We start from the raw sequence: 70357 nt of genomic DNA, 5'->3' as shown, positions 1-70357 counted from the left end.
TGAGTCCAGCCTCTGCTGTTTGCAAACCGCTTCCCGACCCACGGATGAGCGGTACCATAGCAACCCAGAGGGCGGTAGTCATGGCGACTGGGATTCTGCGAAGCAGCCGAAAAGTGATAGAGCTCCAACTCCTGCTGAATTCCAGTGGGCCTCTGCCAACCTTTGCCCCTTTGAAAACCCCGGCCTTATTGCTGACTGTTATGATTTAGCATATTACCTCACCTGCTGTCTCTCCCTACTCTGCGGCTAGAGAACTGCAGGTTACTGCTGTTATTCGAGTGTATCAGTAATACCCGTCTCATTAATGATGAGAATCAATACGAATATATCACAAATAGTTTTGCTAATTATTCCTATTGTTGTTGTTATCCGTTTGAACCTGGAGTTGTAAATCATATTTGTGGATAGGGTGGCAGTGCTAAGGGGGCACAGGCCAGGGGGTCAGGTCCCCATTGTGGTAGGTGCTTAGAACTGGGAATCGCCTTCCCTTTCTGTCTCATACCGTCGTGTGGCCTTGCTCCATGTTGTTATCCAGCCACCCTGCTTCACCCCAGAGGTGGCTGCATTCCAGGGTGGGCGAAGCAGGGTCAGGTGCTTTGGGACGTTTCCCAGCCATCCGTTTTTACACTGCTCTGATAATCTGTTAATGATGAAGTGTTTCTGAGTGCCCCGCTCGGCACCTTGCCTTGCATTGACACGCTAGGAAACCCGACAGTGGAGCAGCAGGTGGCGAAGATTTAAGATGCCCAGTAGGCAGTGAGGGTATGGCCTGACTCAGGCATTGTAAGCGGTCTCAGGTGCTACATGTGTCATGCACCCCCTGGCAGCGCGCATGCCAACGGGGATCTCTCGTGGCAGCAGGGGCGGGCGGAAGGCGGTTTTACAGCTGCTGCAAATCATTCCAAGGGCCCCAGGTTGCACTCAGGTAAATTTTAAAAAATACAGTATTTCACTAGAGCCCCATCAAAGTGTCAGGGGCTGCGGAGCGCGTCTGTGCTGCTCTCAACTGCCTCACCTAGCCTGAGGCTTCCAGCATTGTCCTTTCCTCTGCTAACCTCACTGGCTACCACCAGGCCCATAGTGCCTACATCTCCCCGCCAAGGGTTCAAAGCCCACCACGTAACAAGGCCTAGGTCTTTCCAAAGGGAGCAAGTAGCCTTGCCCGGGGTGGACACCTGGGGAAACTGAGGCACAGAGCAGGGAGTGATTGACCTAAGGTCGCTCAGTTGCGGAGCCGGGAATAGAAAGCCAGTGTCCTATATAATAGTCTAGTGTCCACCTCAGTGGCCCAAGCCATCAACGGCTAAGAGGCCTGCTCAGATGGTGGTCAGCTCAGGGGCCAATGCTTGCCCAGCTGCTGTAACCCCCTAGGCCTTAGGCAGGCAGTTATGCTGTCACTCAACCCCTGGCTGCATGGCCTGGGGGTTGGTGCATGGTAGGGGGCCCAGCTCTTCGAAATCCAGTCCTACATTATGCCAAGTGAGCTTTGCGCACTTCCAGAGCGGACTTGTCTGGGCGCCATGGGAGAGCACTTTGCATGACTCATTGGCTTTCCCTGAGGGTCTCTCAGCCCTTTGCAGTATGGCCTAATGGGCAGAGCACCAGGCTGGGCTGCAGGATACCTGGGTTCTGTTCCTGGCTCTGCGGCTGGATGACCTTGGGGCAAGTCATGTCAATGCTCTGTGCCTCACTTTCCCCATTTGTAAAAATGGTCCTTGGTGAAGCACTTTGCTATCTGTGTATGAAAAGTGCCAGGGATCATTATTACTATTACACACATCTTCAGTAAGAAAGGTCCCCCCCACCCCCAGGCATGGGTGATCCTCCCTGCCTCTGAGGCACAAGTGGTGTTATGCCTTTGCCTCCTACTGGCTTTTCATGGGAGTCAGGGCCCAATTTTTCAAGGGATTTAGGTGCTTTAGCCTGACTCCCAGCACCTAAATCACTCTGGGCCCACGTACCAAGTGCTAGCTTTCTGTGCCGCTGGAGAGCTGCCCGCGTTCACGTTCACATAATAACCCACCGCTCGTGGGGAGATTGGTGGTGGTGGGACTCAGCTGGTGCATGGTGAGAGTTTCAACCCCAGTGAGCCATCAGCTTCCTTCGCCTAGGGGCTTGGCCTGACCCCAGGAGCTGTGGTGTGCATGTGACACCAGTCCGTTGCATCGGCACTGCATGCAGAGATGTGGAAAGCAAAATCCAGAAATGGGACCTTGGAATAGAGCCCAAATCTCCTGACTCCTAGCCCAGTACCCTGGCCACTAGGCTAGTGGCTAAAGATGAGTTAGTACATGGGGGAGTGTGGCCTAGTGGCCAGAAGACCTGCCGGGGACTCAGGACTCCTGGGTTCTTTTCTGAGCTCTGCCACTGATCTGTTGTTCAGCCTGGGGCAAATCACTCACAGCCCCTCTTGGTGCCTCAGTTTCCCCTCCCACTTTTGTCCATTCAGGCTGTGAGCTCTATGGGGGCAGGGACTGTCTCTCTCTCTCTCTGTATCTGTACAGGGCCTTGCATGGTGGGGGCTTGATCTGGGTTGGAGCCTCTGACTACAAATAACAGGTAAGAGACGGCATTGCCTTTCAGCCCAGGCATCCTGACTCCCCGTTCTCTGCTGTAACCACTAGGCAGCATATAGTTGCAGACCTGAGTCCTGACTGCCAGTCCCCTGCATTGTATGACACCAGAGAGAGGTCAGAAAACAGGAGACAGGCTCTGCCGTGCAGTTCTGAGCACAGAACTCGGCCCAGCATATAAATCATTGGAAATAATACACAGTGTAAACTGGTCTTTCTGCGGCCTCATTTGTCTTGCAGTGGGAATAACAGTGAATCTGGAAAGCCGCTGGCTTTCTCTGGCAAGTGGGGATGGCGTGTTCAGAAAGAACACAACGCAAGAATGATTTGTGTGTGCCCCAGGGCGAACTGGCTGTGCTAGGGGATCCACAGGAAAAAATAACCCAGCTAAATATAAACAAAACAGAAGGAGATTTTTGACAAAGTCACGCAGAAGTCACCATGTCCTACTTCAATCAATCACACTCAGGCTGTGGAGGAGCATGGCTGAGGTGTGAAGGCGCTGGAGGGGCACTTACGCTCTATTCCTAGCTCTGCTGCATGACCTTGGGAAAGTCATGTTCCCTTTCCATGCCTCAGTTTCCCCTCCCATCCTTTGTCTCTTTAGTTTTGAGCTCTTTGGGGAGCAGGGTGCGTTGGTACAGCACCTAGCACACTGCAGCCCAGATCTCAGTCAGGCATCGCTGGGCTCTACTGGAATACAAATAATAAAGAATGGGCCCAATCTGAAAGTCTAGCTCCAAAGAAGTCTAGAGATTTTCGGAGCGGGAGCTTTGATTTGGTCCCTGCATTGCCTTTGTGACAGATCTGGCAATTTCCTGTAATATCCTCACTGAATTAAGATTATGGATAATAGGAGTCCATTGTATGACAAATGCAAATGTTCATATATTATTGTAGGTAAAATCTCTGGGGCCTGGGGGACACATGAGTAAGGTAAACCCAGGGAAGGGATATGAGCTTCAAAGGACTATTGTGAATTAAGTAGGAATGAACTTTCAAAGGTAAGGGGGTTTCCCCAGGAAATCTCTAAGGGGAGGGGATGAAAAATGTACTCCCTCAGAATATGCTAGAACTCAGCCTTTTGAAGCTTCTATGCCCTGAGGAGGGGCCCTTTGTCTGCTGATCACCTGTTACCCAAGGAAGCGATCAGAGGCCCAACCTGTACAAAGGAGCGATTCTCCGATTCATGTAGGGGTGCTTGTTCTGAGGTAATAGCTGGATCCTAGAGGGGTGCAGCTGCCCTGAACGGTGACAGCCTTTGCTGTCTGTGCCTTGTGCATTTCAACCTCTGGTGTTGCCAGTAAAGAGGGTGAGAAAATGGAATTTCAGTTCCATGGGCAGGTCTGTGAGTTCTCAGTTTGGTTTCATCCTGAATCAGGATGAAAAGTTGAGAACGTGGAATATTTTGTGAAATGAAATATTTCATTTTCTTTTCTCCACGGTGGAAATAGTTCATTCAGACTTTATAATATAATATAATATAATATAATATAATATAATATAATATAATATAATATAATATAATATAATATAATATTTAGATAATTTCCCATCAACAATTTGGACAAAATTGAAATATTCCAGCAAAATGTTCCAATTTCATTGACTCAGCATTTTCTGGTGGAACATTTTTCCACTGACAAATTTCCAACCTGTCTAGTGATCAACTGTCACTATTGTACCATGGATCTCATGACACTCCATGTTTTCCTTGTGGCCCCAGCAACTGCTGTCCTGAGATCAGGGGAGAAGCTCATCTTTCCTTCAAAAAACAAAAGGCATTTCTAACCTTCACAGTTGTGGAGAAAAGCTTGCAAACCTGACCCCTGGAGGCTCAGGACAAGAGCCAGGCAGGAGACCATTTCCCTGGTCTGTAAACATGTTGAAATTGGGACAAACAGTTGAAATCTCAAAAAAATTGCCAACTAAAAAGCTGAAAATTGGTTGTGGGCTGCTGCCATGGAGGGCTGCCTGCCTAATCCCCTCCCAGCTAATTTCAGCCCCAAAGGCAGCATATGAGGAAGTTACCCATAAGCCCCTGCTTCAAACAGTGCTAAGCACTCTGGGGTAGGTGCACCAGAGTGCATTGATGGAAGGGGTGCTGGGTGCAGGAGCAGCTGAAGCAATGTTGCTGTGTGAGCCCCAAAGATAGGGTTGCCAACTTGGTAATACACCTCTACCTCGATATAACGTGACCTGATATAACACGAATGCAGATATAACGTGGTAAAGCAGTGCTCCGGGGGGCCGGGCTGCGCACTCTGGTGGATCAAAGCAAGTTCGATATAACGCGGTTTCACCTATAACGCGGTAAGATATTTTGGCTCTCGAGGACAGCGTTATATTGAGGTAGAGGTGTATTTAAAAACCGGACACTCCAGGAGAAGTGTTGGAACCTCCCCTGCCCCGCCTCTTCTCCCAGGATCGCTTGGTAAACTGGTTGCATGCAAACAACATGCATTTTAATATGGCTAAATGTAAATGTGTACATCTAGGAACACAGAATATAGTGATGGGGGACTATACCCTAGGTTGCAGTAATGCTAAAAAAAATAATTAGGGGTCATAGTGGATAATCAGCTGAGCATGAGCTCAGCTGTGGCCAAAAGGCTAATGTGATCCTGGGATGCATAAACCGGGGAATCTCGAATAGGAGCAGAGAGGTTATTTTACAACTGTAGTTGGCACAGTGCGACCGCTGCTAGAATCCTGTGTCCAGTTCTGGGGCTCCCAGGTCAAGGCAGATGTTGATAGACTGAAGAGGGTTCAGAGAAGAGGCAGAAGAGTAAGGAAAAGATTAGTAAACCTGCCTTACAGCGATAGACTCAAGGTGCTCAAGGGTGAAAGGGCGCCTCGATCACAGTCTGTAAATACCTATACCGGGGGTAGGCAACCTGTGCCAAAGGCGGCACGTGAGCTGATTTTCAGTGGCACTCACACTGCCCAGGTCCTGGCCACCGGTCCAGGGGGCTCTGCATTTTAATTTAATTTTAAATTAAGCTTCTTAAACATTTTAAAAACCTTATTTACTTTACATACAAGGATAGTTTAGTTACATATTATAGACTTATAGAAAGAGACCTTCTAAAAACGTTACAATGTATGACTGGCACGTGAAACCTTAAATCACAGTGAATAAATGAAGACTTGGCCCAGCACTTCTGAAAGGTTGACGACCCCTGACCTATACAAACAACTGTTGGATAATTGGCTTTTCAGTTTAGCAGGCACTGGTCTAACAAGAGCCAGTTGCTGGAATTTGAAGCTAGACAAATTCAGCCTCGAAATAAGGGGTACATTTTTAACAGTGAGAGTAATAAACTTATCAAGGGTCCTGGGGGATTCTCCATCATTCACAATTTTTAAATCAAGACAGGATCTTTTTCTAAAACTTCTGCCCTAGGAATTCTTTTGGGGAAGGTCTCTGGCCTGTGCGATACAGGAGGTCAGACTAGCTGATCACTCTGGTCCCCTCTGACCTTGGAATCAATGAGTGGATAAAATGTGTTCCCCCACCAGTTGGAGGGCTACCCCAAAGCAACACTCTGCATCTGTGGTTGCAGCTAGAAACCCAGCCTTTGATAGACTCAATCCAGAAACTCTGAGAAGGAGAAACTGAGATCCAGATTTTGAGCCTCCAAGGCTTATCTATCTATCTATCTATCTATCTATCTATCTATCTATCTATCTATCTATCTATCTATCTATCTATCTATCTATCTATCCTCATTCACACCCTCAATCCATCCATCTGTCCCCACAGAGACCTCTCAATCCATCCATACATCCATCTATCCACCCATCCATCCATCATCATACAGACCCCTCAATCCATTCCATCCATCCATCTTTCTCACCCCATACAGACCTCTCAGTCCATCCCTCCCCATATAGACCCCCCAATCTCTCCCTCCCTCCATCCATCACTTAAAGACCCCCTCAATCCATCCCTCCATTTATCTCCATACAGACCCCTTCAATTCATCCATCCATCCATCCACCCATCCCCATACAGAACCCCTCAATCCATCCATCCATCCATCCACCTGTCCCCATACAGACCCCCTTAATCCATCCATCCATCCATCCATCCATCCATCCATCCACGCACCTGTCCCCATACAGACCCCCTCAATCAATCCATCCATCCATCCATCCATCCATCCACCCGTCCCCATATAGACTCCTCAATCCATCTATCCATCCCCATCCTGAGCCCTCTGCCTATCTATCTTTCGTGCAGAGATAGGATGCAGATTGGATCCAGTTGGGCTCAAGAGTTGTGGCCCAGGCCCAACTGGGCAGAGACCTTCCCCAAGCTCACTGCACGCCGACTACCAGGCAACCATCCAACAGGAAGGCCCTTTGGCTGCTCCTGCCCTGGGCAAAGTCTTCCAAATGTCATTCCTGACCCCACAACTGACTCCTCCCACCCCCTCCGTCACATTCACCCACGTCCTTAAATCTTCCAAAGTTCCCAACCCTCGGCCCTTACTCTGAAATGAAGAAACCTCCCTCCGCCTGCCCCCCATTCCACTGCCAACCGACGCGACTCCGAGCCCACCTCCGGCTCTTTGCCGCCCGAGCTGAGTCAGCGGACAGCGCCGCCTGGGAGGCACTGGGCTTTGCCGTGGGGCTGGCTGGCGCCAGCTGCAGCGCACGCCGTGCTTCCCGCAGCCATAACTCTTGGAAATATTGTGTGTCTTTTGTGGAGGGGGCTGACAAAGTGTGAAGAAATATTTAATTGATTTGTTTATAAATTTATTTTGTATCTGGTGAGAAATCCCAGGCTGTAAATAAAGGGTCAGAGAAGGAATAAACAAAATTTATAAGGCAATAGAAAAGCACCATCAAACAGTGAATCATGTAATTCAATCTAACAAGGAGGACTCTACCAAGCTTGCAATAAAAAGGAGGCAGCGGCAGCCTATAAGACACAAGACAAATGTGCTCAGATTGCAGCCGCTGGCAAGGCACAAAAAGTTCACCCGGTGCTATGGAGAGGGGGCACGCGCTCCACTTTGCAGGAAGGTGATAAAGCTGGGGGTGAGGTGTGTGTGTGCCGGACCAGGCTATATAGGGCAGAGAAGAAACCTGGCGGGGGGGCGGGGGGGGGCGTCTGTGCCAGGGAAGAGGTAGCTCTGCTTCGATCCAGCCCTGCTGAGAAATAAAACCTTTCCTTAAGAAGGAAATAAATAAATAAACTCTGCAGGCATAGAGAACCACTGGTGGCGGGGGGAGAACAACCTGGCCTTATTATCGCTTGGCTCCTCGTAAACGTCAGGTCGGTAACTCTTGGATGCTCCATCTCAGGAGCAAATAAAGTTCCCCTCGTTAACGGGGGGCTCGTTTGTGTCGTTCTTTTGTTGGGCTCTTGCTTGCCATTTTGCTGGCTCTTGGGGTAAAGCCGCAGCGCAGCACAGCCCCCTCCCCCCCACTGTCCTCACATCCCTCCAGAATGAACAGGCCAGGATGGGCCCCATGCACCCCCACTGGCATCTCTGTAAGTGCCAGGAGTGGGTGGCCCCGGGGTTTGGAAGTTGTGCACCAGGCCGTTTAGCTCTGTCTCCCTCCTGATTCCTAGCATCTTTGGGTTCAGTCTCTAAAGCAGGTGTGGCCAATCTGAGCCTGAGAAGGAGCCAGAATTTACCAATGTACATTGTCCAAGAGCCACAGTAATATGTCAGCAGCCCCCCATCAGCTCCCCCCCCCCCTCGCTCCCAGTGCCTCCTACTCGCCGGCAGCCCCACTGATCAGCACCTCCCCCTCCTCCCTGCACTTCCTAATCAGCTGTTTCGTGGTGTGCAGGAGGCTCTAGGGGGGAGGAGGGAGAAGTGAGGGCACAGAAGGCTCAGGGGAGGGGTGGGGAAGGGGTGGAGTGGGGGCAGGGCCTGTGGCAGAGCCAGGGGTTGAGCAGTGAGCCCCCCACCCCCCAGCACATTGGAAAGTTGGCACCTGTAGCTCCAGCCCCGGAGTCTGTGCCTATACAAGGAGCCGCATATTAACTTGTGAAGAGCCACAGGTTGGCCACCCCTGCTCTAAAGGGCTGGATCCAGCCAGGCTGTATGGCCTCAGGAGCAGGGCAGGAGACAGTGACCATCCCGGCTTCCCCCTTCCTCCATGGGGGAGGGCAACTCCACTAGCCCTTTATATCAGCCCGGGTTGAGTCCTCCTCTGCACCAGCCCACCCTGCCTGACCATCTGTGTGCATGGGGGGCTGGGCAGGGGGCTATAGCAACCCCATGGTAGTTGATCCCTACAGCTGCAGAGGCTCTAGATGCAAGTACCTCACACAGAGGCCTCCTTTCATCCCTTCACGGGTGTGTGCCCAAGATCACAACTGAGCTCACAGTGCTTCACAACTATTAATGGAGCCTCATGCCCAGCTTGGTGGGCCGATCTCACTACTCCCATTTTTCTGATGGTGAAATTGAGGCACAGAGAGGGGAAGTGAATCATTCAAGCAGTAAGTAGCAGAGCCAAGAGTCGAACCCAGGAGTCCTGGCTCCCAGGCCTATTCTGTGGCCACTTGATCATACTCCCTCCTTTTACCAGCAACGGGAGGGACCTGGGATCTGGCTAAACTGGTTTCATGCAACAAAACACAAGGGCCCAGTGGGATCCTGCGGGCCCCAGGTAACCAGGGTCAGGAGCACAAGGCAACTGGGCTTTATTGGTGGGAGCCCATCGTGTGATCAGGACGACACAGCCACATGACCAGGACTGGTATCAATGAATCCAGCAGCTCATACAGAACCTTCTCCTGCTGCATTTGAAGACAGTCCCACTCAGTCACGAGCCTGGTTGCTTGCCATAATCTCAGAAATGTGACCTGAGTGTAACTGACACAGCAGTATCTGCCTGAGCTTGCAGAGTGCCTGAGCCAATTGCTCTGAGATAGAGGAGCTGTCCCAAGTGTAACCAAGTGCAGTGCCCTCTGCCTAAGTCTGCTGCCAGCTTGAGACATTAGCTTTGACATAGGAGATGCAGTACAGCGCAGAAGCCAGGCCCATAGATGAGAATGAGCAGTGATGAGCTGCCAAAATCTTAACAACCAGTTCCCTATAAAAAGTTCTGATTTAAGGGGGGGGGGCGAGTGGGGGAGGGGCCGGGGTGGGGAGAGACATACTCATGGGGCTGGGGGTCCCTGCAGGGCCTGGTTCAATTGCCCCACTTGCCCCCTCCCCTCTGGCCAGCCCTGGAGCTTGTAGCAGCCCCACCACCACCACCTTGCCGGGCCACTCAAAAAGCAGCAGGACAACTCCTGAGCTCAGCTGAGCTGCCCAGCTGGTGCCGGTGGCTGGCCACGCTGCAGCAGGGGGGAAGCAGGGGAGGGGCCCCGGGGAGCCTCAGCCTCCCCAGCTGGGAATCCTGGGAGCAACAGGATGATCCGGCCTGCGGACTGGAGTTCTTTGCCCACCTCGTGGTCCTTTAACAACCGGTTCTCCACAGAGGTCTAATTTTAGCAACCAGCTCTTGAGAACCTGTGGGAACCAGCTCCAGCTCACCACTGAGAATGAGGTCACGAGGTACCTGAATTACAAACTCCATGATGGCTCAGCAAGAGGGGACACCTTGGAGCATCATGGGAGATGTAATCTGGCCAGGGAGCCAGGCCCATAGAGGAGAATGGGAGCATGAGGTGCTTGAACTACAAATCCCATGGGACACTGTGGTGCACTATGGGAGATGTAGTCCACCCAGAGAGCCTACCTATAGAGACGGAAGACACCCAAACTACAAATCTCATGGGACACTGTGGTGCACCATGGGAGATGTAGTCCACCCAGAGAGCCTACCTATAGAGACGGAAGGCACCCAAACTACAACTCCCACGATGCACCACAGCATCATTTCCAAATCTAAATGTTCAGTTTTCTATTTTTTGCTGACAAATCAACATTTTCCATGGGGCAAAGCTTGGGAGGTTGGTTGGGATAAGGGCAGACACTGATAGGACTGGGGGAGGGGTCAGAGGTTGGGGTAAAATGGAAGGGGTGGTAAATCAGATGCCCAGAACCAGTGGGAGACAGGAGCTGTAGGCCCTCAGATGGGGGAGTGTGTGTGTGTGTCATTCTGGGGGAGCCTAGAACTTTAACAAAGGGGGTGTGGGGAGAGGGCTGGCCATAGGCACAGCAGCAAGGGGACCCACACATTCTTGGGTTGTGCCCATCTCCACCTGACACTGGGGCTGATGGGGAAGGCAGCTCTCGGACGGCCCCCCCATTGCTCCCCCCCAGCACCAGGAGGCAGCTTCCAGTCTGACTGCCCCCTGCCCCCCAGCAACAGGATCAGAGGGTGTCTAGGGCCCAGATACCAGGGTGATGGGTGTATCAGAAATGCAGGCAGACAGCTCCTGGCCTTATTTCCATGCTGCAGCAGCTGGGGGCACTGTGCTCCCAAAATCAGCCCCACGGCAGGGGTGGGGGGGTCAGGGTTCCCTACACATGGCAATCCGGTTTCTTGCCCTGGCCCAGCGCCCAGCCCTGTGGACAGCCCTAATTGCGAGTTATGTCCCGCTGAGTTATGAGTGACATTTGCGAGCTGGGAGCCCTCCCAGCAGGTTGTGGCCAGAACACGCTCAGCTGCAACTCACCAGCCTGGTCAATGGACTGTCAGTCCCGGGTGTGTAAACCCCCACAGCCCTGGCAGGGAGTGGCCCAGAGTGGGGTGGGCTGGGGGGAAGGGAGGTGGTCTCAGCACCCAGGTCCCCTGCACCTGGTTCCAGCCTCCCCTGCCAGGATTCACCCACTACACCTCAGGGTCAGTGTCTGAGCTCATGGAGATCCATGTAGCCAGCTGCCCTGGCCAGGAGGGCCTGCCACATAATGCCCTGCCAGAGTGACTGATATACCCCATGATGGTCTATTGATTTAAAGCTGTACTGGGGGGCTTGAACTCAGAACCTGTGTGTGTGGAAGGAGCCTTCGAAATCCAGGGGAGTCTCTGTCTCTCAGCTCAGAATCCCTGGAACTTGTCCTTCTCCCACATCAGGACCTGATGCTGAACGACCTCTGTGTGTGTGTGTGTGTGTGTGTGTGTGCGCGCGCGCACGCACGCTCCGCTGCCTGCTTCTCTGCCCTATGTGTGCCAAACTCCAGCCCTGCTGGAGCACTGGGGTGCCACCTTGAAGGACCAGTGGAACTGCCCGCTCAAAGACATTCTGATGGTCAATGGCTTGTTCAGGCGAGGGAGCGTGGTGTCTGCCATGCCCCTGATCTGCCGGGCTCAGGGCACCATTTCCCTTTAAGGTGCAGATGATGGGAAGATAATTTGGCTCCGTCTGATCTTTGCCCATGCAAGGAGGAGGCAGCCAGCAGCATTGTGATTCTTATTTCTAGTCCAGGGGCAGCGAAATGCCTGGTTAACCTTTGACCCATGACCTGAGTGCAGGGTACAGGTTATAGAATCATTTGTATCTTAGATAGCGTCACAATGTTTGTTAAATGGATGCAAATGAAACTAAAGCTACAATGCAAGCAGGAATAAGCAAAGAAACCTTCAAGATTACTTTAAAATGGGCTTTGCAGGGAGTCTGAGACTAAGTATTTAGCCTGAGGTTTAGCTGTAATAGTTATTAGCATAAAGCAACATTAGGCTCAATATAAATTAGTAACCTTGGGTCGGAAGATGTGGCAATATGTATCTTGCAATAGACTGTGAGCAACTAGCTTAGGCTTAATTTAATTAGCTCGATTTTGGGACTTCTCTACTCACAGTGCACGGTAACATGCAATCTGTTGTGAATGCAGCCAACAGCTGGATTCCCCGGAATGGGCAGCAGGAATGACAGACATGGACAAGAGGCCAGGACGTTATCAAAGAGGGTCTCCGAGATAGGCAGGCCTAAGGAATAGGTACATGAAAGGGAATCAAACCCGACCCTTAGCGGGATCCTGGGATGGCAGGACGGGGGCAACCCTAATGCTTCTCTCACCTAATGGGGAACCCACAGCCCTGCTGTGCCCTCGCTGATCCATATCCGTGATGCGGATGCTGCTGTCATCCCGAGCCTGTTTTTCCAGTGCTGTGATTTTTGCTATGTATTGAGTGTGGGTGTGAATAAAACTCACTGGTCGTCTTCTCCAGAATCGATCTCCAAGAAGCTGCCCAAGAACGAACCTCTTCTTATCAGCAAGTGCAGAGTGCACCCCAAACTAGTCATAGAGCAACTGCCCCAGCCGAGCTCAGGGCCCTGTTGTGTTTGGGGCTGCACAGACCCGGGGAGGCGGTCATTGACCCAAAGACAGCATTGACTAAATAGACAGGGAGTGGGGAGAGAAACAGAGATACAGGGAGAGGAAGGGTTGCCCCGAGCTGGGACTGGGAGCCAGGTGTTCTGAGTCCCAGCCCAATGGCTGGGGCTCTGCATGTTACTAGGGGTGGAGCTGCAGGCTGTGGGGGTGCTGTATTGGAGGGTCTTGGCATTTGTTATCAAAGCCAGGGCTGTTCCCAGCTGCTCCCATGCTGGGGGGGAGCTGTTCTGCCTCCCCGCATCCCCTGTACCTCTTGTAGTTTCCACACGGCGCAAAGGGGCCTGCTTCCTCAAACCAGTGTAAAGTGGGGTAACAGCCATTCCCTCCCTGTCTAGGGCACGGCAGAGTGGCAGGAGATGGGGGAGCCGGTCCTCCCAACTCTCCCTGAGACTTGAGCTGGGCCTGGTGGCCAGGAGTCCCAGCATGTCTCCCATGTCATTACTTAAACCCTGGGACATCAAGCAATCACCCTGGAGCCATTGGCCAGGCCCCTCTAGCAGAGTCACCCAGGAAGAAGCTGCATCTCCCCAACTCAGCACTGATCAAACAGTTGGAGGAAGACCCTAGGCCTGGTTCCACTCTCCAGGTTTCCTGGGGAGGGGGAGTGTCATACCCGCCCCCCATGATCCAAGGAGGGGACTCAGGTTGGAGAGCGATTCACACCCACCTATATACAAGGCACGGGAGATTCGGACCCATCTGGGCAGCATCTCCTTCCCCCCAGCAGGGTGAGGTGGTGTGTGGGAGGGTGGATGACCCTTGTTCCAGCCCATGTTTCCCCATGGCACCCTGATCCTGCCTGCCTGAGCTCCGCCCTCCCCATGAAAACAGTTAATATCAAATGATAATTCACGGGGCTGCTTTTTGTAATGCTTGGGAATCATAGAAATGCAGGACTGGGAGGGAGCTTGAGAAGTTGTCTAGTCCAGTTCCTGGCACTGAGGCAGGGCCAAGTCAAACTAGACCAGCCCTGACAGGTATTTGTCTGACCTGGTTTTAAAACCCCCCAGTGACAGAGATTCTACAACCTCCCCAGGTTGGTTCTGTAAGACAGTGGCCCATTTGATGAACACAAACTCAGTCTATATGGAGCCAGTTGAGGGAAGTTGGCCGCCAAGGAGCAGTTCCATAACCTGGGTGCACTTGCCGTTGGTTGGTCTCTGAAATTTGTATGTCCAAGCGGAACTGTTGGTAAAACACGTGGCTAAAGCCACTCCTCTGCTGAATGGCAACAGGAGTCAGGACCTGGCTGCTTGGTTCCCATCAGAGGAGACTTCAGTGACAGTGCCTGGGTATTAGTGGAAGTTGTTTATCCACACTAAATACACCAGTCCTGGGACAGAGATGGTCACAAACAGCAGGCCAACTAACACCTCTTTTTGAACTGTCAGCTCAAAAAACAGTGTTTCCAAATCTTGCTATTTTGATGTATTTTTAAAGGCCCCCCAAAGTTTCCAGAAACCCTCAGAATTTCAGCATTCATTTTTAAAATAAAAGTAAGTTGCTAGCCTTTCTGGTTGTGTTGCGAGGCTGGGAGAATGGAAGCTCCTGATCTCTCTTTTCTAGGTCAATCATTATTTTATAGATATTTGTCATGTCCAACTCCCCTCTAAGGTAACAAGCTTCATCTTTTCAATCTCCCTGGCACGGACTCTGCAAATCTGTAAATTGTGCTGATCACCCACCTTCCCTGCTCATTCATAAATCTGCTAAAGAACACGGAACCTAGTACAGGATCTTGAGGACCCTGCTGTTAGCCTTTGGCCATGATGGAAATGGACCGAAACACCTTAGCCCCGTCCCTTCCCTGAGATCCCCCTGCTCACTACATCCCCCCCTCCCTCAGTGGCTCACTCTCCCCCACCCTCACTCACTTTCACTAGGCTGGGGCAGAGGGTTGGGGCTCAGGAGGGAGTGAGGGCTCTAACTGGGGGTGTGGGCTCTGGGGTGGGGCCAGAAATGAGGAGTTCAGGGTGTGGGAGGGGGCTCCAGGCTGGGGCAGGGGGTTGTGGTGAAGGCTCTGGCTGGGGGTGTGGGTTCTGGGGAGGGCCTGTGGATGAGAGGTTTGGGGTGCAGGAGGGGGTTCCAAAAGGCCTTCGACCAGGTCCCACACAAGAGGCTGATGATGAGGCTCAGGGATCAATGGGGTGAGAGGCAAAGTGTTGCCCTGGACGGAGGCCCAGCCAGAATTTTACTAAGGAAGGCCCTTGGGTCAAGCGTTTCTCCGGGTTCCCTGACACCGTGGCGGCCATTCCAGCCCCTCTGTGTCCCATTCTCACCTTCTTGCTCCCCTCCCCAGCTTCCAGGGTGACAGAAACATCGATCGACTCCCACGATATTTCCTCAACCCGCCCAAGCCTGGCAGCACGCAGAGAGCAGGCCCGGCTGTCGGTGCAGAGCACAGGCCTCCCTCAGGGCCCTGAGCCTGGCTCAGGTTGCCAGCCGTCTGGGTTTTACCTGGACCCTCTGGTGTGCTTCCGCCCAGGACAACACTTTGCCTCTCACCCCATTGATGCCTGAGTCTCATCATCAGCCTCTTGTGTGGGATGTGGTCGAAGGCCTTTTGGAAATCTAAATAAATGACATCATGTTAAGTTTGTCCACTTCTTTACTGACACATATGAAGGCTTTGAAGAGATCGGCAAGATGCCGTTTTCCTTAGCAGAATCCCTGCTGCTCATCTTTCAGTTGCTTTGCTATTTTATTTTTAAGGATCATTCCAAGCTATTGCCAGGCACAGATGTACAGCTCACGGCTCTGTAATCACCCAGATCTGCTTTAGAAGTTTTCTTGAAGCCAGGCGCGACATTTGCAACCCTCGCAGACTCTCGAACGGCGATGGCTTGTAACGAGAGATTCCGTGGGCGCAGCTCAGCTACTTCGTACTCGAGCTCCGTCAGGAGCCTTGGCTGGATCCTCTGGGTCTGATGACGTACCGCGTTTTAAATGGCCTCAGCACTTCCTCACCTCCATCTTTGAGGGACCCTCACCTTCACGAGCTCGAAGGAGCAGATCCCGGGAAGGACAGTGGCGCTCGAACAGGGGAGGCCATGCCCCCCACCCATTTTTTACCAGCCATAAGAGCTAGTGACAGGGGAGGAAGCAGAGATTAGCGAGTGGGGGGTGGGGGTCATAGGGGGGAGAGGCAGTGAAGGGACAGTATCTGAGTGGAATGGGCAGTGCAGGGGAAGGGTCTTGGGGAAGGGGTGGTGTGAGGGTGGGAGTTGGGGGGAATGGGTGGTGTGAGGGAAGGGTCTCATGGAGAAGGGGCGGAGTGGGGGAGTAGGGCCACGGTTTGGGCGCCTATGCCTCTCTCCCCATTTTTAGGGTGCTTCCACCACTCCTGAGGGAGGAATCTCCCCAGCATTCTCCATGGTGAAGACTGATGCAATGAAGTCATTGAGGTTCTCACAGTGTCCTCATCTTCCTTAACTGTTCCCTTTAAACCCTGGTGATCCACATGCGCATTTGTGTGTGCGGTGGGTGGGTAGGTAGCCTTGCTGTACAGAAAAGCTGCAAGGATCAAGCACGGGTGAGCGGTTAGATTGCTTGTCTGGCTCTTGGCCAAGTGGGGATTCAGTCCCCTACTCTGCCACCAACTCCCTGTGTGACCCTCGGCAACTCACTTAGGCCAGATCTGCAATTGTAAATCAATGAGAGTTACGTGCCTACATACCTTGGAGGAGCTGGGCCTTAATCTCGCTTTGCCTCCGTTCCTCACTGATAATACTTGGTGACGTGTGTGAGGCCCTCAGATGCGATGGCCTTGGAGGCCACAGAGAGCTGCATGTGGGGAAACCACTCCGATGCCAAACTCCAGATGTTAAAGGAGAGGACGAAAGCTGGGCCCCAGGAGTGCAGGGCCTAGCAAATGAGATAGGGCTGTGCCCAGAGGGGCAGGGCACGACCCTCAGCCAGCAGTGCACTGGTGGGACAGCCCTGTGGATAGGGTGGGAGCCTGCCACAGTGGTGGGATCCAGGAAACAAGGAACCATATGCTAATCAGTGCTGGACTTGCTGGGAGACCAGTGGTGCTGCAGGAAGTTGGGCTGGGGACTCACCTTGGGGGTGCCTGACAGTGTCAGAATTTAATCAAAGCCCCCTCAGCTTGATTATCATTTATATTCCAGTAGGGCCTGCAGATGCCAACCGAGGCCAGGGTCCCCTTGGGCCAGGCACTGCACAGACACAGCGCGAGAGACAGTCCCTGCCCCAAGGAGCTCACAGGCTAATCGACAAAGGGTAGGAGGGGAAACTGAGGCACAGAGTGGCAGAGTAATTCACATAAGGGCATTAGCAGATGCCCATTAGGACTCCTCCTCCTCTGACTTCCACCCTCCATCACCCACCGAGAACTGAGCCCTCTGCAGTGAGCTGCCTGACTGTCACCACTGTTGTTTGGAGTGTCTGGGGTTCGGGGTGGAGGGAAGCTTCCCCTGGGCCTAGTGGTTCCCCCACAAGCTCTGGTCCTTGTGGACCGGCACAATCTTTGCTTCCAGCAATGGGACTGTCCCACTAGGAGCCCAATCTCTCCCCTCTGGCAGCAGGACCAGAGGGGCGAGGCACCGGGTCACCACACGGGGAACTGAGTCCCATTCCATGGGTGGTGGGACCCTGACTCCACTCCCTACCCCGTTCTGGGGTCCCATCGCTGCCTGAGACCAGGCCTGCACAAAGCGAAGGGCTCAAGCTAGCAGCGTGTCTTTCTCAGCCCAATGGTCACCAAACTTTTCATAGTTGTGCCCCTGCTTACCCCTGTTTGTGCCCCCCCGGGAGCGGGGCCATGGCTGGGGGTGGGGCATGGCCAGGGGTCAGGGGGATGAGGCTGGGGCTGTAACTGGGGATGGGCCTGTGGCCAGGAATGGAGCTGCGGCCAGTGACCGTGGCTGGGAGGAGGGAACAGAGCCACGGCTGGGGCCCAAGGTGGGTGTGGGGGGCCAGTGCCAGGAGCAGAGCCGTGGCTGGGGGAGGCTGAGGCTGGGGCTCGGGGATTGAGCCGGGCCGGGAGTCAGGGCAGTGGTTGGGGCCAGAGCAGAGCTGGTGGTGTGGCAGGGCTGGGCTGCCCTGCATCAAGTGAGGGGTTGCCCCAGGCCCTGCTACACTCCTCTGAATGGTCCTCCCCCTTTCCCTCCCCACAGTTTGGGGACCTCTGCCCTAGCCTGATTGGTGCCAGGAGCAGCCTTGAGCTGGGCATCCCTGACTGGACCCGCAGCCTATCCCTTGCCAATCTCTCACCCACAGCTCCTCGCTGGCGCAGGAGAGACAGGAAGAGGAGAGGGGTCCTCGGAGAAGGGAGCTGTGCCGTCCTCCCGAGGTTAAACGACTGCAGACTTCTGCCATATTTCCCCAGCTCCTTGAAGCACTGATTTATGGGCCTGTTTATTTAAGCCAAGAGCAGAGGCTCTGTCCCTAATGGAACCAGCGCCGGCGTGGGCTCTGGGCACATCAATCTCGTGCCCCTTCTCCTTCGGGGTGATGATCTTATTGGGGTTTTCTCCCGACGCACCCAGGAGGAATTACGCATGAATCCTCCACACCACCTCCCCCGAGCAAGTGTTTCTAAGGACACGCTGGCACAAAAAGGCCCCTGATGGATGTCTCGGCATAAGCGATATCGATCGGCCCTCATTAGAAAAGCTTTTCTGTTGCCTGGGCAAAATATTTCTCGGCTCCCCTGACAAACAGGGGTGTCACGAGGGCTTGACGACATCATATATTTTACTGCTTAGATCCCATTTCCTGCTGGATCCACCTCCGTGCCCCAATGCAATTATTGGGGATGTGACAAAAGAACACACGGGTTGTCTACCAGCTGGAGGGCTAAGGAGCCAGACCTGGTGGGGTGAGGAGATGGAAAATGCCCCCTGCAACCTCAAATCCTGGCACTTGGGGTGCCTGCAATTTTTCTTCTCCTGATGGGGAGAGGAGAGGGGTTTCCAGGGATGCGCCTGTGGGGTGGGGAGGGACGTTGGAGTGGGGGCTGGGTGAGGGGTTGTTAATGTATGTGCAGGAAGGGGAGAGAGCTAGCAGCATTGGGCAAAGTTAGAGGAGCAGTAGTGGGGTAGAGTTGGGAGAGGTGGAGTGGAGTCATGGCAGGGGGTGCCGGGGGTGGAATTCGGGGGAGGTGGGGGTGGGGTTATGGCAGGGGGTGAAGTTGGGGGCTAGGGTTGCCAGGTGTCCAGTTTTCAACCAGAATGCCTAGTTGAAAAGGGACCCTGGCGGCTACTTGCCTGCCCTAGCTCCGCGTGACTCCCGGAAGCAGCTGCCAGGTCCCTGCAACCCCTAGATGCATGGGCGGCCAGGGAGGCTCTGCGTGCTGCCCCCACCCCGAGGGCTGGCTCTGCCGCTGCCATTGACTGGGAACCGTGACCAATGGGAACTGTGGGGGTGGCGCCTGCGGGCATGAGGGCAGTGTGCGGAGCCTCCCTGACTGCCCATGTGTCTAGGGGTGGGGGCCATAGTAAGTGCCGTCGGGATCCTGCCCCCTGAACCCCCTCCAGCACCCCAACCCCCTGTCCCAGCCAGGTAGTACCCTCCCACACCCAAACTCCCTCCTGCAGCTCGCACCCAGCACCACTCCAACATCCTTCCCTAGTTCGGAGCCCTCTCCTGTACCCTGAACCCCTCATTTCTGGCCCCACTTAAAGCCTGCCCCCCCAGCCCAGCACCCATATTCCCCCCCCCCAGTCCAACCCCTTGCCCCAGCCCGGAGCCCTCTTCCACATACCAAACCCCTCATCCCTAGCCCCACCCCAGAGCCCATCCCCCCAGCTGGAGCCCTCACCCCCCCCAACTCCCTGCTTGGTTAAAGTAAGTGTGGGTGGGGGAAAGCGAGCAATGGAGGGAGGGGGGATGGAGTGAGCAAGGGCCTGGCCTCTGGGAAGGCACGGGGGGCGGGGCATGGGTGTTCGGTTTTGTGCAATTAGAAAGTTGGCAACCTGATTGGGGGTTATGGGGGTGGAGTCATGGCAGGGGGTGGGGCTGAGGGAGGTGGGGGTGGAGTCATGGCAGGGGGTGGAGTTGGGGGAGGTGGGGGATGGGGTTATGGCAGTGGGGGCTGGGGGGTGGAATGTCAGAGATTCATAGGTTCCAAGGCCCAAACGGACCAATGTAATAATCTAGTCTGACCCTCTGAACAACATAGGCAAGAGAACTGCCCCCAGATAATTGCTAGGGCAGATCTCCTGGAGAAACATCCCCCCTGGATTTAAAAACGGTCAGTGAGGGAGAATCCACCACGACTCTCGGTAGCTGTTCCAAAGCTTATTTACTCTCATCATTAAAAACGTGTGCCTTATTCCCAGTCTGGATTTGTCTAGCTTCCACTTCCAGGCATTGCATCATGTTAGGCCTTTCTCTGCTAGCAGGGCCGGCTCCAAGCACCAGCGGAGGAAGCAGGTTCTTGGGGCGGCCAATACAAAGGGGTGGCACATCCAGGTCTGCGGGAATTTGGCGGAGGGTCCCTCTTTTCCTCTTTGAGCTGCCGCTGAAGTGCCGCCGATCGGCTTTTTTTTTTTTTTCAACGCTTGGGGCGGAAAAAACCTGGGGCCCGCCCTATCTGCTAGATTGAAGAACCCATTATCAAATATTTGTTCCCCCTTGTAGGTACCTGCAGACAATAATCAAGTCACCTCTTAAATCTTTTCTTTGTTAAACTAGATTGAGCTCCTTGAGTCTATCGCTATAAAGCATGTAATCCTTTAATCATTCTCATGGCTCTTCCCTGAACTAGAGTGCACGGGACTGTTTTTTTAACCCCACAAAACCCACTCCCATTCTCACCCGCTCCTGCATTGTTTTGTGCATTATTGTACTTCCCCCAGCCGCAAAAACCTTAGATCCTGCAAATCCCATGAGAGAGACAGATTCCCCTGTGCTATGGAAAAAGAAAAAACCTACCACAAAAAATAGTTGGTTAATATATTATATATATAAATGGAACAGACACAATTTTTATCACTGAAAGAAGAAAACAAATCTTGCTTAAAGCACATAAAATATTTTAACTCCAGTTACAATAGACATCAAATCTCGTTTGATCCCTCGCTTACATTTAAGAATTAAAACTTTTGTTTAAAATAAAAAGATTTAGTGGTTTCCTCAAATTACTGCAGTCTGTTTTTTTGCCCACCCAATCCCACCTGCAGCTAAGTACATTACACTCACTCCCGCCAGGGCTTAAATTTTCAGAGTATTTCCCGGAGCCCCCCCCCATACCTGCTCCCCCATTCGGGGCTCCGGGCTTGAGCTCTTGGGCAGGAGGGTCTTGGGGCTTTAGCCCCACAGGATGGGCCACCAGGGCTCAGGACTTTAGCCCTGAGGGATGCACCAGGGTTCAGGGTTTCAGCCCCGTGGGAGGTGCCGGGGTTCCCACAGGTTGGAAAACAGTTACCGGAGCTCTGCTCTTGATGGCTCTGGCTGAATTTAAGCCCTGACACCTGCTTTTATGGCAGCTGGTCCTGCAGGACCCGTGGGATCCCAGTGCCGCTGCCAAGCTCTGCTCTGAACCCTCTCCAATGTATCAACATCCTTCTTGAACTGTGGGCACCAGAACTGGACACAATATTCCAGTAGCCAGCACATCAGTGCCAAATACAGAGGTTAAATAACCTCTCTACTCCCACACCATAGTCCCCTCTTTATGTATCCAAGGATTGCATTAACCCAGCCGTCCCCAACCTTTTTGTGACCAGTAGCACATTCATGTTTTCAGAAGAGTGTGGCGAGTGCCAACAATTTTACAAGGCTTTTTTTGTATTTGTACATTAAATAATAATAAAAAATATTTAATATTACATAATATATGAATCCAAAGAGAAGAGAGAAGCCGGAGAAAAGCCATGAGGACAGAGAACACTGGAGTACTCTGTCCCCAGCAGGCGCGGGGCCCCCGATTCTCGTCTCTGCTGGGCACTAGGTGGGCCCTGCACCTGCTGGGCACCAAGAACACCAGCGCCTGCAGCCCCAGAGTTCTCTGACTCTGGCAAGCGTGGGGCCGCGGCTTCTCTCTGGCTTAAGCTGTGGCCCCGCATCTGCTGGGGACCGAGAACACCGGCGCCCACAGCATGCAGCCCCAGAGTTCTCTGTCCCTGGCAGGCATTGGGCCGCAGCTTCTCTCCCCTGCTGGGAACTAGGCAGGCCCCGCACCTGCCGGGAACAGAGAACAGACTCCCGCAGCCTGAGTTCTCTGTCCCCAGCAGGTCCCCTGCTGGACACTAGGTGGGCACACATAAATGCCCCAGCTGGCGCCATGGCGCCCGCGGGCACCACATTGGGGACCATTGCATTAGCCCTTTTAGCTACAATGTTGCACTGGGAGATCATGTTTAGCTGATTATGACCACAATCCCCAAATCTTTTTCACTGCTTCCCAGGATAGAGTCCCCCATTGTGTAAGTGTTTCTAGATAAATACATTTCTATTTAGCCCCATTAATACACATATTGTTTGTATGCACCCAGCTTACCAAGCGAGCCAGGTTGCGCTGTATTGGTGACCCGTCTTCTTCATTATTTACCACTCCCCCAGTTTTTGTGTCATCTCCAAACTTTATCCGTGATGATTTTATGTTTTCTTCCAGGGCATTAATAAAAATGTTATATACTGTAAGGCCATGAACTCATCTCTGCTGGACTCCACTGGAAGCATATCCGCTTGATGATGATTCCTAGTTACTGTTACATTTGGAGATCTATCAGTTAGCCAATGGATCATTTAATCCATTTAATGTGTGCCATGTTAATTTTATATCTTTTTGTTTTTTTAAACAAAGTGGCATGGGGGTACCTAGTCAAATGCCTTACAAAAGTCTAAATATATTAAATCAATGCTTACCTTTATCAGCCAAACTTGCTATCTCATCCAAAAAAGATATCAAGTTAGTTTGACAGGATCCATTTCCCACAAAGTTTAACCCATGCTGATTGGCATTAATTACATTACTTTCCTTTAATTTTTAATTAATTGAATCTCATAATAGTCACTCCATTGTCTTAGGATCAATGTCAGACTGATACACCTCTAATTACCTGGGTCATCTCATTTACCCTTTTAAATATTGGCACACCATTAGCTTTTTCCCCAGTCTTCTGGAACTTTTCTGGTGTTCCAAGACATTGAAAAGCAACATTAACAGTCCAGCAAGCTCCTCAGAAAACTCTCTTAAATCTCTTGGATGCAAGTTTCCTGGACCTGCTGATTTAAAAATGTCTATCTTTACTAGCTGCTGTTTAACATCCTCCTGAGACACTAGTGAACTGTAAAGCATGTTATATGATATGACGACATCATATGTTTTCCCCCAAATACAGAACAAAAATATTTACTGAACTCTTCAGCTTTTTCTGCGTTGTTATGGATAATGCAACCATTTCCATCTAGTAATGCACCAATACCATTGTTAGGATTCTTTTTGTTCCTAATATATTTTTAAAAATCCTTATTGTCCTTAACTCTGCTGGCCACAGATTTCTCCTTGTGTCCCTTTGCTTCTCTTATCAATTTTCTACAATTCCTAACTTCTGATTTATATTCACTACTATCAACTTCCCCTTTCTTCCATTTGTAATATATATAAAATGTAATAGCTGCCTTTACTTCCCCTCTAAACTAGGTCATTTTTTAACCAATATGACCTTCTTCCTTTATTGTGGGATTGTGGCTTTTTGGTCATCTAGTAAAGTGTTCTTAACCAATTCTCAGTTATCATTTACATTTTTTCTGATTACATTCTTCCTCCCAGCTGATTCGACTCATAATTGTTTTTGGCTTTGTGAAACTAGCCCCTTTAAAGCATCAAATTGGTATATCACTGGTCTGGACTTCATTCTGTTTGCACGCTATAAATGTGGTCACATCATGATCATCCGTACCTAAGCTCTCATAATTTTTGATTCTGTGATCAGTTCCTCTTTATCTGTTAGAAGAAGGTTTAATATAGAATCCCCCTGTGCTGGCTGTAACCCTTTTTGAGTTAGGAAATTGCCATCTAGAATATTTAGAAAGTCCAAGGATGTTTTAGTACTGGCAGCATGAGACGTCCAACATATGTCACTCAAATTGAAGTCCCCCCATAAACAGGAAGCTTTTCCCCCTACATATTACAGATAGGTGTGTAAGGAGGCGGTCAGCCTGTTCCCCAGTGTGATTTGATAGCCTGTAGAAGACACCAACTATACTCCATTCTGTGCTTTATCCGTTAGGACATTGATACATCCACATTCAAGATCATTTTCTTCCAAGTTATCAATGACTCGGAAACAGATAATGCCATTTATGACAGAGAGTGCCACTCCCCCCACTGCTTTTGTCCACTCGAGCCTTCTTAAATAGGTTATAAACCATTGATTTGAACATTGCACTCACGACAATCATCCCACCAGGTTCACTAATACTGACTAGATCAAATTTATGCTCATCAATGAGCAATTCCAGTTCCTCTTGTTTGTCACCCAGATTCCTAGCACTGGTGTACAGGCAGTGAAAGAATTTCTTCCGGTCGTCTCCTTTGGGTCCTTGATTAGTTTTGTTCACAACATCTCGATTTTGCCCTGAGGGCTTGGAGTCTCCCTCTTTTTACTCTTCACTTTTGTTATCAGTTTAATATCTCCTGGCTACTCTAGCCAGCCTGTCCCAGAGAAGATTGGTCTCCCTTCTACTGAGGCAGAAGCCATGCCTCCTGCCCCCACTTTTTACCGGCTGTAAGGTTGAGTGGTGGGGAGGAAGCGGCCAGAGAGGCATGAGTGGGTGACGGGGTCTTGGGGGAAGGGGTGATGCAAGGGTGAGGTTGCAGGGGATGGGTGATGCAAAGGCGGAGCCTTGGAGAAATGGGTGGGGCAGGGGCGAGGCCTCAAGGGGAAGGGGTGATGCGGGGGGTACAGTTCGGGTTATGGCAGGGGATGCTGGGATGGAGTTGGAGGCAAGGCTGTGGTATTGGTCTGGAGTGCTGGGGTGGAGTTGGGGGAAGTGGGGGTGGGGTTATGGCAGAGGTGCTAGGGTGGAGTTGGGGGAGGTGGGAGATTAGGGCAGGGGTGCTTAGGTGGAGTTGGGGAGGTGGGGTTACAGCAGGGGGTGCTAGGGTGGAGTTGGGGGAGGTGAGGGTGGGGTTAGGGCTGTGGGTGCTGGCGTGGAGTTGGGGGAGGTGGGGGCAGGGTTAGGGCAGGAGGTGCTAGGGGTGGAGCTGGGGGAAGTGGGGGTGGGGTTAGGGCAGGGGTGCTGGGGTGGAGGTGAGGAGGTGATGGTGGGGTTAGGGCATGGGGTGCTGTGCTGGGGTGGCAGTGGGGGCAGGGTTATGGCAGGGGGCACTGTGTGAAATTGGGGAAGCATGGGGGGGCTATGGCAGGGGTGCTGAGTGAAATTGGGGAGGTGGGATGGGCTATGGGAGGGAGTTCTGGGGTGGAGCTGGGGGAAGGGTAGGGTCACAGAATACAATTTTCTAGAATACACCTGATCTCATCTATCTAATCTATCTATCTACAGAAACGTGCAGCTTAAGTGACCTCAAGCATTTCAAATGCATGAGTGACTCAGGCCTTCAAAAATCATGAGACCTGCTGAAAAATCAGGATATATATAAAGTGTTGGGTTCTTTTCTGCAGTTCTACTGTCATCACCTGGCTCCAGGAGCTGGTACCTGAAGAAAAACCACCAAATACCATGAGACACACAGCAAAATGGGAGTGTTGGCAACACCATAGACGCGTGCAGAGACTCCCCAAAACAGGAGACCCCCCCACCCAAGTACAGTGGGGTTTGGGACACTATGCTCAGAATGGGCAGTAGCTGTTTCTCATGGGGGGTGGGGGGGAGGCCATGCTCCCTACCAGGTCCTGCCAGGTCTGGAGATGAGCCAAGCTCTGTCTCCTGGGCTCTGGATGGGTCGCTGCAGGGGGCCTGAGGCCATGGAGATCCGGGGCATTTTGTACTTTCCCTGATTCAGTGATTGCTCGGCTTTAAAAACCCCTTTGCTTCTGTCACTGCCCCTCATTTCCTGTGTCCCCTCACTCAGGGCATCCTCTAGCACCAAGCCCCCCTCCCATGGCATCCTAACACCAGCCAGTCTCCCCCAGGGCTGAGCCCTCCTACCCCTCATCCTTTGCGCCGGGTACCATTTAAGCTTGCCGTGTCTCCTCCGTCCTGCTGGCGCCATCGTTGCCATGTTTTCCATCTCCCTCCCACTGGATAATTTCGGCAGCCGCGGCTCAGGGAGTATTAATGATCTATATATCCCAGGTCAGCCATTGTGCTTAAGACTCGGATTGTAACACTCCATTACTATTGGTTATACAAGGGCAAACCCTCCATCTGCGCCACTGTAAATCAGGCCCTTGTTGGGCTATTACTCAGCCCCCAGGCTGCTGCTGACCCCCCCCCCCCGCTGCTGCTGCCCTCTCCCCCCTACCCGGGTCCCGCCTCACCTGCCCGCTGGGCCTTTGTATTTTACATTTCTAATTAAATAAAATCACACACACACACACACACACACACACACACACACACACACACACACACACACACACACACACACACACACACACACACACACACACACACACACACGGCTAAAAAAAAAAGAGCGAAGAAAAGAAAAGCAGGGGCCGAGGGAGGGTTGTGCATGGGGCTAATGAATTCCTCAATGATTTGCTGTTATATTTTAAAGGGACCATAAAAGCCAAGGGGTGATAAAAATGGATTTTGTCGTTATCTGCACCAGCGCTGGGAGAGCCGAGCCCTGCGGCAGACGCTCCCTGGCCCTGCACCCATTGAATCCCCTTTTGGTATTTGTGGGGGTGGGGAGGGGTCCGAGGAACAGCTGGGTTCAAACATAGGGGGTGAATTGGCAGAAGGAGCAAACCAGAGTTGCCCCCTAAGCCCCGAGGAAGGTTCTGGGCAGGATTGGGGCTTCCCCCCAAGGAGGCACCTCTGGGGCAGGGACTGTCTCTTGCTGTGTCTGTGCCAGGTTAGCACAATGGGATCCTGATCTTAGCTGGGACCTCTACATGTTTCTATAATAGTAATAAATCCATGCTAGGCAGGCTGGGATCTATGAGGCTGGGAGTCACGACTCCTGGCCTTCAGACCTGTCTCCTGAGGATCAGTCCTTGCAGCTTCCTCTCATGCATCTGGTCCTGGCTGGTCACAGAGACACAAGCATGGAATCACTGGTTAGAGCTGACACCAACAAGAAATGCCTGGGGTCATGCAGCTGCAGACCCCAGACATCCCGAGTCTCTGCCCCAAGTTCACTCCACAACAGTCTGTAGCAGCTGGGCAGAGGGTCCAAACCCAGTTGGCACCATCTGAGTATTGATTCCCTCCCTGTGATCAGCAGAACTGCATTCTTACACTGCAATGTGCAGATTGGCAATCTACTGCAGGCAACAATTCTGCCCAGTTGCCTGCAGACCGGCTTCCCCATGTGGGCCAGGGGGGATATGGAAGGAGAGCTCCAGAGGCAAAGCCTGCACCAGCCAAGGGAGGGGGACAGATCTTTGTTTCTAATACTTGCCGTTGCGTTTATCCCGCCCTGCTCGGCTCCACCATGGCACCCAGCAGCATCCACCGTCGCGGCAAGAGGAACGTTTCCAATCCCAGGTGCTTCGGCTGCCTATCCAGCCTCGATCTCTGCCCAGGCATCAGCCTTACCCCGCTGCAGTTCTGGTGGCTTTTACTCCCATGAGTAAAAATCAGCCCGACTATCCTGGCAGAGCGTGGGAGGGCAGCGATCTCTTTGAGCCCGGCTGAGCGGCGCAAGGTTTTACAGTGCCCAAGAAACCATAAATCAGGCAAAGCTTTGAAGAGACCGGATTTTATTAGAATAGCCAAGACATGTAATATAAATATATATACACACTATACATGGGCCGCGCGTGTGTGTGTGTGTGTGTGTACGCACTGGTTTTTATTGCTCTGACGTTCGGGGACCTTAGCTGTCTTTTTTTTTTTGGGGGGGGGGCGACATTTAAAAAACAAAACAAAACCAAAACAGGCCAGGGATGAGACTGGGGAGAAGCAGGGACCAGCTGGACACATCAGAATCACCAACCACGGTTAGTCACAAAATCAAGAGCAGAGCGTCTATAAACCAGTGATCAGAGCAGCAGCCTCATCTCCTGCATTCAAAAGGCACAGTCATGAACTCTCATCCCACCCAGCCGACTGACCGAGAATTCGGGGGCCAGCCGAACGCCTGGCTTCTTTCTCCCTCCCCCTCAAGCGGAGGAGGGGGCAAATGGACAGTCACAACAGTATTATATTAAAAAAAAATTAAAAGGAAATGCAACCGTGAATACGAAAAGCAAGTGCATGAGAATAATCCAATGGGGGGGGGGGCTTATGTACAAAGGGGTGGGGGGGTTGAACTGCCCCCCTCCCCCCGAAATCAAGCAAACCAACTGCAAATCAGCACTAATTACTGAGCATGCTACAGCGAGCGGCTATGAGACACAGAGACCTGGCGGAGGGGCACCCTGAATCATGAGAATTGTAACAGTAATAATGGACAAGTCAGTTTAAAAAAAACAAAGTGAAAACAAAACCATTTCAGGGGTAGTGTCAGGGTTCTGCCCTGCCTGCTGCCGCATCCAGGGGTCATGCCAGGGCTGGTGACTCTCCCCGCGTTGTCTCCCCAGTCAGGCTAGTGTTCCTCCCCTCCTGCTCCTAGGGGTCATGTGAGGTCTGTGCATCTCCCCCTCCCCGCACTGTCATGTCAGGGCTGGTACACCCCCCCATGGCCCAGGGACCCTGTCAGCTCTCAACTTGGCCAGGTGGGTCTTTGGACCTCTCCTCCCTATCCCGTCACACTGCACCAGATGCCCAGAGGTTACAGGGGGGAGGGAGGGGCAGATTGCAACAGAAAGCCAGGCCCTGGTTCTGCCCCGGGAAATGCTGGCACAGAGGTTGGAGGATGCCATGGCAGTCATTCCTGATTGACACCCACGTGGCTGGGATCCCTGGGGTGCCCCACAGGGCAGATGAGTTTAGGATCAGGCCCGGGACTGGGAGCGGCGCAGTTCCAGGCCAAGGGAATGCTGGGGCCAGGAGGCCGCTTGGCAGAAAAGGCAGCTGGTGAAACACAGCCCCCAACCTGGGCTGGGACAGGACTGATACCCTGGTGTACACTGCTCACCCCCATGTACACACACCTTTCTCCCCAGGTCATGTGTATCCACACACAGAGAGCTCCGGGCTCAGGCCCCTTTGCACCCCCATACCCTGGGCGCTGCCCTATGCCCTCCACCCAGTGCCTGACTCAGCCCCCCCCCCCCATGAACCTTCCCCATTTCCACTCCCTACCTGAAATCGCCGGGAAGGGAACGGTTTCGGTGATTGGGACTCTGGATCCTGGGGGCCCTCTTGGGCCGTTAACCCGCATGGGAGGCAGTGGTGGCGAACGGCAGGAGCCAATGGAAGGCCTGTTGTGCCAATTACTTTTGCAGTTGACATTCTAACAAATCAGTGGTCGTTGGCGGCACGCTCCCAGCATTACCGGCTGGCTCTCAGTGCATGCCGGCGTCCTGCAGGGCTGAGCAGCGGCAAGCTCTGCCTGGTGTCCATGGATGGGGAGGCTAGGGTGGGGGCTGGGTCTCCTTGCCTCGCAGTCAGGGAAACTGAGTCCCGTGGGGGAACAGACCCTTATGACAGCGGTGAAATTCCCTAGCCCAGACATGGAAACCAGTAGCCCAGCCAGAGGCCCAAAGGTTAGTTGACTGGGCCCAGGGGAGTGGAGCTGGGGGTGGGGCCAGGATCCCGCATAGGCAGGGAGCAGCAGAGGGCAGCTGCCTTTGGGATCGGGAGAGCGGGGAAATCGAGGCCCCTTTTAGCCTGAACTATGGGGAAGTCTAACCCCACTCAGCCCCCTCCCCAGAGCCCTGAGGGACCCAGGAAATCTGCCTACTCTCACCTGGGGAGGTGAGAGGGGACCACCTGCCCTTGCCTTCTCTGAACTGCCCCTCCACTCCCTGTACCTTCCAAAATCTGGTGCCCAGCAGTTCCCAACACCATGTGTCTGGAGCCCAAGGGGAAACATTGGGGGGCGGGGGAGGAGATAGTGTGTCCCTACAGCAGCCCCCCAGCTCCAACCTCCCACCCCAGTGAGCCTTCCCCAGCTCTAAGCAATAGCCCCAGGTTCTAGGAGGCAGATGGGAGTTGGGGCACCCCCTCTGGGGACTCCTATTGCCCTGACACAGAGCCCCCTAGCCAAGGGGTGTGTGAGCCTGCCCCCCCTCCAACTGATGAGCACTCAGCATCTGCACTGGCTGAACCCCATATTTGGAAGGTGGGAGCAACTCGCCCTATTTCACCCTAAGGCAGCAGGGTGGGGGCTGGAGACCTCAGGCTTACAGACTTGCCTGGGAATAGCCACTAGGAGACGCTAGTGCCCAGCCCCCCCATTCACTCCCTGCTCTCGGATGCCATGGAGGGCAGGAGAGGGGGTAAATTGCCCCCTAAGGATCAGGGGAACTCCTAGAGGGTGTGCCGGGCTGGCAGTGCCTGACAGAATTTCCGGGGAGAGGCAGGGGGGCGTGACCCGAGGCTCAGGGCGAGGTGGGGGCGTCACTCGAAGGCGAAGGGGTCGTGGGCGCTGAAGAAGAAGTGGCTGTCGACGTGCTCCTCCAGCGCCTCCTTGTCGCACTCCAGGGGGAAGCGTTCCTTGCAGATGGGGCACTCCTTCCACAGGCCGGGGGACGCGGGCAGGTCCAGCGGGGAGGCGCCCATCCCGCAAGGGCCCGGATCTGACGGCTGGCGGCCTGTGATGCCGCTGCACGGGGGCGACAGAGACAGAGGGTTGGCACCGCTAGAGCTCGCCCCCCCCATGAGCGGGGCCCTGGCACCGTGCCCCCGGCCACCGGCCCTGCACTGAGGGCACGGCCGGGCTGGAGGCTAGGGTTATTATGGGTTCCCCGCCTCCCGCTATTCCAGTTCTCCCCACTCCTGATTCCCCCATCTCTCCTTTTGCTCCTTCCCTGTTAGACTCTGCAGAAAACAGAGCAGAGGACCCTGCACAGGACTGGCCCCCCACCCCCACAGCGCAGCAGCCCCTCTCCCTTCTCAAAGGGGAGCAGTGGCCCCCTCAACCCAGTATTCCTTTTATTCTTCAGACACCCCCGGCTCATTGCTTCTGCATATGGCACCCTGCGCCCACCCTGCCCTTCCCCCGACATCAGCATCCAACCCTGCCCCCAACACATCATCCCACCACACCCCCGCTCTCTCCTGACACCCCCATCCCATCCCCCGCATCCCTTTTGCCCTTCCCGACACCAGCATCCAACCCTGCCTCCCCACAACACGTCATCCCACCGCACACCCTGCCCTCTCCTGACATCCCCATCCCATCCCCAGCAACCCTTCTGCCCTTCCCCCGACACCAGCATCCAACCCTGCCTCCCCCCAACACGTCATCCCACCGCACACCCTGCCTTCTCCTGACATCCTCATCCCATCCCCAGCATCCCTTCTGCCCTTCCCCCGACACCAGCATCCAACCCTGCCTCCCCTCAACATGTCATCCCACCACACCCCCAGTCCTTCCCTCATGCCCCCATCCCATCCCCCGTCCCTTCTGCCCTTCCCCCGACACCTGCCTCCAACCCCGCCTCCCCCAACACGTCATCCCACCGCACCCCCAGCCCTCCCCTTATGCCCCCATCCCAACTCCTGCATCCCTTCTGCCCTTCCCCCGACACCAGCATCCAACCCTGCCCCCCAACACGTCATCCTACCGTACACCCTGCCCTCTCCTGACACCCCCATCCCATCCCCCGCATCCCTTCTGCCCTTCCCGACACCAGCATCCAACCCTGCCTCCCCATGTCATCCCACCGCACCCACGTCCTTCCCTGACGCTGCCATCCCTTCCCTTCTGCATCCCCCTGCCCTCCTCCGACACCCCATCCCATTCCACTGCCCTGCCCTGACACTCCATCCCATCCCCTCTGCCCTCCCCTGACACCCTATCCCATTCCCCCCCGCACCCACTCTGCCAATCCCCCAATACTGGCTTCCCTCTCCACCCTCCCACCATATCTTGATCCCATCCTCTCTGTATCCACCTGCCCTCCCACAACACGTTGTCCCAGCCCCCCGCCCTCCCCTGCTGCCACCACCCCATGCCACCCCACCCTTCCCATGATGTCTCCATCCCATCCCACCCTTCCCCCTATGTCCCCATCCCATCCCACCTGCAACCACTTTGCCCTCCCCTGCCGCCCCCATCCCACCTCTCTGCACTCAGCACCCTGCACCCAACCTGCCTTTCCTACTCCTGACACCCCCATCGCAGCCCATCTCCCCCGCACGGGGGGTTGGGTGCACAGACCCCACCTTGCCTTGCAGCTGGGTGATTCTATCTATTTCACTTGCAAATAGCCTCCCTCCTCTCCCGCCCGCCTCTGTCTGCAGGAGAAAGGAATCTAATGATGCTGAAAATTGATTCAGAAATGCCCTGACACAGCCGTACATCTCCCGGCTCCGCACCTGCCACTTTTATGGCCACTGGCTGTAAAAGTCATCGGTTCCCTGCGCCCACAGGGAAATTTATATATTTTTACTAACTAAGAGGAGGCTTGGAAAGCTGCCCCCCCATCCCCCACTTCCCCTACTCCCCAGGCCCCCAACCCTGGTCCCCTCCATCCTCCCCCCCAGCTCCCCACTCTGCTCCCCTCCATCCTCCTCCCCAGCCCCCAATGCTGGTCCCCTGCATGCTCCTCCCCATCCCCTACTCTGCTGCCCTCCCCCTCCCCTGCTCCCTTCCATCCCCTTCCCCACCCTGCTGCCCTCCATCCTCCTCCCCAGCCCCCAACTCTGCTCCCCTCCCCCCACTCTGCTCCCCTCCATCTTCCTCCCTATCTCCTCACTCTGCTCCCCTTCATCCTCTTCTCCATCCTCCTCTTTATGGGCAGGGCGAAGGAACAGCCCCTTGCTCTGCTGACCGGCCCCAGTGCGGCCAATCCCCCCCCTCACCTGGCCATCTCATAGAAGACACTGCCCAATTCGGGCAATAGCAGACTGGCCTCTTCCCCTCCGTTCCGCACAGCCGCCATCAGCACGGCCTTCTCGTCCTCCGCCTCCTGCAGTGAAAGTGGGGGTGAGAGCGCCGGGGACCAGAGTCCAGCCCCCACCCCCCAGCACTGGGGTGCCCCCTGCACATAGGCATAGTAATTGTGCCCCCCCCAAGTAATCAGGCTCCCCAGAAGAACAGCCCTGCTATGTGTCATAGGCCCTACACTGCTGAGAATGGAGATTCTCCAGTGGCAGTGGGCTGTGCCCTGACAGCCCAGGGGTGTGAGTTTTATTCCTGTTGCTGCAAGGTCCCCAGCTGCACCGCTAGGGTGTGGGCTACCTGACGGGGCTCTGCTAGTTTCCTGCTCCCTGGCTGTGTGGAGGAATCATGGAGCCATGCACGCGGCGGGGGCGAGGGGGGGCATTGGGTCAGCAGCCTGCTCCCCCTTGCAGCAGGGGTGCTGGGATTGATCCTCGGACCTGCTGGGCTGCCCCTGAGGGATCTCTGAACCGAGCTGTGTCCCGCCCCGAGCGGGGGCAGCGTGTTGTCATGTCGCTGCCACCCGGCGCCCTGCCTGCGATCCCTCCTTTCGTGGGGCTGCCATGGGCCACGCGGGCCACCCCCACTCACACTGAACTCCTGCAACAGATACCATGGAAATGGACCAAGTGCAGGGACGTTCTGGTCCTAGCAGCCGGGCAACCTCCCTAGCCCCAGCATAGCTCCCCTTCAGGAACCCCAGGGAACCCCAAATGCCTGGTGATCAGCTGACTGCCACATCCGGATCTCACCAGCCCAGAAGCCCCAGGGGGTTTTGGAGCTGGAGCTCTGGCTTCGGCCTGCGGGGGGAGCTACTGTGTTGTAACCAGACTCCCCCTTCCTGCTGCTCTCGCTGCCTCCCTGGGGATGGAGATGGGGGCTCCCCTAGCACTGACGCCATGAGGCTGGCAGGGAGAAGTCCCCACTCTCCCAGCTGACCCCCCCTCCCCACTTTCCCCAGCAGGAGGCGCTGGAGAGACTCCCCGGCACCCCCCTTTTCTCCCAGCCGTTAATGTTACTGCACGTTTTATCATGCCAATTATCAGAGGTTTGTAAAGTTTTACAGGGGCGGGTCTAAAAAGCCCCGCCCCACACTCACGGCTGGAGGGGCAAGAGAGGAAGAAGCTGCCCCGTGAACGAACAGCGACTGCAGTGGGACACAGAGAGATTTCAAACATGGGTCTGTTCCCCAACCTGGCATGGACGCCCCTTCGCCCCTGTCCCGGGGGGCGGAGCCGTCCCTGGTCCTGCAGCTCCAGTGACCTTCCAGCTACTCCTGACAGGGATGTGGTAGAGGGCAATGCAGGAGAGTTTGGGGGGCTGGCAGATAACCCCTCTTCCTGGGTGAAGCAGGCTCAGATGCACCCTCAAAGCTGGGCTTTCTGTTCCCCAGGAAGATGGGGGGCCCAGCCCCTCCTGCCAACCAAAACCCCACCCCATCCACCTCTGGGCTTTAAGGTTCCAGGGATCAGAAGCTTGAAGCCCGTCGGATTAGACAGGGAGCTAGTGCGCATTACCACGCATGGTGGGTCCCTGGGCACAGCCACGAGAAACGGGATAGACAATAACTGGGCTCAATTCAGGGGCTCGGCATGAGATGCCGCGGGGGCTACTGCTCACAGGGGGGTGAACTGGGGCTGGGGGGAGGGCTGCAACGTTCTGAGGTCCCTGCCTCAATCTAGGGTTGATGTTCTGCGTGGGCCAGGGGGCCACTGTTGGCAAGAAAGAAATGGTCACAAGATGGGGCTGAAAGTCAGGACTCCTGGGTTCGATCCTTAGCTCCGAGAAGGAGTGTGGAATAGCGGGGTAGAGGAAGCAACTGGCAGCCAGGATGCCAGGGTTCTATTTCCGCCCCGCCCCTGCTTGCTGTGTGACTGAGGGCAAGTCCCTGTGCCTCAGTTTCCCCTCCACGCTGCATGGTGCCTGGGGGTCCTTGCCCCCCAGGGACTCACTGAGTCGGAGCTGTTGTCCTCGGTGGGCTGCTTGATCTGGCTGGTGATAGGGGCGGGCTGGCTGATCACCACCTTGTGCATGGGCTCCCGCAGGCACGGTGGGGTCTTGGTGCCGGCCCGGTTGTCGCACAGGCTATAGGGGCTGAGCTGGGTGTGGATCCTCATGTCCTCGGGGGACTCGTCCTCCGAGTCCGAGAGTGGGGAGTCCAGGGAGCCTGGGGGGAGGGGAGGCCACAGGGTTACTTGGGTAGCCGTGCCCCCCGCTGAGCAGGGAAGGGCAAAAGGGGGGAACGCTGCTGGGGGGAGAAGCCTGGGAAGAGCCAGCCCAGGGGGGTGTGGAGGTGGTTCTTGGGGGAGGAGCCGAGGGACAGCTGGCACTGGCAGACTGTTGGTAGCTCCGGGGGGCAGCACTACTCTTCTGGGTGCAGGGGAGCAGCACAGGGTGATGGCGGGGAGGGAAAGAGAGGGCGAGTGGAGAGTGCACATAGCAGTGAGAGCGGGGACGGGGGGTCCCGGGGCAGAGAGGAGGTAGTTGGGGGCAGAGCAGGGGGGGATGAACAGGGGTTACAGTGAAGGGGTAATCAACAGGGGTGCTGGGGCACGGGGTGAGGCAGTGAAGGGGTAGGGAGGTAACAGGGGTGGGAAGATGGGCGGGATGGGGGTGGGGAGGTAACATGGGTGGGGTGGGGAGGTAACAGAGGTGGGAGGATGGGGTAACAGGGATGAGGGGGATGGAGGTGATGGGGTGGAGGGACTGGGGTAATTGGGGCGGGGGTGTAACGGGTGGGAGGATGGGGGGATGGGGAGGGGAGGACGAGGGTAATGGATGGGAGGATGGGGAGGTAACAGGGTGGGGGGACAGAGGCAGGGATCAAAGTAACTTAAAGGATTTACTGGTACACATGGCCTCAACCAGAAGGGGCGGGGCCTCAACCAGAAGGGGTGGGGCCTTACAAGATTTAAATGGGGCTCCGGCCGTGGCTGGGAGCCCCAGGGCCTTTCAATCATCTCAGAGCTCCCAGTTGCAGAGGCGGCTGGGACCCCGGGGCAAAGGGTCGAATTAAAGGGCCTGAGACTCTGGCCGCCGCGAAACTCCGAGCCCTTAAAATCCTCACCTGAGCCCCACTGCCAAAACTCTGTTGCTGCTTTAAAGGGCCTGGGGATCCCGGCAGTGGCAGGAGCACCGGGCCCTTTAAATCACCGCCGCGGAAGCCAGTCCAGTCTGGCACAGCGTACTGGCTCTTACCGGTATGCCGGACCGGACTGGCTTACCTTCACACCTGGATGGGGGTAACGGGTGGCTGTGGAGGTAGCAAGGGTGGGAGGATGGGGTGTGGAGGTAACAGGGGTGGGGTGGGAAGGTAATGGGGTGGGAGGACGGGAGGGGATGGGGTTGGGGAGGTAACAGGGGTGGGGTGGGAAGGTAACGGGGTGCGAGGACGGGGGGGATGGGGTTGGGTAGGTAACGGGTGGGGTGGGAGGACGGGGGGATGGGGTTGGGGAGGTAACAGGGGTGGGTTGGGGAGGTAACAAGGTGGGAGGATGGGGGGGATGGGGTTGGGGAGGTAACAGGGGTGGGGTGGGAAGGTAACGGGGTGCCAGGACGGGGGGGATGGGGTTGGGGAGGTAACAGGGGTGGGATGGGAAGGTAACAGGGTGCGAGGACGGGGGGGATGGGGTTGGGGAGGTAAAGGGGTGGGGTGGGAAGGTAACAGGGTGGGAGGATGGGGAGGATGGGGTGGGAAGGTAACGGGGTGGGAGGACGGGGAGGATGGGGTTGGGGAGGTAACGGGTGGGGTGGGAAGGTAACGGGGTGGGAGGACGGGGGGGATGGGGTTGGGGAGGTAACGGGTGGGGTGGGAAGGTAACAGGGTGGGAGGACGGGGAGGATGGGTTGGGGAGGTAACGGGTGGGGTGGGAAGGTAACGGGGTGGGAGGACGGGGAGGATGGGGTTGGGGAGGTAATGGTTGTGGTGACAGGGGTGAGGAGACAGGGTGTTACGCACTCAGCACCGTTGCCGCTGCCTCCTCCTCCTCGGCCGCCGTCACCTCGCTCCACTTCTCATCGGCCACCTTCTCCAGCCGCTCCTCCAGCTTGCGGGCATACTCCAGCAGCTCCTGGGGAGGGGAAGCCGCCGGGGTCAGGATCGGCCCCACCTGCGCCTCGGGCACCAGGCCAGGGGGAGATTGGGTGGGGACCGGGGGGGGTGGGGAGGCAGGGTCTTTGCCTGCCCCCACCCACTGCCCAGGCTGCAGGGCCCTTGCCTGACCCCAGGGCACCGCCCAGCCCCTATGCAAGGAAGGCCCTGATGGGGGCAGGGAATGTTGCTCATGTCACCCCCTCCTGGCAGTTTCTTGGCCCCCACTGGAGCCTGGGCCAAGAGCTGTTACCCACCCAGCTCCGGCGTTCAGCCCCCTTTGACCTCTGATCCCAGCTGGCACCAACCTGTTTCTCCTCCTGGAGCTGCTCCTTCTCCTTCTCAGCCACCTTCAGGGCCGCACGCAGCTCCTTGAGCTCCCGCTTGCTCTCTGATAGCTGCACCTGGGGTGGGGGGCAAGGGGGCACAGGACCGTGAGAACTACCCCCTGCACCAGCCTTGGGAGCGAACCTCCATACCCCAGGCACCTGATCCTCCAGGCCCATGAGTGCCCCAATCCCTTCTCCTATGGGGCAGGATGCCTCCTAACATCCATGTGCGGCTTTCGGGGTAGGGCCTCCCCATCCCAGCTCTGATTCCTCCCCCTTAGGGCAGGGACCTCCCCTCCCGCATGGCAGGGCCTCCCCATCACAGCTCTGATTCCTCTCCCTTAGTGCAGGGACCTCCCCTCCTGCATGGCAGGGCCTCCCCATCACAGCTCTGATCCCACCCCTTATATGGCAGACAGTGGGGTTCCCCTCTGTCCCAGGGGCAGTGCCCGCCCCCTTACTGGCCTTACCAGGCTGGAGTCCCTCTCGTGGGACAGTTCAGATTTCAGCGCCTGCTTCTGGGCGCGCTCCTCCTGCAGGTTCTTCTCCAGCTTCAGCACCTCGGCACTCAACTTCAGGATCTTGTCCTTCTCCGCCTGCAAACGGCATAGGGGGCGCTCATGGGGGCCGACCCTTGCCTGCCGTGGGGAGCCCAGCACGTCTCCCTAGCTAGGCTGGGATGGAAGGACTACAAATACCTAGCGCAGTGCTAGGGGGCGCTGCGCTGCAGGGAGCAGAGTGAGAGGATCAACAGGGGGCGCCCTCACCCCGCAGCTAGTGCTGGCCCCAATGTGGTGCTAGGGGGAGCTGTGCTGCAGGGAACGGGGCAGGGGGCTCAGTAGGGGGCACTCTCCTCTCTGATAAGAGGTTTAGGGGGTTCTGGGCTGCAGGGAGCAGGGGGATTAACACAGGATATTCTCTCCTCATGCTGGGCTTCAAGTAGCTCAGTAGGGGGCGCTCTCCCCTCAGCCAGTGCCCACCCCAATGCAGCTCTAGGGGGCACTGTGCTCAGACATAAACCAAGTTCTGAGCATTGTGTGGGTCACAACAGGGGGACTTTTCCCACGGCCTGGACATGCTCGTCCCTGCTCCCTGTCCACCGGTCACTGAGACAAGCCCACCTAGGGGATGCGCCTTCATTTCCTATCCTAAACTGTTGAGCACTGCCAGTACCCTATCCCAGAGGTGGCTGCACCCCGGCAGTGGATGCAGCCATTCAAGTGAGAGGCCCAGCGGGGTGGGGGTTGGCACCTCTATGCTCTGCAGCAGGTTGCTCTTCTCCTTCCACCACTGGCCTTTCCCCTCCTTCCATTTCAGGGTCATGTCCGCCAGCTTGATGTTGGTTTCGGCTGACTCCAGCCGGCTCTTGTGCAGGTCCGAGATGGTCCGGTCCCGGATGGAGGAGGCGCTAGCCAACTCCTCCCCAAGCAGCACCACTTTCTGCTGGCTGGCGGCAAGGAGGTCCTGGGTGGAGCGGAGCTGCTCACACAGCGCTTCCAGCTGGGCCTGGGGGGGAAGGTAATGGGGGGAGAGGGAGGGTCAGAAATAATGAACGAGATGGAAGAGGCCAACTGGGCTCTGCCCCTGCATCCCACCCCCAAACACAGCGACAAGGGAGCAGCTGATGGCATTTAAGAGACTGTTAAAATTCTTTGCTATTAGCATGTGGAACTCCCTGCTACAGGATGTTATCAAGGCAAACTGCTCAGTGAGCTCTGTGAGCTGCAGGGTAGCTCTGAGGTCTGTGCGCCAAAGCCAAGCTGGAAATAGCTGGCCTTCCTCTAAGCCAGGGTCAAATCCCATTGGGGCTGAGGCAGGCCTTCTGAGGAGCCAGGAGATTTCCCTCCCGGCAGAGATCTTCAAAATCCTGCTCCAGGAGGATGCCAAAGATCCTGTGGTGCTTTTCACGTGAGTGGGGTTTGGGCTGCTGCTTCTTGGTAAAATACTATCCTGTTATTCTCCATACCCCAGAAGTGGCTGCCTTTCAGAAGTCAGTGGGAAAAGAACCCAGGAGTCCTGGCTCCGTGTCCTCACCCCTAGAACACACACAGGCACCTGCAGCAGGGAAAGAGAACCCAGGAGTCCTGGCTCCCATCCCCCTGCTCTAGCAGCGACACCGCCCTAATCCCCTCTTTTCCAGGGAAAGGGCTGGTGAACGCACACACCCAAGCAGAGGGAGGGAGGAGCGGAGGCTGCGCCATGGCACCGAGGGGGGGGGGGCCCCCACCCTGGGCACTCACCGTCCTCTGCTGCGCGGCCGCCAGCTTCTGCTGCAGCTTGCTGATGTCCTCCTGCAGCACCAGGGCCTGCGACACCTTCTCGCTGTGCCGGGTCTTGGCCAGCAGCAGGTCGCAGGCCAGGTTCTGGCTCTCCTGCTCCGAGGCCTGCAGCTTGACCTGGGGGGTGGGGGTGGGGGACATGATCCTCACGTGCCGGCCCAGAGACTCCTAGGGGGCGGGGATGGGACCCACCTCCCTTCCCTCTGGGGGCCCCCTGGGGTGGGGGAATCCTGCTGGTCTCTGTATGTATGGAGTGGGACCCCCACTCCTGTGTGTGTCTGAGGGGGAGGGGAGGGACCCCTGCTCCTCTGCTCACCCCAGCTAGCTCCACCACCAGCAAGTCACCCTTACAAGCCCCGCCCCGGGGCTCCGCAGGGCTCACCTGGTAATGTTCCTTCTCGGCGTTCTCTTCCTTGAGCTGGTGGTGGATCTGCTCCTGCTCCCGCACCAGGGACTTCACCGTGTCCTTCATCCTGGGGAAGGGGCGGGGGGGACGACAGACAGGCAAAGTGAGCCCCGGCTCGGCTCAGGGCACAGCTACAGCGGTGGGGGGGCGGGTGAGGCGCAGCGAGGGGGCCGGGCAGACCCACTGCAGCCCGCCAGCCCTTCCGCGATGCTGCCGGGCCAGAACCCCAGGGCGAGTCTGTGTCCTGCAGCCTTGCTAATGGGGCCCCTTTAGTCAGCACGGCCTGGGCCTGGCCCTGTCCTAGCACACGGGACACTGCAAACCCACTCCGACTCCAGAGGCTGCACCCCCATGGCACGAGAGTCCATGCTGCCGGGGGCGGGGGGGGGACAAAGGACAGAGCATCCAGCACTGAGCCCCCACCCTGCTCCCCAGAGCACAGTACAGCGACCCTATGACATTAGCCCATTCTCACTCAGGACGAGAGCCCCCCGAACAGCTGGACTCACTCCCTTCTCACAGGATCCTGGGTTCGGACTCGGTGGTCATCCAACTGAGCGTCAACCAGGTCCAACTCTGCTTAGCCGACTGGATGAGATCACAGGCCCGGACCCATCCAGACGAGCCATGGAGGAGGAGGTCACCGTCCTTCCCAAGCCAGAGCCCTGTTACTCACCTGTCGCCACCTCCCCCACACCCGCCAGTCCAGCTGGGTCACAGCACTGACCCTAACTCCCGTCCCCCTCCCCAAGCCTGTTGACCCCCCACCCACTGCTGCTCACCTGTCCAATTCCACCTCCTTCTGCAGCACCTTCTCGCTCAGGGCCTGAACGTCCTCCTCCAGCTCCTGGATGCGGGCCAGCTGTCCCGCCTGCTGCCGGCTCAGCGCGTCCCGCTCCTCCATCATGGCTGCATGGGAGCTCGAGAGATCCTGGGAGAGGCACCGCCAGGCAGGGAGGGCAGGGGTGAGTCAGGATCATGGACATGGGAAGACCCGACCCGTCTCCTGCCTGGGATCAGCACAGCGTCTGGGTGCTCTGGCAAGGGGCAGGGAAGCCCAGGGGCCCCCCAAATCAGAGAGCACCTTTGGAATCTGGGGCTAAGACAGTGGGTAGCAGGGAACATAAGGAGGAATATGGGGGTCCCCTCCTAGGTGGGCATCTCCAGGGAGGCAGCCCAGCACAGTGGCCTGAGCAAGGAGCTGGGAGGCCTAATTCACCTGTCCGTGTGCCTCAGTTTGTCCCCAGTGTGATGGGCAACAGCCCAGTCCATGGGGATGGCACTGGATCCTTATCAATCCAGGACGCAGGGTGGTGGGGGACTCAACCCAGTGGCTGCTGCCCAATAGGGCCCAGTGCCCGCAGGAGGCACCCCACACACCTTGTACTGCTCCACCAGCTTGGTGTGTTCATCTCGCATGGTGCCCAGAGCCTCCTCCAGCTGCTCGATCCGGGCCTGCAGCTCCTTCACCTCCTCCTCCAGCCGCAGCTTCTCTCGCAGCAGCCTGCTGTGCTCCTGCTGGCTCTCCTCCAGCTGGTTCTGGGGGGGAATGGGACCCACAGGGACCGGCGCCTTTAGTACGGACCGAGGGGGCAGGCACTACACCCACCCAGGCCCCCAGGACATTGCAGGGCGCACAGGCAGGCAAGGGGTTAACTCAGCTGGACAGAGCAAGAGACAGTTGGTGGGGGCTCTTATCACAATAGGGAGGTGTTCTGAAGGGGCAGAGCTGCTGGAGGGCGGGGCCAGGGCTAAGCTCCGCCCCATTTCCCAATGCAGTTGTTCCTGCCTGCCCTGCAGGGAGAAAAGCCTGGCAGGAGGGGAGGGGTTTGAGTTGACTGGGACATGGCCAGGTGCTCTCCTGAGCAAAGCAACAGCTGATCCCTCTTGTTGCCCTCCATCTTGTACACTGGGTGAGCTCACAGCCTAACCGGGGCCAGGGGAAACTGAGGCACAAATCTGTGAAGTGACTTGCCCAAGGCCACTGGCAGAGCTGGGACCAGAAGCCAGGTCTCCGGGCACCCAATCTGGTGCTCTACCCACTAGGCAATGCTGACACCTCATTACCTGCAGCAAGGTGGCCTTGGGCACCACCAGCAACATGTCCATGTTGCCCTCGTCATCCTCCTCCAGCGTGACGAGCTCGTCCATGGGCCGGGGCTCGCTGAACTGGAAGGGGCTGCTCTGGCCGCGTACCTCACCACGGCGGTCCACGTAGCGGAACTGGTACTGCTGGGCCCCTGGCTTGGGCAGGTAGCTGGCTGCAGCAGGACAGACACAGGCCAGCATCAGATGACTCTGCCCCACCACTGCTAGGGCCTTGCCAGGAAGCCGACTGCCTCCAGGTGGGGGCTTGGATGCCTCATACTCTGGGGCTCGATCTGATCCCTGGCTCTCCCATGACCCATCTTGCCCCCAGCTACTGCCCCGAACTCCAGAATCCTGGCACCAGCGTGGCTGGTACCATGGCCGAGCGACTGGCAAGTGCCTTGTCAGCAGACCACGTTGGTCACAGAGGTGCTGCCCCCCAGCCAGTGTGTTGCCCCCTGGCCTTGAGCCTAGCCTGTGTGGCCTGCTCTGGCCTGGCCTCGCCTCTCTGACAAGCAGCGGGTAGCGCCAAAGGCTGACGGTGACCTGGATGCCCGTTCCATCACGGGCTGCTCGGAAACCTGCCATCCCATTCCAGTCCCAGCCTCGCTCCTTCCCCCCGGCTGCCTCCTGCACCCTTTCCTAAGATCCTCTCTGCTTTACCCCCTCCCGTCCCAAGCTGCTGACCCTGGGGTCCCATGGGAAGCCCCGTCCCAGTCCTCAGCCCCACATGAGATGTCAGGGCCAAGCTGTGTGAGCAGTCCCTCCCCACCCACTGCTGCCTCCTCAATGCCCCCTGTAGTAACTGCACCAGGGGGCTTCAGGGAGCATTTGGCTTGCAGCTGCTATGGCATGAGGTCATGGCCACACCTGCAGGCCGGACGCCACGCGAGATGGGCCCAGGGACCTCATCTGGTGCAGAATGTGGGGATACTAGACTGGATCGGCCCGTGGGTCTGATCCAGCAATGTAAAGCGAAATTGGGCTAGGTGGGCCATCTGGCATGACCACCTCTATCAGGGAGGCCGGGATACTTGGCTAGAAGGGCCCTTGGTCCAACAAGCCACGGCAAAGCCTCCGTAACCCAAACCCTTACCCAGGGCTGCTATCCCTTCAGACTGTTGTTCCGGCTGCTCACTGATGGACACCCCACCCCTGATCTCACCCTCCTGCAACCCCCACACATGTAATCTACGCGCCGCGCACTCCCCTACCCCCCCACCCCCGGAGCTCCCCCACCTACCATGGAACTGGACACTGGAATGGACGGGCGCCCCTTCGGCACCTCCGTCGGGCACCACGCACCACACGAAGGTGTAGTAATCCCGCACAGACGAGGCCTCCACCTGGGCAGACAGACGCAGGCAAGAAGGTTTCTGAGGAACCCCTGGCATTAGCTGAGCGTTTCTCTAGCGCTCATCAAGTGCCAGTGTCTATGTTTGAGCCCAAGCCCTGCTTCCGTCCACACACAGATCGGTCAGACCTGGGTGCTATGACCCTGCTGGGGGTGGGGGTGGGTCAGAGCCAAGGCTTGTCATTTTGCAATGGGGAGGCAGCAGAAAGCGGCAGACCCGAGTCAAAGGTCCACAGCGAGACCCAGACTGGCAATTGTAAGCCCAGGTTTACCATGCAGCATGGATGCCCAAGTGTGGGCTCGGAACTGCTGAAACCTCAAGCCTGGGTCTGCAGCACAACTCACCTTAAGGTGATGATACTTTCTGGCTGTTACACAGCACAGGAGGGTAGTATCATTCCCCTGCCCGCCCCTGTTTTACAGATGGGGAAACTGAGGCGCACAGCGGGGAAGTGCCTTGCCCAAGGCTGGCCATCAGGAATAGAACCCTGGTCTCATGAGTCCCAGGCCAGCGCTCTAGCCATTCAGCCACACTGCCTCATTTTGCTTTTGCATGCAGGGAAAAGCGGGAGGCTTGGTCGACTTGTGGGTAAATTTGAAAGTGGCCTGCAGAACTGGGCCCCTCCTCTTATGTGCACACTGCGGGCTCAGCGCAATGGAACAGCAGTGAACACAACAGGTGGGGAAGCCTCTACCCCAGGTGATGAGGCCAGTCAGACACCCTGCGCCCCTCCATCTCAGCCTAATTCACTGCCTGATCAGAACACTTGCCATGCTGCCCCCCATCCTCCCAGGGCAAAGATACAGGGGAGATCCCAGCTAACGCATCCAGCTCCCACCCGCCTCTCTCTTCGCAGTACCTTGAATATCCCGATCCAGTCGCGGGCTGATGGCTTCATGCTGGGAGGCAGGGTGTAGTGGCACTCGACCTTGGTGTTGGGTACGTAGGTGCGGGCTACGTTGAGGAAGGCCATGGTAGGGTGGGGCTGTGCCTGCGACTTGCTAGGAGACACCTCCTCCATCCTCTTCATCAGGGTGGAAGATGAAGAAAGAAGGACAGTGTGATAGTCTGTAACCCAATGTTCACCCTTTCCACAAGACTATGATAAATTCTGTACAAAGTATGCCTTGTGTGGTATCACTCAAAAACTCGTAATCTGCTGACCATTATTGTCCTGGTAAAAAGTGTGTGACAACACTGTATGTAAAGTTATACAATTCTACTATATGACATTGCAGAGACATGTTCCAAGTTTAGAAAGTAAGCCACAGAACAGTTCCAGAAAGACAACAGGCAAACTGACGCCTCAGCTAGGTGTCAACAAAATCAAACGGACCATCACCTGGTTAAGTGGTCATTCTTTGGCAGAAAAAAGGGAGTGAGTGAGAAATCTACATTTTGGCAAAGAAAGCGCTGGAGTTTCCTGTCTCCTGAACCTCAGCTAGAGATGATTCTCAAAGAAAAAGAGAACTGTCAGAAAGGGGAAGAAACTCCCCATAAGATTTCTCCTTTCGTCTCTACTCATAGCATCAACAACACTTGAAGGACAAAGGAAGGGATCCTGGCAGAAAGGAATTCAGCCAGTGAGGCTGCTAGAACATGTAGGGACAGAGACTTTTGCTTTGAAATCACTTAGTTTGTTAAGTTAGACATTAGTTGTGTTTTATCTTTAATTTCTTTGTAACTAACTCTGACTTTTATGCCTCATTACTTGTAATCACTTAAAATCTATCCTTCTGTAGTTAATAAATTTATTTTATTGTTTTATCTAGACCAGAGTGCTTGGATTGAAGTATTCGGGAAACTCCATTTGAGATACCAGGGTTTGTGCATACCATTTTCTATTAATAAAATGATGGACTTTATGTGAGTTCGTGGTGCCCAGGAGAGAGCTGGGCACTACAAGACACACATTTCTGGGGGAAAGTCTGGGACTGGGAGTTTGTTGGTATTGCTCTGCAGTGTAATTCACGGGTGGGTGGCTGTACCCTTGCAATGTAGTTGTGAGTGATTTACATGTGTGCGAGCAGATGAGGAGCGGTTGCTCTCACAGCAAAGCCGTGTAAAAGGCACCTCAGATTGGAGAATTGAGGGGACACAGCTGCTCAACAGTCCAGATTGTACCCTGGGGAATGTCACAGGTGGGAGGGAGAAAAGTGCTGGGGAAGGGGCAGGATGGGAAAATCCCACCCTGGACCAGCCTGGGATGCCCTGAAAGTCCCTGCTTCCCTATATGCCATGGGAACTCAGCACTGTGGACACCTCATGGACATGGATGCATTTAGCTTCGCAGCCTGCAGGAGGCAGGGCAGTGCCACTGTCTCTATTTTACAGAGATTCTTGGGCACACAGCGAGTCCTTTTCAGAGCCGGGAATTGAACCCAGGAGTCCGGGCACTCAGGCACCTTTGGGGCTGGACCCCCCAAGACCCCACATATTTCAGACAGAAAGGGATCTTTGTCTAGTCTTTTAACTCTGGTTAGTGTGCCACTAAACTAGGTCTCAGGGCACTTGGGTTCTGTTCCCAGCTCTGCCACTGATCTGCTGTGTGACCGTGGGCAACTCCCTCCCTCTGCGCCTCAGTTTCTCCTTCACCCTGCGAAATCTTTGGTGCAAGGATGATGGCTTGCACCTAGATAAGTAATCTTGGCCGGGGTCTCTAGGAATTAATGCAAATCCATTGATAAAAACAGTTCAGATTGCCCGGTGGTGCCCCGTGCCCATCCAGCAAAATGCAGACCTCTGACAGCCAGGAAACCTGGAGTCAAGGTACACACCAATGTAACCTTAACTCTGCCCTTTCTAAGTGATGGCCCAGGGTGCCCACAAGACACGTACTTGCACTCTGCCTTTGCAGCTCGTGCCCATCACTCAGGGAAGAAGCATGCACCAGCTGCAGCACAGAGTCCAATGCTGCCTCTTAGCCAAGGTGAAACTTGTGTCCAGGTGAACTGAACGGCTGCTACCTATGCCCACTCTATGCCCGGATACGGAGCCTCCACCGCAAAACCAACACCACACCCGCTGTATTTTACAACCTTTCACCATTGCACACAGGACCCCCTCAAATACAACACTGTCACTCAACCATCAGGCCATGCCCACTCCACCCTCGTACCCCACCTCGCTGCTGACGCCCCCCATGGCAAGAAGAGCCCCGTGCTTTGCTGCTGACACATACTTCCCAGCTCAGCACTGGAGTGAGACAAACGGCATCTCTCAGCATGCACGTGCACCGTTTTCCCATCCTCACCCACGTGGGGTGAGGCATAGGCAGAGGGGCTCAGAATCTCTGAGGGAAAGGGCACCCCCATATCGCCCCCATCACAATCACAGCTCTGCTCAGCTTCTCTGGCTAATCCCTCCACCATTCCACATAGCTCCACCTAACAACAGAAAGCACAGCTGGAGCGCACACAGATAATTCCTACTGGCTACCGCCAGCTCTGGAAAGGCAGAGTTAAGGGCGCGTTGGGGCATCCCTTCACACTGCCTTTTCTGGTTGTCCGAGGTTTGAGTTCTGCTGGACGGGCATAAGACCCAACAGGCAACCTCAGCTCTGGGTTAACCAATTTTTTGTCCGTGAATTTCCTTGTTTCCCAACCAGAAAGAGAAACATTTTTGGTAGGAATCAGTGGTCAGGCAGGTCATTATAGCTGTCCCTTAAGTTTGCAGCCAGCTAGCAAGGAGGCTATGTGATCCTAAGAGCTCCTGTCCCCTTTGGCACAGAACCACGGGTTGTATTGTGAAATGTCAAGGGGGGGAGCTGCTAACAGGGCAGTGAGAGAAATCTCATCCCTGGCCCCAAAACTGACCATTTTATTCCATGGTGGTTTAGTTACAGTAGCTTTATGCAGTGCAGTCATTCTCCTCCCCACATCAGGTAGCGCCCCCATCCCCATTTCCAGCTTCCCCTCCCTGTCCCGCCCCACGAAGCCATTCAGGACCATTCCTTAGCATGTGAGAAGCCACGAGCATGTAAGAAATTTGTTCTACATGTGTCACAAGCAGCTGCTTATGGGAGGGCCACACATTTCTCAGTTACAGCGGCTGCGCCGGACACCAAACTGGGCCCCTGCCAGGCACCCCTCCAGCTGCTCTCCCTGCTCTGACGCGGCTCCTGGCTCGCCCAGCCTCCAAGCTGGCCCCCTGGCCAGCCCCGCACAAGGGTGCTGTCACCTTAACTTTGAATTGTCTGATTTTCAGAGATTTCAATGTGTGGTGTAGTCAGGGCCCCTCCAGAACCTGGCTCACATTTGGGGGGAGGGAGCAGGGAGAGGGGCTCAGATCCCGTAGTATAGCAGGGCCCCCAAGATCCTGGCACACACACATGGGGGGAGGGCAAGGAAAGGGGCTCGGTCCCCTCATCCCAGAGGGACAGGGTTACTGGATCCCAGCACACACATGGGGGGCAGGGGAGGGGCTCAGATCCCTTAGAACAGCAGGATCGCCAAGAACCCAGCACACACAGGGGTAGAAAGAGGGACTCAGACCCACTCAGAGGAGCAAGCTGACACCCACCTCCCAAGATCCTGGTACACACATAGGGGGTAGAAGGTGGGGCTCACATGCTCCCACATCCCTAGTCACCCCATTTACCCTACCACTCCCCCATGTCTCCCCTCCCCATGTCCCACCCCTCCCCGAAGCCTCCAACCCCTCTCCACTCCCTGCTACCCATCCCCATATATCTCATGATTCCCCTTCCCCAGCACTCTCCCAACCTCTGGCCTGGCACAGCAAGCATTCACGTGTCATTCCTTTTCCTTTCAGAAAGAGTTTGTGCCCCTTCTCAGGTCTCTGCTGGCCTCGGATTACAGTTCCCAGCAGTAACAGAAACCCTTCGACAGAGGCAGACAGTTGCACCTGGCCTGTAATTCGTCCTCAGATATCTGCCAAGGGTAGCTTTCAAAGCTGCAATACCTGGAGGGTAGCTCAGGGTCACAACCTGTCCCCTTGACCCACCAAATCCCATGCAATCACTCTGGCTAGAAACTGTCTTTCTGCACGTCACATTTCAAGAGAATCCAACAGAGCATTTGACTTAGAACAGTCAACCTTTAACCACAGGGGTTCTCAGCTTTAATCGCAGGAGCCAGCTCTTCTATTGTGTCTTTCACCCATAGATCTCAAAGCATCAGTCTCTTCATTTTACAGATGGGGAAACTGAGGCACGGAGCAGGGAAGGGACTTCCCCAAGGTCACCTAGTTGGCCAGGTCTCCGAGTCCCAGTCCGGTGCTCTACCCATTAGGCCCCAGAAAATGTGGCCCTACGGAACCAGGTGACGTTTGCCGCTGTACCGGGCGAGCAGATGGGTCTACTGCCTTGGCATGGATGTTCTGGCACAAGGGGAACTGTACTGGCTTTAAGAAACGCTGCTGCGCAGTGAGAGGACAAACACGATCCCCCTACCAGCTGGCCTACCAGCAGTATCTGGGTTTCATCCTGCCTCTCCAGCATCAGATCCCGAAGTGCTTTACAAGCAGCGTATACCAGGATCGCTCGGATTGCTGCCCTGGGGCGGAGCCCACAAGGGCCATCCCACATGGCAACAGAGAAGTGGAGTCTCCAGTGTTACCCGCTCTCATGGTTTTGTCATGATAATGATTGCTTTCCTTAAAGCCCCAGCTCCTGGAGTGAAGGGGATACATGCTGATTTCAGCCTTTCTTAAAGAAAAAGAAAGTTTTCAGCCCTCGTGGCAGTGGAGAAGGCAAATGAAAAGAACCCCAACGCTATTATCTGTACATAATCTCATGATTTTTGGTAAGCCTGACTCATGACGTTTGAACATTCGGGGTTGGCGATACTGAGGCTCGTACCCGGCTGGGGCACACAGGGAGGGGGGATGCATGGACCCAGGTTCAAAGCCCCAGCTCTTGTGAAAGTGGCTGCAGGCATAGGCGACGACTCCGTGGGTGCTCCGGTGCAAAAATTAGTGGGTGCTCTGCACTCATTGGCAGCCAAGCTCCCCTCACCCCCCATCTGCCTCTCCTCCTCCTCCTCCGCCCCCAAGCATGCCGCGTCCCCACTCCTCCGCCTACCTCCCAATTCTTCCCGCCTGGCTGCCGCCAAACAGCTATCTGGCGATGTTAGCATGCTCTGGAGGGGGCAGGAGGGAGGAGTGGGAATGTGGCATGCAGGTGGGGAAAAGGCGGGGATTTGGGGAAGGAGTTGGAATAGGGGTGGGGGGGAGTTGGGGCAGGGACTTTGGGGAAGGAGTGGAGTGGGGATGGGGCTGAGGGGCTGTCAAGCACCCAGGGGAAAGAGGGGACGTCGGTGCCTATGGCCGCAGGATGCTTAGCGACAGCAAAAGAGCCAGGCCCTTGATTTTACATCTCAGCTGGAAGCTCCAGCACCTGGCTGGGGCATCGGTTCAGGACAGCTTAGAGTACTTTGGGGGTCTTTGTATGCTAGTGCAACAGGCTCTTGGGCCATGATTGGGCCTTCTAGGTGCTACCTAGGGTGACCAGATGTCCCGATTTTTGGGTCTTTTTCTTACATAGGCATCTATTACCTCCCACCCCCGTCCCGATTTTTCACATTTGCTGGCTGGTCACCCTAGTGCTACCACAACACAGAAATAAGAACAGCACCTGTTGCTTTATCACTAGTATCATTTCCCTCAGAAGCCTGGGTTTTCCTGGAGGGTCTCCCCTCCAAGCACCATACAGGCCCAATACTGCTTAGCTTGCAAAACACAGCAGGGGCAGAACACCATGTCAGGGCAGCAAGTCAGGCATAGGGAGAGAGACATGCTGGACCTGTCTACACATCAGCTGCAATGAACTCAGCAGCTAGAACAGCAAATTGTCTAGGAAGCTCCATGGCCAGGGTGAGGTTGCGTCTACACTACAAGTTAACAATGTGGTAACAGCCAAGAGACTCATATACTGCACTGATGGGGCTGTAGACATCTTCAAAGAGGTTCACTGCAAAGGCAGAGCACAGGGGGGTGACAGGCACCCCAATTTCCTCTCTGGACGAGCCAAAATCCTCGCTCAATGATCCCATGTGATACAGGCGCCCTGTAACGTGGCGCCTTCCCTGCCATCATTAGACTCTCCCGCACACTGGCGCCCACGTGCAGTGATCATACGTGGTGAGTGTCCCAGTACATCTGAATGAGATCCCCAAAGTGCACCTGCACCAATTATAATCCCCGGTGCAGCCACGCCTGGGTGGAAGATCTGCTGGCAAGCAGCGTGGCCTGGCGGATACAGGACAGGATTAGCACTCCGGGGACCTGGGCTCTAGTGCCAGCTCACACCCTGCTTTGCTAGGTGACCTTGTGTTAGTCACGTCCTCTCTGTGCCTCAGTTTCCGCATCTGTAAAATGGGGATAATGAGGCTGACCTCCTTTGTAAAGCACTGTAAGACCCACTGATGATAAGAGCTAGGTATTAACATTAGCTCCTCTGTAGAGTCCTGCTATTACTAACTTCTTCTGACATAAAATGAATCTCTGAGCATCCTGAGGTTGGCAGTGTGGCGCTGTGGCTAGAGTGTGGAATTAAGGCAGGACACCTGGCTTCTACTCCTAGCTCTGCTGTGTGACCTGGGGCAAGACACTTCCCCACCTGGTGCCTCTGTTTCCACTCCCAGCCTTTGCCTATGGAGACTCTGAGCTCTTTGGGGGCAGGGACCATCTCTTTGTGACTACAACAGGGCCCTGATTTGGCTTAGGGCCTCTCGGCCTTGCTCGCCTGGGAATCCTGCACAATCACCGCTAAAAAGCTCTCATGGCCTGGGCAAGACACCTCCTGATCGGCCCCACAAGCCCAGACAGTGCACGGCTGGCGTGGGACCTCCTGGCCATCATCCAGCCAAGTGCCTGAAGCTACATTCCTTTCCCCTCCCAGGAGTCTGCTGCTCCAGTTGTGCTGAGCCAGCCAAGGAGCAGCCATGTGCGAAACAAATCCCAGCAGCTGCCATCCATCCTCTCCGCTCACCTGGCTGCCAGGAACAGGGGGAGGATTCCTTGAAGCTTGCACAAGGCAAGCAGGGCGCACCAGCCTTATGCAAGGCGGGTTCCAGGAAGAGACAAGTAAAAACCACCTCCCAGCTTGGCAAGAGAAGAAAAGACTTACATCCCCAGCGGGTTTCGGGGGAAACTCTTCCCACTTCTCTCCCCGCCGCCCCCGGCCCCTGCCCTTCTCGCCCAGAATGAAAGGCTTTAAAAAAATCAAACGGCTCCAAACCAAAGCGACAAAGGAAACTCGTGTTCGGAAACCCAAAGCCACAGGCGTGCTGGGGAAGGAAGCTGCACAGGGGGGGAACTTGTGCAGGGGGGTGAGGGAGTGGTGAAGATTGCCCTGATGCACCAGCCCCAGGTGCAAATACAGGCATGGGAGAGATTCCTTGCTCTTTAATGCCACGGGAGTGGCTAATCTCTGGGTTGCCCGGGCCAGGGGCATGGGGGTGGGGGATCAGCTCTAACCAGGCAAACAGCACAGCAGGGCAGGTCGCAGGCCTGACCCAGCAGCCAGGACAGATCGGAGTAAAGCAGTGGAAGGGGGCTTAAGCAGGGGGGAGGAAAAGGGGCTGACAGCTGGGGCTGGGGTTCCACCTCCTGGGCTGCCCCCTTCCAGAGGACAGGGATGGCCCCACTGCCCTCCCTGCAGCAGGGAGCCCAGCCTCCCAAGGCCTCGAAGCACAGGCCAGGCAAGCCTGAGATCAGGGGGCTCCTGGACTCCAGGGTACCCTGGCTACACGCACAGCCCTCTCGAGATGGGGTACTGCGGGGGGGGGGGAGCACGGATCGCCCCCAGGGAGCCCCTGGCACGAGGCTGCACGGTGCAGAAAGGGAATTGCCCCTCTCCAAAAGCCCAGACCCACCCCCTCCCGCAGGCAGCAGCAGGGGGCAGGGGCCTGAGGGGAGGAGGAAAGCAGAGGCGCCCCATTAGATAAAGAAGGTCTCTTACCCTACAGAGCAATCAGCTGTTCCACTAACCTTTTACCAACAACAAAAACACCACTCAGCCCAGCAGGGGGCGGGGGGAAGGGGAGACCCGAAGGATGCTGGGAGTTGTAGTTCCTTCTGGCTGCCTGGCGCTAGGGTGGAGCAGGAGAGAAGACTGCAGCTCCCAGAGAGCCCTGGGGCGAGGGAGGCAAAGAGCCTCCTGGCCGTGGAGTCTGGGGAGTGTAGTTTTCCCAGGTGGGAAGTCCAGGCAGTGTATGGGGCAAGAGGACTTCAACTCCCAGGGTGCACCGGGCTCCCAGAGGCCATGGAGGCATTGAGTATTATTCGAAGAGGAGTCAGGTTTCAAGTTGTTCAGGGTAGAGCCATACTGGGCTCGGAGCTCGAGCGGCCCCTGTTCAGCTGGTATGGGCCTGGCTGCTCTTCTGCAGGTTATTGTCCGACACGCTGTCCCTGCCCTAGTGTGATGCAAGAGCAAACAAAAACTGCGCACACACAGAGTGCAAAACAAACTCAGCACACACAGTGCACCCGCAAACGAAATGCACACACCTTGCAAAGCTAAGCAAAATGCACACCCATTGCGACAGCCAACACCAAACAAAAAGTTGCACGCACCAGGCAACACAGTCAATATGCAAAATGCAACACTGAACAACAGTTGTGCAGACAACACAAACACCAAATGAAATGTACACACACATTGCAACACCAAACAAAAGCTGCACACATCATGCAACAAAAACAACCCACAAAATGCAATGCAATACAAACTGAACACAATGCAACATCAAACGAGCTGTAGATGCAAATTGAACAGACGCTGCAACACCAAAGAAAAGTTGGATCCACAATGCAACAGCAAGCAAAAGCTACCGTACACAATGTGCACACATGTGAACATCACAATGCAGCACAACAGTTGTCTAGCAGTTTAGTAACTATTTCGCCAATGAATCGCAGAGCTAATATGGGTATTTTCTCTACCAGATTCAACAAACAAACTAGACAGCCCCAGAGAAACCACAGTCCCCGGTATTGCTAACCTCAAGAGATCAAAAATCATGAGTGGGGCCCAACAATAATGAGATTTTAAAAAAAACCCACTGTGTTTTTCTAGTCTCTCCTTTTTTGATTGTTGAACGCCCTGTGGCCATCCCCTGCATGTGCATGGATGTGTGTGCGTGTGTGTGAAAAATTAGTGTCATTCACTCTCTCCAATTTATCAGGTCAGGAGATGTTGGCCCCTGCTGCAGATGCTCTCACTCCACATCTGCCCCTCCCCTGCCCAGCAATTAATTCTGCCCCAACCTCCAGATCAATCCTGTCCCTCACCCCCACATCTACCCAGCCCCCATCCAGCCTCCCATCTGTTCCTTCTACGGGCCTTTACCCCCACTCTCCCTAGCTGGGGCCATGGTGGCAGCAGGGTCTCCTTTTCCAGGCTGGGTGTTGCAAGGGAATCATAGAAGATTAGGGTTGGAAGAGACCTCAGGAGGTCATCTAGTCCAACCCCCTGCTCAAAGCAGGACCAATCCCCAACTAAATCTGCCACCACTGAGAACAGCCGAGCTCCATTCTCTTTGGAACCCCCCTTCAGGTAGTTGAAGGCTGCTATCAAAGTGGAAGGAGGACAGGAGAGCCATCTTGTTGCTCAGAAGGGAGGAGACAATGGATCTGCCCTGAGCTGCTGGGCTCTTTAGCTGCTCCCCCTCCCACCTCCCCCCAGTTTCTCACCTTCTGGGAGGATGACTTTGGGCTGCTGATGTAAGAGAGAGAGAGAGAGAGAGAGAGAGAGCTCTTCCTACAGCAACTCTGATTGGTTGCTTCGACCCAGGAGGCAGGAAAGCGGGTCAGGTAGCCAATCAGAAGGGTCAAGTGTGACTCCGGAGTAGATCTGGATTCACACCAGTTCAAATAAGGTGTGGCGTCCATGCCTAGCTTTATGGAGTTAAACAAAGCTGTGACAGAGATCATAGCAGAGGGAGTGTGAAATGAAAACAGTGCAGGCAAGGGAGCCAAGAAGTGTTTTCCGATTCCCAATGAGCTGGAGAGGCTGAGATGTAGAGGGAGGTTGTTCCGGGTTGCAGAGAAGACAGTGGTGAGATTGTACAAGTGGCAACAAGCAGAGAGATAGGGAGGGTTAGAGACAAACATAGCCTGTGACCACATCGGGACCTTTGTGCACAGAGGGTTGTGCAAATAAGAAGAGGAATCTGCCATTGTTATTGTCTGAGCCAACTGAGGTCTAACACGCTGGTTGACAACATTTCTCTGTCGGAACTTTTGAATGCTGCATCGGAGCCGTTCCACAATTTCAGGGAATGTTCTAGGTATCAGTGGGTAGAACCCTAGTGAGATTGGTAAAAACCAGGAAAACTGGAAGGAGGGGAATGGAGGACACCCGGTGGATTGGCCATGGTATGGGTGGGAGAAAGTGTGGGGGCACATAGAGCCCCTGTCATGCGGTGGAGGGAAAAAGGGGAAGGAGAGGGCACAAAGTCCCTGCAGAAGGCAAATAAAAATCCCAAAGTTGTCATTTTTAAGTTTCATGATTTTTAAGCCAATCTCATGATTTTGAGGGGCCACAGGTGCTTGGGGTTGGCAATACTGCAAACTGCATACTCAATGAAACAGCAAACAGCACAGCAACCTCAGACTACACACACAGCAGCTTCAGACTGTACACAATGCAACACAAACTGAGCACACACGATGTGACACCAACAAACACGCAATTGCAACACCACCCTGCATACACAATGCAATGCCAAACAACACACACAATGTAACACTAAACAGTGCACGCAATGTAACACCAAACACACAGTACGACACCAAAGAATCAGAATATCAGGGTTGGAAGGGACCGCAGGAGGTCATCTAGTCCAACCCCCTGCTCAAAGCAAGACCTAATCCCCAACTAAATCATCCCAGCCAGGGCTTTGTCAAGCTTAACCTTAAAAACCTCTAAGGATGGAGATTCCACCACTTCCCTAGGTAACCCATTCCAGTGCTTCACCATGCTCCTAGTGAAAAAGTTTTTCGTAATATCCAACCTAAACCTCCCCCACTGCAACTTGAGACCATTACTCCTTGTTCTGTCATCTGCTATCACTGAGAACAGTCTAGATCCATCGTCTTTGGAACCCCCTTTCCGGTAGTTGAAAGCAGCTATCAAATCCCCCCTCATTCTTCTCTTCTGCAGACTAAACTATCCCAGTTCCCTCAGCCTCTCCTCATAAGTCATGTGTTCCAGACCTGTAAACACTGTTGGACTCTTTCTAATTTTTCTACATCCTTCTTGTAGCGTGGGACCCAAAAGTGGACACAGATGAGTCCTCACCAATGCCGAATAGAGAGGAATGATAACGTCCCTAGATCTGCTAGCAATGCTCCTACTTATACCATTAGCCTCCTTGGCAACAAGGGCACACTGTTGACTCATATCCAGCTTTTCGTCCACCATAACCCCTAGGTCCTTTTCTGCAAAACTGCTGCCTAGCCACTCGGTCCCTAGTCTGCAGCAGTACACAATGCAGCACCAAACTGAGCACACAATACACCAAACTGAGCACACAATACAACATCAAACAAAGACAGAATGCAACACCAAATGGAGTACACAATGCAACACCAAACTGCACATACACCACCAAACACACAGTGCAACACCATACTGAGTACACAATGCAATACCAAACAAAAGCTGTATGCACAGTGTAACACAAACCAAGCACACAATGCAACACCACAACACATACACAGTGCAACACCAAATCAAACACATCTGGCAGTACCAACCTGCATGTAGATGGTGCTTTACAGACATACAGGAAAGATGTATTCCCTGGCCCAAATGGCTCACAAGGTCCCTGGACCTTGCAATGAAGGGGACCCAGAGGAGGGGCTGGAGCTATGACGGGGGCTGATGTGGTTTTGTGTCTGCACAATTCTGCCCGAGCTGAAGGCTGGCCAGTGTAGTAGGGTGGGTGAGAATGGCGAAAGAGGATCCCGTTTCAGGAGATGCCTAGTTCTGTGTGTCACCAGGAATCTCTGGAGAGCAAGCCGGGGGCCAGGCTGCTACCAGACCAATACTGGTCTCTCTGCTGGTGCAGTAAAGATCCATTTCCTGAAGTTCTGCCCGCCTGCTGCATCCCTTGTTGCTAATGAAGCAGAGAGTGAGGATCCAGGCAGGGCAGAGAGGCTGGCATAGGCATGGAGGGAAGAACTGATGATGGCTGAGGGTTTCAGCCCAGAGGAAGTCAGCGCTGAGACGACATGAGGGAACACTCCCAATACTCGAGTGGGAATACTGTACTAATGCCGCGCTTTGTGGCCGTAGATCTCACAGCCCTTTCAAAAGAGGTTAGTATTGTTAGCCCCAGGTGGGGAAACTGAGGCATGGAGCAGTGAAGTGACTGGCCCAAGGCTACCCAGTGGTAGAAATGTCAACAGAGCCTCGAGCTCCTGAGGCCCAGCTTAACGCACCATCCACTAGGCCACACTGTTGCTTCACTGGCACCCCTGTTGCAGTGATCTTTTGCCCCAAGTTTTAAATGGCCTTGAAATGAGGCTGGGTGCTGAGCTCACCTCAGGGACCGTGCAGGGGAGTCACTCCTGACAGAGGGGCTGTAAGAGAGGCCTTTGATTGACCTGGAGGGAAGAATGGCAGCTTGGGCCTTTGCCCAACTTGAGTTCCTGTCCTGGGTGTGCTTCTGAGTCACCGTAGGAACGTGGACGAGTCACTTCCCAGCTCTGTGCCTCAGTTTCCCCATCTGTAAAACAGGAACGATGCTACTCACCCAGCTACCTTGCAGGTCAGGCTTAATTAGGTAATCCCTGCATGGTGCTCCCATCATGGGAAGTGCTATTATTATGATCTATGCCAGGTGTCAGGGCATCAGAATCCAGACCCCAAAATGGGGGCTGAAAGCAGCATTGCCAGGCCTAAGCAGTGTTCAAAACCTGTGAGTCGGCCTTCACGAAAGCCCCAAGATTGGCTTTAACCACATGAGATTTTTTTAAAAGCCATTTGGGCCTCTTTTTATTCACCTTTTGAACCTCATGCCACGTCTTTGAGCTTTTCTGTGCCACCATTAGGATCAGAACTGGCCTTTCTTTTTTAAGCAAATGCTGAGATTCTCAGGAATTCCCCTGACTCCAGGCTGCTGGGGCTTGGAAAGAAGCAATGAGGATCGCAGAACTCATGATGAAAGCATTAGAGCTGGTGATGCTGTAAAAGCCTGACCCCTGGTTTGCTAGGCAAATGAGCTCATTTGCATCATCCCCACAACTTTGGATTTATGGTTGCCACCCCTAACCCCCCCACACTTGTGAATCAGAGCCGTTATCCTTCCTCCAGGGACTGCCTGCTATTTTTAGCATCCTTCCTGAACACATCTGGCTGGGCTGGGCAGTCCCTGTTTGCTTGGCTGGGATTTTCTCCTCTCTTAATAAAAGGCAGGCCAAGAGGAAGCTGGTTTGATTGGATCCGATTATTTATTATTTCTACAATGCTGTAAATGTGCCTGCCACCTTAAATGCAAATAAAAAACGACTCCGAGTCTGATCTTTTAACCCCATCAAAGGCCCGATCTATCTGCAAGTTTGGTAACGGTTTAACGGTGGTGATGAGGGAGGTTCGAGCTTCAATGTCGTTGAATCGCTGCAACCCAGAGCAGCTGTACTGTAGAACTGTGTCTTATGCCGTTATAGATTATCCCCCGGGAGTGAAGGGATTTCAGAGGCAGTATGGTCTAGTGGCTAGACCAGGGGTAGGCAACCTATGGCACACGTGCCGAAGGCAGCACGCGAGCTGATTTTCAGTGGCACTCACACTGTGGGTCCTGGCCAACGGTCCTGGGAGTTCTGCATTTGAATTTAATTTTAAATGATGCTTCTTAAACATTTTAAAAACCTTATTTACTTTACATACAACGGTAATTTAGTTATATGTTATAGACTTAGAGAAAGAGACCGTCTAAAAATGTTAAAATGTATGACTAGCACGTGAAACCTTAAATCAGAGTGAATAAATGAAGACTCAGCACAGCACTTCTGAAAGGTTGCTGACCCCTGGGCTAGACTATGGGACTGATACATAGAAAATCTGGATTCTATTCTCTGCTTCACTGGCTGACCTCAAGCGAATCTCTTTTGCTCTCTATGCCTGGTTACCCATCAGTGAAACGGAGATAATGATACTTATCCCCTTTGTTAAAGTGCTTTGAGATCTGGGGATGAAAAACACTCCATAAGAGCTGGTGATTATTAATATATATATATAAAAAACAGTTTCAAACCAATAAAGCCGTATAAAAACTGCATGTAGAAGTTAGACTCGTCTACAGGGCTAATGGTATGAACAGCAGATGCAGGTTTGGGCCCTGAACCAAGGTATAACCCAAGGAGAGCTGCCAATCTGGCAGCAAGAATAACTCCAAGGATGTTATTTAACTCTAAGCAAACCCCAGGCAAAGAAACTTCAGAACCAGGAACATACTGGAGGCAAATTTCAGGATAGCAATTCTTCACTGAACTGGTGAGTACTTTGCAGTTACATGAAAGGCAGCCAGGGCCACTGAGTGGGACTGTGGACACCTAGTTCTATTCCAGACTCTGCTACTGTCTTTGGGCAAGTCAGTCCCCTGCCGCCTCCCGCGCCTCAGTTTCCCCTTCTGATCTATTCTGAGTGAGCTCCTCAGGGCTGGAACTAGTTCTCACTCTGTGTCTGTGCAGCACCCGGCACGATGGGGCCCTGATCTTGGCCGAGGCCAATAATAAAAATGATAGCGAGGCTTAATGCAATGTACAAAGATGAATCAGTGCCATGTTATAGATGGGGGAAGTGAGACACTGCGAAGGGAAGGGCGTTTCCCAAGGTCAATAGATCTCAGATCTCTTGTCTCACAAATTTATTCTTCAGAGGTTTCAAGAGCCAGCCTTCTTGGGAACCTGGCTGCCACCTACTTGTCCTCAGCTGTCTCTGGCATTGCTGTCTGCTGAACCTCCCTCCTAACATGGGTCGGATCAGGTTAAATGAAGGCGAATGCTCCTGATTTACCTAGCTCACAGCACCACCAGCCCCTTTCACAGTCCCTTCATGGGCCAGATCTGTAGCTGGTGACTCCATTGGTGTCAGAGAGGCTCGAGACCCATGACCAGGCACAGATTTCCAAAAGTGTTCAGCTCCCAAGGTGCGCCCAAAGTGCTGAGCCCTGGGCATCTTTGTATAACGTTTGGTTCAAGATCAGAGCCAGAAATCTATGCTGTGCAAACCTAAGTATCTGGCCCTCTGTCATTGCATTTCTATAGAGCCCCACGCAATCTCTCTTGCTAATGAACTATTGGCTGTTAATTACAGGTTACTGTAGCAATAACTCCCACTAGTCCATAATGATGTCGCTCTCCCCTCGCCTTGGGACAAGCACCAAACAGATCAATCATTAACCCTCTTTGCCAGGGATTTCTCAGGGATCCCGGCAGGAGGCAGGGGACCCCTGCCAGCCCATTTGTTTCCATCCTCATCTTTCTGCTGCCTAGACTGGGGGGTAGCAGCTGCCCGTGCAGGGCTTGCTGTGCTGGAGCAGTGTTGGGAGTGACTAACAGAGCCACATGAGGCTACGGAAGGCAGAAAGGGATGGGGTGGGAAAGAGTTGTTGGAGGGAGGCAGTGGGCCTAGGGGCTGAAGAGATAAACGTTAAGAACCTAGCAGGTTGGATAGAGGGGTGTGCATAGGGATGGATGGACGAATAGATAGATGTGCATGGGGGTGGATGGGCAGATGGTTGTGTATGGGGTTGGACAGATAAATAGGTGTGTATGGGGGTAGATGAGTGTGCATGGGGATGGACAGACAGATGGATGGGGATGGATGGATAGATGAGAATGGATGGGGATGGACAGATAAATAGGTGTGCATGAGGATTGGTGGATAGATGTGCATGGGGATGCATGGATGGATAGTTAGGTAGATGGGTGGGTATGAGGATAGATAGATGTGCATGGGGATGCATGGATGGATAGATAAATAGGTGTGCATGTGGATGGATGGATAGATGGGTGTATATGAGGATGGATGGATAGGTAGATAAATGTGCATGGGGATGGATGGATAGACAGGTGTGCATGGGGGTGGATGGGTGTGCATGGGGGTCGATGGGTGTTCATGGGGGTGGATGTGCATGACGGTAGATAGGTGTGCATGGGGCTGGACAGACAGATGGGGCTGGATGTGCATGGGGCTGGACAGACAGGTGTAGATAGATGGATAGGTAAGCGTGGTTGTGCTGAATGAGTGGCTATGCTGCATTTTGGGGCATTTCTGCAGCAATTGCTGAGCAGCTGATGTTGGAAAATGAGTCTCCTTCATGATTTTGAATCTGTAGCCTGGAGCCTCCCATACCCAACCTGTGAGTTCCTTTGTGCCCCTGCCCCTTTCCATCCACCAGGGGGTCACAGACCTCAGAGAGAAGAGGTCTCTCCCGCAGGGTGAGGGCAGCTGCCCTCTGGCTCTGGGGCCACCACACTCAGTGACATCCTGATGTGGCCCTTGAAAGATGGGCTGGTGGGATCTAGGATGCTCTGATTCCTCCCTCCCTCCTGCCCTGCCTCTGGGCAACCTTGGGCTGGCAACATACTGCTGCTATGGCAACAGGTGTGTGTGATGGCTCCCTGATGCACGATCCCCTCTCCTCCCCACCATCTCCGGTGAAGCTCTCCCTACTTCACAACATTTACAAAAAGCCAACGAAAAAAATTAATCTCGGATCGAACTAAATGTTTTGTTTTGATTTGGGACTTTTAAAAACCTTTGATGGTTGTTTTCAGTCATGAAATCAATGCAGCCTTTGAAACAAAAATTGAGACGTTTTGGGTTTTCGGGGAATTTTTTAATAGTTTTTTTTCCCTAGAGAAACAATTCGGTGAAACTGGCGTGAAATGGCAAAATCTTTCAGTTGCCCCGAATCTTTATTTTTTGGCAAAAAAGAATTTTGAGTGGAAAATTTCAGCCAGCTCCAGGCAGGAGGGTCTAGTGGTGAGGGCCCTCTGATGGGGCAGAGCTGGGTTTGAGTACCACAGATTTGCTTTGGGCAAGTCACTTTGTCTCTCGGCGCGTCAGTTCCCCAACTGTGCAGGGGGGTAATTCCTCTGCCTCGCAAGGGGGTTGTGAGCGCTCTTAGATGGACTGAACGAGGCATTTTGTGCCGAGATGTGGACAAACTGGAGCTAGTCCAGAAGAGAGCAACACCCGCGAGTGGCAGGTCAGAAAACCTGACCTATACGTTGAAAGGATTGGACGTGTTCAGTCAAGAGAAGGCTGCAGGGGGACATGAGAGCAGCCTGCACATATGGAATATGTTGTTATAAAGAGGAGAGTGATCAGCTGTTCTTTGTATTCACTGAGGGTCAAGCAAGAAGGAATCGGCTTAGTTAGGTTTAATGGGACATCGGGGGGAACTTTCTGACTCTAAGATAGCGAAGGTCTGGAGCAGGTGCCCTGGGGTGGCTCTGGAGTCCCCATCACTGGAGGTTTTTAGGGACAGGTTAGACAAACACCAGACAAAGTGATGACCTTCAAGGTCCCTACTTCTCTATGATTCTGTGACAGGCTCTGAGGACCTTTCAGCACTTCCTGTGGGAACTGGGTCCACCGCCCGCTATTTCACTGCTGGGGAGGTTTCCCTGCTGGTCTCCTCCCTGTCCTGGGGGTTTTCAACCTTCCAAGCACCCGCCTCTGAGCAGGGATAACTGGTCTGATAAGGAGGAGCAGAGGGCAGCGCTGGGAGGCAGGGGGATGCTAGGTCATGAGCCGCCAAGGCCTGGCAGCTCATCTTGCTGTGTCCGGAAGAGAGATGGTAAAGGGAGGAAGGGGGCATTTGCTCATGAAGGTGGGCTCTTGTGAGCCTGCCTGTTTGTTCCCTAGGGCATGTTGTTGTGTGGGTGGGAGTGTGACCCTACGATAACAAACCAGCATAGGCAACCAGACACTGGCAAAGGACCCTACAGTAAGAATACTGTCTGACACTCACAGCCAAACGCACAGCCCAGCAACCTTACAATAACAAACCGTGTGCACAGCCCAGCAACCCTACAATAACAAACCATGTGCACAGCCCAGCTACCGTACAATAACAAACCCATCTGCAAAACACATACGCCTTCAAGAACTCACCAGCCTCCGCAGCTCAGAGCTTGCAAGTAACCCTACAATAAACAATCCAGCAGGCTTGGACCCTGCTGCGGAGTGAGGCTGCAGTAAGCCACCCGAGCTCCTGAGTTTTAACCAAACCCACCGGGGCAGGCCAAGGGCTCCAAACGAACCCAACAATAACGAAGCAGCGTCTGCAGGGGACGCGGGAAGGAAAATGGCCTGTGATGACAGCATTGGCTTTAAAGCTACCTGGGGTGTTCGATAGTAAAGAACAATGTGAGGCTTGTTTGAATCGTGATATAAAATACCTTGAGAGCGTCCTTTCAAGATGCAGCATTGTCTAGCGTCAGCAGGATTCTTATTAGCCTGGGGGGGGCGTGTGTGCGTGAGAGAGGGGAACGGGGGAGAGGGAGGACATCGTTAGCTCGGCATAAAAGTCTCCGGGCCTCTGGCAGGCCAAGCGCGGCGGCTTGTGCTGCAGTTTGGAGGGTGGTTGGTGGCTGTGATGCCGCATCCGCCACGGGGTGCTAAAAATCACAGACCACCGCTTGAGAGGGACCTAATTAAGCCCAACGCGTCTGCCTTTCATTAGCACATCAGATGCCGGGCCCTGGCATTAAAGTGAACAGAAGGAGCTGTTGTATCAGCAATCTCTGACCAACATTCGCTACACTGTGCGCCAGCCTGGCTCGCCGTGCCAGCCCTGTTCCGCTCTCAGCCCCCCTCTCGCTGATTGGGGCACCCTGCACTGGGAGTAGCAGTCCTTCGCAGCCCTCCGCTGGAGGGGAGAGAGAACAGGGAGCCAGGCCTTTCTGGCCCCTTCAGTTCCAGCTGTGGACACCCGAATGGGGAACATCTGGTTTTGATGCTGTTTCTTTCCTTATGATTATATATTAAGTGTATTACAGTAGCGCCTAGGAGCCCCATTCGTGGACCAGGACCTCATGGTGCTAGGTACTGTACAGTATTTATTAGGTGTATTATGGTAGTGCCAACTAGCCCTGGTTATGAAGCAGGACTCCATGGTGCTATGTGTTGTATGCTATTTATTAGGTATATTACGGTAGCTCCTAGGTGCCCTGGTCACGGACCTGGACCCGATGGTGCTAGGTGCTGTCCGTTGTTTATTAAGTGTATTACGGTAGCTCCTAGGAGCGCTGGTCATGGACCTGGACCCCATCGTGCTAGGTGCTGTACAGACACAGACCAAAAAGGCAATCGTGCCCCATAGAACTTTATCTTGGAAATATCCGGAGTGTCAAGCCCTGTCTCCCCTGAGTTAGACGGAGATCTCCTTGGATGGCTCTGGGATGTGGATTGGGATTCCCCCCAGTCTTTAGCAGAGGGGAGGTGCGATGCTGTAGCATGGTAACAAGCCATGGAAGAGGGACCCTTCCTCTCCATGGGGGCTGCCTTCACAGCACCCCTACCACAGATGCCTCCTTGGGCCCACCTGCTCCCTGCCTGCTGCACCCCCTTCTCTTCCCTGGACCTTGCCATGGATGGCCCATGGAGCTCCTGGTGAGGCCCAGTGCCAGGCAGGTCTCTGCTTTCCCATAGGCCTCCTTTATCTGCAGGTGGCCCCGGGGCTTGGGAAGGGGGCGGAGAAGCATTTCAAATCTTTTCAAATCCAGCCCAGGGCAGCAGCGATTCCCAGCCAGGCGGGAGAAATCCCAGACCTGTTCTTTCTGGGAGACGCATCCACCCTGTGGCCCCAGGACTGGCGCTATCCAGCCCCCTGGGCAGGGAGCCCCAGGACTGCGCAGGGCGCAGAGACTGGGGTTCCCCCAGGGTGGGGGGTGGTAGCACAGAGCAGAGATGCATTGGCAAAATGGTGGTGGGGTGTGTTGATCTAAACCAGCTCAACAGAGTGGGGCATCTTATACCCACTTCCTACCCCCTGCGTGGGTACAGGGCAGAGCTCAGAGCAGCTGGTGGGGGTAGGAGTTTGGGGCTGGGACCCTTACACAGCAGCACCATGGCTCCATTGCCTGCTGCCCATGCCTCAGTTTCCCTTCCACCCAGGAAGCCCTTCTCCTGGCTAGGCCCGAGAGCTCTGCACGGGGGACAAGAAGCCAGAATTTACAAGCCAGGATCTGTCTAGTAATGAAGCAAATTCAATTTAATGCTGCCACGCTGGTCAATATGTTAAATACGAGCGGGCCGGGCGCTGACAGCTCAATGGAAAAATCAATGGAGTGCCACTGTGCGCCGGATCGCTTCATCGGCCCCCCCCAGAGAGCCACAGGGCTAGGAACAGGGGAACCCCCCAGCAGGAATGGGGGGCTCTGGGCTCCTGGGCTGGGATTAACTTTCTGTGCTCCCCACTCGTCTCGCTGCTTCTTCTCCCCACCTCCTCAGTTCACTCCCCTGGCCTCCCCGCCCCACTCCATCTCACCACCACTCCTTTCCCCTCTGCCCCCACACTGTCCTGCCTATTCCACCCTTCCCTGTGCCCCTCCTGCCACCCCTCCCCTGCTCCATCCCCTCCCCTCTGCTCCCCAGGGATTGCCCCCCCTCTGTCCCTCATGAAGCTGGTTGGGGGCTTCTGCCTTCCCCAGGGCTCTGCCTTGGTCTTCTGGGGGCAGCAGGGCAACCCTCCCCCTCTCCCCCCGCAAACCCAGAGCATCCTGCACCAGGGCTCAGGCTTCCTGACAGTGTCTGTTACCGGGCCAGGCCCACCAGAACCACGCTGCTGCCCAGGGACCACGCTGGATCCTGGCTCTGTGTGCGTGTGTCCATCCCACCGTAAGGATGACGACCAGCTGCCCGGACCCCAGGTCTGGTCTCGGACAGAGATGGGGACCATCTCCCTGCATTTTTCAGTGCTGTGATCCCCTGCCCCCTTGCCCCACTCCTGGTCATATCCCTGTGAACCCCTATGTCCCTGACCACCTGCTTATGAGCTCCTCCCCCCCCCCCCCGCCATGTCCTCGTGAGTCCACGTCTGCCTGGCCACATCCTCGTGAGCCCCTGTCACATCCTCGTGAGCCCTGGCCACGTCCCTGATGTGCCAGCTTATGCCAAGTTGCCCAGGCCTCACTTGGGTACTGACAAATACCCGGCTGGAACCAGTCTGGGTGTTAGTGTTGTTAAAATAGGTATCAGGGTTAGACCCGTGTCATGTGCTTCGTGGTTTGACTTCACCGAATGCTTGTAAGCTCCTGCCTCAGCTCACTGGCAGCTCCTCGACAAGGAGAAACTGTAGCTTTGTGCCTCTGGGAGGCTCGAGGACAGGATTGCTCAGGATAAGCAAGAGATCCCCAGTGCTGGGGCTGGATTAGTCCTTAAGGACATATAGAGCTTGCTGATTATGGCAGCGTCTATCCCCTTGTGAAGCGTCAAACTGTAACTCATTTGTGTGGGTACGTTCTCCGGCTTTAACCTTGTAACTAACTCTCTTGCTTCCATTTCCTATAGAATAAATCTTTCGCTAGTTCAGTATAGGACTGACTCCAAGCCTTGTCTTTCGTGCGAGAGCCAAGTTACAATGGACCGGGGTAAGTGACTGGTCCTTTGGGACTGGGAATAACCTGAATATTGCTGTGATCTTTGGAGGAAGGGACCAGCTATCACAAAGGTCGGCTTGCCTGGGTGGCGAGACAGATCTGAGCACCCAAGGAGGCTGTCGGTGAATCTAGGCTAAGGTTGGTCTAGTGCCCGAGGAGTTCACACTGGGTAAGTGGCTGATGAAATGTAAGTATCGCTGGTGCAATGTAAGTATCACACTCACAGCCAATATGGGGTTTGTGCCCTGGTTTCGCACACTCTGCCCTAAGGTTGGCACTCGCCCTCTTGAGCCACTGCAGGACAGCTTGACACCCATGACACCAGGCCAGGTCCTTGTGCACCCCAGCCACCCCCCGTGCAAGTCCTGCCACCTCCCGGGAAGTCGCTGCCCCGCCCGGACTCTGTGGTGCTGCCGTTCCATGCACGCCCATCTGTCTGGAGGCAGCTGCGAATTCAAAGGCTTTCATTAGGCAGCGCGATTTGCTGGCCCATTCCCGGCTGGTGCTGGCGCCGGGTCCACCCGCGGCAGCTGGGCCAAGCAGACGGCTCCGCATCCCGGCTTGGCTGGGCCGAGCATGCCTGGGTCTATTTCCCAGCCCCGAGGCCCTGCCAGATGGGGACGGTGCCACGGGCTCGGATTGGCTTGTGCAGCCCCTGCCAGGAGCTGCCAGGCCCTCAGACCACGGCAGGTGCTGGGGTCATGGCTCTCAGCTTTCTTTTATTAGGGGGGTCCGTTCTGTTTGCTCCAAGCTCCGGCTCCATCTGGCTGCACTGGGCCTGGCTCTGCTGCTCTTCCTTGCCACATGCTTTCTCTGCCATCCCTGCTCCTGCCTCTCACCAGCCTTCACTGCGCCTTTTGCCCGCAGTATTCGCTGGGAGCTGGCGGGTGCCGATCGCTCAGGAAAGGGAGCCCAGGGACACGCAGGGAGTCAGTGCCAGAGCCATGAAATGAGCCTAGGCCTCCCTACATCCTTAGGCACGAGGCCACTGAGAGGGGCCATCACTGAGACCCATGCACCATCCTCTCAGCACCCTAGGCAGGCACAGAGCAGGTGGAATGCCCCTGGCATGGGGCCCCTGCGCCCAGCTGGCTCCTTCCAACCAATGCTGCCCCTGGTGCAGAGTTGAGGGGCTAGAGGAGGGAGGGGGCGCGAGCAGGGCTGTGGCAGTTCTGTGTCCTTGCAGAGTGTCCCAGGGGCTGCATCTCTGTGCCGTGTGTGCTGGGCACCACCTGTGTCCCAGTTACAGGGCTCCAAAAGGCACTAGTGCCGGAGAAAACCTGTCCCTGTGCACATGACCTCTGCTGCCTTCGGGGACGAGCTCCCCACACACACCCCAGGGCCCACATTCCCCACAACACCGCAGTAGAGTCTCAACTGGCCAGCTGACAATTGAGACAGCGGGGATAGGACTCATCTCCTCCAGGGCCAAACATCCACTCTCCAAGATCCACAAGAGCTGTTGGAGAATCCCCATCGGGGCTAGGGATATAGGGTCTATGTCACCCAGTTGAATAGTTCCAATTCCATCCACTGGAGGGCAGTGGTACACACTCACTCTAGCCCACGTATTATACCCATAGCTCAGCAGCCTGCAAGACCTTTTCCTTGTTTCTCCGGGAGGTTGGGGGGAGGAAAGGCTCCAGAAATATACCCTCCCAGGTCAGAAGTAGCTCAGCAGGGCTGCATGGTTCCAATCCAGATCAAGGCGTCATTGTGATGGGTGCTGCACAAACACAGCTCCTGCCCCATAGTGGTCACAGTCTGACCAAACAAGGGTGGGAGAGGAAACTGAGTCACAGGGGGACTCACTCAAGGTCCCGTAGCATAGCTCCTGGTTACTGATGCTTGCTGCTTAGCTATAGGGCCAGCTCTCTGGCCAGTGCTCTTAGCCCAAGTAGCATGAATGGGGGCGAGTTTCACCCACCCTTCCCCTGCCATTGTCACCCCAGCCTCCCTTGGGGACACATTGATGGCTAGCTGCCTTGCGCTGCGATGCCAGGGGACAGTGGTGGTGTCCCCGGCGCTGCCCTGGCAGCCGGCGATTAGGCGAGCCACTGGCTGGATAATTGCTGAGTGTGTGCGCTGGCTGCTGCAGCTGGGGTCTGGAGTGTTATTGCAAAGTCCCCACGGCGGAAAACGACTCTGCCCGCCGCCTGACTGAGTGCACTAATTAATTAGGGCTCGTCACCGGCGCCGGCAAGGGGGGCACCTGGGCGGAGCCAGCCCAGCCCAACTCCAAGTCCTGGCAGGGTGCTGGGTTGCAGAGAACACCAGCCCTGGGCAGAGGGGCTGGAGGGACAGCCCTGGAGGTTGGTGCCCTTTGCTGAGCCACACGGGAAGCGCTCTTCGAGGCCACCAGGTCTCGCCTGCCACGGCCCATTCAGTGCTCGGCCTGGCTGCTGGGCCGGCCAGCCAGGGGCAGTTAGCAGGACAGTGTGACGGGGCGGGGGGCGAGAATGGAAGAGCTGGTGTTAATGGCTGTGACAGACAGACAGATGTGTCTGGGGCTGGACAGAGAGCGAGCAGCCCCCCCCCCCACCTGCTGCACAGCCCCCACCACTCAGTTCAACCTCTGCAGCTCTGCATGGGATTTCCAGCTCCTTGGGGCTGCTGGATTGGGGCGGGGAGGGTCTGTTGGCAGGGTTTTACGAGGGCTGGAAGACAAATTTCAGGCCCTGTGCTTCCTCCACCCTTGGCCCATCTGCTCATCGATGGCTTGCTGGGAGGCCTGGCTCTTAGCAAAGATTGACTGCCTGACGGGGCTGCCGAGAATGGGTTCAGGCCCCACTGAAAAAAATTTTCGGGCACCCCAGCAAGGGCGGACCGGCTAAACAGGGCCACTGAAGCAGGGGAAGTCGGACCCCGGGCCCCCTTCCGGACTGCTGGGCCCTGGTAATTTGTACTGGCTTCCCTCCCCCCTTCGTTGGCCCTGCTGCCTGGTCTCCCCAAAGGGTCTTGATTCAAGTCCAACCAGGACCACTAGCCGTGGAAAGTTGTTGGCAGCTCCTGGCTCCTCAGTGGTTGCCATGATGCGGGTTGAGTGGGCCTTGCAGTGCTGCCGACTCTCACACTGTTTGCTGCGTTTCTATAAATCTCTGGCTGCTGGAGTCATGAGATTATGAGAGGAACTCAGCGTTCACTGAAAAAAATTTAAAAAATGGTTTCTACTGCTTGTGTCAACAGAGGAAGGCCTGAGAGAACCCCAAATTGCCTTGATTGGAAGCTCTCTGGGGCCAGGACCTTCCTTCTGTTCTGTGTTTGTACATGCAATGGGGTCCTGACCTGTGACTGACACTCCAAGGTGCTACCATAATACGCCTAATACGTAATAATAAAATTCATTATTTTTACAAACCTCATGGTTTTTAAGCCAGTTTCACGAATCTGTGGGTGCTGGACTCCTGATTTGCTAATGCTTGGTGTTGGCAGGACTTGACTAGGTGCTATCCATGTGTCCAGAACCAGAGCACAGTGCCTACTGAAATTCTGGGACGGGTGTGGGCAGACGTCCGGCTTCTCAGGAGAGGGATGGGTCACAGAACCCAGAAAATAGCAACCCTGTGGGACAAAACGTGCCAGGACGGAGCAGGGCCAGGGATAATTAACCATTGGAACCTGTGGTGGAGGGTCCCTCGCTCACAGTGTTTAAGTCACTATCGGATGTTTTTCCTAAGAGATCCAGTGCAAACAGGAATCAGTTCAGGGGCACCCTATGCCCTGTGTTACACCGGAGGGCAGACGGGATGGGCACAGTGCTCCCTTCTGGCTTTGGAATCAATGCACCCTGGCAGCGCCTGTTGCTACCTGAGCAAGTCCCAGGTGCTGGTGCCCACCGCCCAGAAGAGCTCTGCCTGCACACGTGAGATAACCACGCTCAGGTCCCACAGATACAGAGAAGCCTCCTCTGTGATGGATGGCCAGCACAAGGCGAAGGCTGGTGAGACGATCTCGTGCGGCCACGAATGGGATGCACAGGGAGGGAGAGATGCAGGGGAGAACTAGCGCAGGAGGATCTGCAATTTGCATCGTATGTAGCCACGTACCGGGGTCTTCCTCTCATCACGCGATGGTCAGGTGTCCTGGGCATGCAAGTGCCGCGCCAGCCATGTCCCTGGGCTGATAGGGGAGCGAAGATGTTGGGAGGGTTTGTTCTTTTTAAAGGGACGGAGGGAGGAGTAACTCAGTGGTTTGAGCATTGGCCTGCTAAACCCAGGGATGTGAATTCAGTCCTTGAGGGGGCCATTTAGGGATCTGGGGCAAAAAAATCTGTCTGGGGATTGGTCCTGCTTTGAGCAGGGGGATGGACTAGATGACCTCCTGAGTCCCTTCCAAGCCTGATGTTCTATGATT

General features: G+C 54.9%; 1 protein-coding gene across 4 annotated transcripts; it reads right to left on the bottom strand.

The window, feature by feature from the left end:
- Positions 1-27622: 27622 nt before the first annotated feature.
- Positions 27623-52423, bottom strand: CALCOCO1 (calcium binding and coiled-coil domain 1). 4 transcript variants are annotated; one of them, XM_030554429.1, is made up of 15 exons: positions 52344-52423; positions 44280-44444; positions 43309-43411; positions 42045-42238; positions 41358-41516; positions 40760-40908; positions 39954-40044; positions 39533-39688; positions 38544-38798; positions 37763-37888; positions 37272-37367; positions 36832-36943; positions 34826-35040; positions 32795-32901; positions 27623-30590 (listed from the first exon to the last, which is right to left on the bottom strand). In XM_030554429.1, the coding sequence occupies exons 2-15, from the start codon at positions 44439-44441 to the stop codon at positions 30386-30388; spliced, it is 2130 nt and encodes a 709-aa protein (XP_030410289.1). In that variant the 5' UTR covers positions 44442-44444; positions 52344-52423; the 3' UTR covers positions 27623-30385. The 4 variants fall into 4 exon arrangements, with proteins under 4 accessions (XP_030410289.1, XP_030410290.1, XP_030410288.1 ...); XM_030554430.1 differs by having other exon boundaries at positions 52373-52392; XM_030554428.1 differs by lacking the exon at positions 52344-52423 and having other exon boundaries at positions 44280-44450.
- Between the last annotated feature and the right edge of the window lie 17934 nt (positions 52424-70357).

This window comes from Gopherus evgoodei, chromosome 3 (assembly GCF_007399415.2).
Source record: "Gopherus evgoodei ecotype Sinaloan lineage chromosome 3, rGopEvg1_v1.p, whole genome shotgun sequence".
Lineage (NCBI taxonomy): Eukaryota > Metazoa > Chordata > Testudines > Testudinidae > Gopherus > Gopherus evgoodei.
Note: the sequence above shows the minus strand (reverse complement) of the source record. Positions and strands in the feature narration are given on the sequence as shown.

What these genes read in the sequence shown, in the direction of transcription:
- CALCOCO1 (XM_030554428.1), bottom strand. Translation starts at nt 44,450, where the DNA reads ATGAAGAGGATGGAGGAGGTGTCTCCTAGCAAGTCGCAGGCACAGCCC. An exon ending in CGGCCGCGCAGCAGAGGACG is followed by an intron (nt 38,799 to 39,532) that starts GTGAGTGCCCAG and finishes CTTCCCCCCCAG; the next exon opens with GCCCAGCTGGAAGCGCTGTG. An exon ending in ACCTGCTGCAGAGCATAGAG is followed by an intron (nt 37,889 to 38,543) that starts GTGCCAACCCCC and finishes TGCCGTTTGCAG; the next exon opens with GCGGAGAAGGACAAGATCCT.